This window comes from Ixodes scapularis, unplaced genomic scaffold (assembly GCF_016920785.2).
Source record: "Ixodes scapularis isolate PalLabHiFi unplaced genomic scaffold, ASM1692078v2 PGA_scaffold6__148_contigs__length_123643588, whole genome shotgun sequence".
Lineage (NCBI taxonomy): Eukaryota > Metazoa > Arthropoda > Arachnida > Ixodida > Ixodidae > Ixodes > Ixodes scapularis.
The window spans coordinates 118,781,991-118,848,838 of record NW_024609881.1 but is presented as its reverse complement, the minus strand read 5'-3'; the positions used below and the strand labels follow the sequence as shown (position 1 = coordinate 118,848,838).

General features: G+C 44.8%; 2 protein-coding genes across 2 annotated transcripts; both read right to left on the bottom strand.

Annotated features, from left to right (window-relative positions):
- Nucleotides 1–10,442: 10,442 nt before the first annotated feature.
- On the bottom strand, nucleotides 10,443–48,950 carry LOC8053119 (phenoloxidase-activating factor 2). Its single transcript, XM_029969673.4, has 9 exons — nucleotides 48,863–48,950; nucleotides 34,430–34,457; nucleotides 25,414–25,631; nucleotides 22,240–22,493; nucleotides 20,426–20,605; nucleotides 18,040–18,146; nucleotides 16,698–16,969; nucleotides 15,296–15,456; nucleotides 10,443–10,944 (listed from the first exon to the last, which is right to left on the bottom strand). Exons 3-9 carry the CDS (start codon nucleotides 25,616–25,618, stop codon nucleotides 10,756–10,758), a joined length of 1,368 nt encoding a protein of 455 aa, XP_029825533.2. The 5' UTR covers nucleotides 25,619–25,631; nucleotides 34,430–34,457; nucleotides 48,863–48,950; the 3' UTR covers nucleotides 10,443–10,755.
- A 4,154-nt stretch (nucleotides 48,951–53,104) lies between these two features.
- LOC8053121 (phenoloxidase-activating factor 2-like) lies at nucleotides 53,105–66,236 on the bottom strand. Its single transcript, XM_029969771.3, has 7 exons — nucleotides 66,213–66,236; nucleotides 65,205–65,489; nucleotides 63,775–64,017; nucleotides 60,958–61,061; nucleotides 56,768–57,039; nucleotides 54,396–54,559; nucleotides 53,105–53,269 (listed from the first exon to the last, which is right to left on the bottom strand). Exons 1-7 carry the CDS (start codon nucleotides 66,234–66,236, stop codon nucleotides 53,105–53,107), a joined length of 1,257 nt encoding a protein of 418 aa, XP_029825631.3.
- Between the last annotated feature and the right edge of the window lie 612 nt (nucleotides 66,237–66,848).

Here is a 66,848-nt window from a genome sequence, read left to right as displayed (position 1 = left end):
TCCCAAAACCGGAGACGATAACTGGAAGCTTGCAACCAAGAACAAGATCCAGAATATAAATTCCTTTAAGCTTCAAGTCTGCAATGATGATTCTCCACTACAGAATTCACTTTTTACTCTTGCATGTCTCGTTAACATTCCTCTACTTTTTTTTGCTTTGTAATTTTTTGTTCAGCGTGCTATCAATTACTATATTACTCTCGATGCATCCAGCCAGTTTTGGAAAACCTTAAACTGCCGCCCATTTTTTTTCTCCTATATATTTTATTGTCTTACGGGGGAACATTGGTCTTGGAGCTTTTTAAGCTATTCTGGGACCAAACCCAATAAAAATGCAAATGATTTTGCAGTTTCTATTGCTGAATTAAAATATAAATTTTTTTTCAACCAGTAAATTAGTCCATAACTAAAGCTCGCCCGCCTCTGTTTGCAAGAACAATAGAAAACACAGTTTAAATCAATTGTTTAATACATGAATAGATTCTAAAAAAAATTGGGTTCTATCTATGTTTATACAGCCTAGAACTTCGCCTGCCTCAACGGGCGACGAATCTCCCAGTTTTAGATAAGAAATTTAGTCAGTGAAGTACAACCGCTAGCCTGGGGTCTTTAACATGCATCGCGCAGTAGTGATACACGACCGCACGCCGGTTTATGTTCATCCAGATCAAAACGGGCAGGGGTGGGGATTGAGCCCAGGATCCTGGGTTCTGCAGCGCGAGCTTTCGCTCCACGTGCTCCGAGATGGTGTGCGCTAGCCCACTCGGCCACCGATCCCCCCTGGATAAATACTACAAAGTGTAAAGAATGCAATGTTGGAAGCACTTTTGGGACTGAGTCATCATTAATGGTATTACAATACATTGAAGTTCAGTGTTCAATGTCTGGCCACCCGGTAAGAGAACAATTGATCAATTAAGACATTGTATATGACTATTTCGGAGAATCTGCTCCAAACATTGTATGCTTCGCACATTTAGCTACATGTTGTAGAAAAAAAAAACATTTACATCTGCCCTAGATGCTGAGATATCCTTCCTGCAAATTTGCTAAGCGTCCAAATTTGTGTACTGAGAAAACACTGTTTTTTCAACATTTCAATGCAAATTCAACCTGCATCGACATTATAAATTATTATTACGTCTCCAATGTCGGTCTACCAAATTAGAAACTTCGCAGATCGAAAGAAAAAAGACTTATATTTCAAAATAGCCATTTGCAAAAAAAATACAAAAAAAAAAAACAATTTTCGCTTTTGAAGTTGTTTTTTTGTTTGTTTTTTTTTTTGCATTGAAGATTTGTGTTTTTTTTTTTAAGCTTGGAATCATCTGGAAATCAAAATTTCAGTTTAGGAGAGCGATACCAGGCTCAGTAGCCTCATTCTGTTTGATGAATCAGACTTTGCAGGAGTCTTACGGGCAATCCTTTTAAGAACTCAATTACTCTCAAGTGCTCTCCGTTTGTACGAACTGTTGCCTGGAGTTAAGCATAACACTAAATCACGGAGTGCCGCCTCGTGTGTTTTCATACAAACCTATATCACTTTTTTTACCTATTCGAAGCACTTCCTCTGGAACGCAACCTCAATTACGCTGAAGATCCACTTAATTATTTTATAATAGCAGCTTTTCCACAATTACCTTTTCATATAAAAAACTAGTAGTTCTCAATCCACGTGTCACCGTTTAATCCAAAAGCCTTGCAGTAAATGCGTTAAGATCCTCACATTTTCAACGATACAAAACATCTTAACAAAATGACTTAGAAATGCATAAGGACTTCCAGTTTCATTTTTGCTGCTAATTATTGTGTCTGGTGTACACCACGTCGACACCTAATTTCTTTCTTTTTTTTTTCTTTTTTTTTTTTTTAATGCGTAACATGCAAGAATTAGCAGGAAGGCGCGCTGAGGAAACTCCTTCGGACGTCTCTATACGGTATTTATGGATTCCCGCAATAGAGATAATGAAAAGTTCTCGGAAATCCGTGGGGAAAGTTTCCTGTTGTCGTATCCTAAATTTCTAAAACATTAAGAGCGTGTTCAAAACACGCCCTCCAAAATTTAGGAATTGGTTACATATACTTCACAAAACTTTTAAGTGGCAATGTCTTCCGGCACATGACGGGAGTCGATTCGATTACCATAGCCGGAATCATGCGCGTTCGGGGAAGAAGAAGGAAAAAAGACGAGAGCGTTTTCAAGGCTAAATCCGGGGAACAGAGTAATTAATGCCAGAGAGGTCAGGATTGACTTGTTGACGTTCGTGAGCGCCGTACTTGCGATTCGAATCTCCAAGCGATGCAGCATCAATTAACTTTCAAAACAAGCATTCCAAGGCTAATTGTGTCCAGAGCTTACTGCTTGTTAACTTATTAACGTTTAAAACTGCAAACTGCAATTTCGCAGACAAGGTCGTTGTGACTAGTGAGCGATGGGGTTGGGGCATACAAGACCTTGCAATTAGGTGGACGTTGAAGCATAAACGACACTAATGGTTCAAATTGTTATTGTTGTTGTTTTCAAACGTCCTCGTGCACGCAGGGCAACATAAACAATGTTGATGACCAGTCACCTAGCTGTGTTTGGAGATTTACGTTTGTCCATTGTCCCTCTTGCTCCCCTTCTCCAGGGATTATTTTCATCATTCTTGTCCAGCTCGCTTGCACCTTTGCATTTAATTGCATTATAATTATAAACAATGTGTTATTAAAACATCTCCATCTTTTTGATAGAGAGTATGATTTAATGTGACGATTGTATTTGCTTAGATGGACATTCGATGCTCTATTTTAGTGAGTATTGAACTTGGTCCTAACTAAAGCATCAATCGCTTAATAATGGGCTTCTGTCAGTTTTTCAATGGCTCAGACATCGCCGAGTGACGAGTTGATTAGCCTATTTTATTGTAGGTTGCTATGACTGGGGTGAGGAAGGATATAGATAAGAAGAGACATCCAGTAGTGTTGCATAGAAATGGAAGGTCCCGGTTCTTCAACCCTGTATCTAATCTCGAGTGAAAATGCACAGTTCAACTAATTCGCAGCTGTTCAATGCCTAAATTAGATTTCCTAGTAACATTACGTTCCAGATCATTAATAATACGGCGCACAAACTTTTGTTAAACCGACTGAAACTGTGCAAAAGTCGTTAAAGGGAGCACTGATTTCAACTGTCGTAAAACTGAACAGATTTGATTACAAGTATCACTGAACAATCCAGTTATACCTGCATATTATTAAAGTAATCAAAGGCAAGAAAGAAATGGCTCGGGGTAGAAGGCATCATTCGCTAACGATGGACGTCTTTCTGAGTCAGCCGTTGAAGCAAGCATTGTGTCCTTCTCGGAACCAAGAGAGACCGCGAGGCAGGTTATAAAAACAGGCAAATCAAGAAGAGGGAAGTGAAAGTGGAAAGAGATGGCGCACGTGTAGTTTAAATGAAATAAAGATAACCAAAACAAGAAGTCGTAAGGAAGGCCGGCGAACTTCGGTGAAGAACCGCGCTTGAAAACCCGCGTCCTGCCTGGAGGCACGCAAAGACAAACACGCGTGCACTTCTAAAATTCTATGGACAGCGTCCCAAGAAAATTACTTTTTTTCGCATTCCTGTCTTCTATTTAGTTTTATTTTTCTATGTTACCTCCTCTTTTGTTATCACCATCGCACTCCTTTTTAATGTACGCTCGTTCGAGTTTCATTTTGTCCAGGTATTCGGGACTTTTGCATCATAATTTCTTCGTTTTAGTTTACCTACGGAGCCAGGAGCACGTCTCCGCGTTTAGCCAGTCTTTAAAAGTTTTCCGTCGATTTCCGGCAGATGACGACCTAAAAGTGCCATGTTTCCTGTCGCAATCCGTGCGGTGACACGCAGGGGAGTAATGACGGGGGCAGAACGCGGCACATCCCGAGTGCTGACACCGGCAGTCCCGAGAGGAAGGACGAGTAAGAGAGCGACAGAAGAGCAGAAAAAGAGAGAAGACGAAAGTTTTGTCGTGTTCGTTTTGCCGCGAGGTGTTGAAGTTGCTCGAGCGCTTGACAAATTTATTTAGCTTTCTGCAATGAGCGTTTCTGGTGTTCTCCTGCCTGCGGGAAAACACCGGATCCGGTGTTTTCCCGCAGGGATCATAGTTCAGCCGAGGGCTCTTTGTGGTTCCTTGTAATCGTTTGGGCACTTCTTAGTCCAAGGCATTAGCTCCAGAAAAACAATAACTACATCAAAGCGTGAAATGCTTTTCACCGCTACCCCCAATCCCAAAATGTTGTGCCGTCCGTCCGTCCGTCTGTATTCCACTAAATTTAGCGGAAAAACTTATTTGGTGTTTATGAGACGTGACGTCTATTTATATCACGTGACCTATACACTAATTCAGTTTCCTCGCTAAATTTAGCTGAAAAATTGGTGTCACCTGGTCTGACGTCTCTTAACCTATACACCACCTCAGTTTCCCCGCTAAATTTAGCGGAAACATTTTTGGTTACATAAACACCAATTCCATTTCTCCGCTACATTTAGCAGGAAGTTTGGTGTCATATGACCTGACGTCTCGAGACTTGTACACCAGTTTAGTTACACTGCTCAATATATCGAGGAATTTGACAAAAATAATGTTATTTCACTCCCCGGAACGGCGCTGTGTTCTAACTAATTTGAAATGACCACACCTTAACTACCGCATTTCCATTTCATGCATTATAGTACCTTAGAAATAAAGGTCGCCCCTCAATTTCATGTTTAATTAAATGCTTCCTTCATCTTTGAGTCAATTCTGATAATCACCTCTCGCCCCATCGTCAGTAATTTTTGACCACCTGCAATGAAGAAAGCACAAGATTGGGTGAGACTAGAACACAAAGTAAAATTCGTAGTGGCAAGACATGACACCTGATGGTTGTGCCCCCGCTGCTCCGTTCTTTTTGACTGTATCATCGTAATGGTATTTGTATAACGCAGTCGTCCACTTAGGAAATAATGACTTCAAGAAGTACGAAAGTGCCAGAGCGTAAAATCGTTTCTGTAGAAGCATCGAAAATAACTTTTAAGGACCTATTCGCATCATATTAGACAGGCTTTGAAGTATATTGTACCTTTCTTTATGCTTTACGTATCGTGAAAATAAAGCAAATTTCTTTGTTCCCCTATTTTCGCCAAAACTTCAACCTTCTGTATAATCCTTTCTGCTTAACTTCAAGAAACAAATAGAAAGAGAGAAAAAGCCTATAGGCGAATAAAACATGATTGCGTTCTTTCGGGTGAGCGGGCGGTAACGATCTACTTCATTGCCTGCAGTGCAGGCTAACCAAAGCAAAACAAATCTTACATGCATCTTTCACCCAGGGTCATCGAACGTTTTCCTTTTCTGCCACAGTCAAACCTCAAGGTCACCCCAACAACTAACTGCGACTTGCCTCCTTTACGGATCATTAGGCTCTAACGCAGAGGACCTTGAACCGCTAGACGGTAGAAGCGAGAATTTACAGCGCCACGAATTAGAGCCAGCAAAAACATACATCTGCCGCCAGTACCAGCTGCTAGCTGCGGTGTAGCAATTACAGAAATTATAAGGGGCTCGAAGGAGGTTACGTCTATAAGCGCACGAAGCCGAATCGAGAACCTCACTGCAACGGGTATATGTGAGTAATGGACTGGAATCCCATAGTCCTTCAAGCAAGAAGGTGGGGTTAAAGGTTAGAAGCCCGGGGGAATTTTTTTTCTCTCGCATGTAACGTGTTTTTTTTTGTGTTTTTTTATGTTGGAATGCAACTTTATTGAATTCAGAATTTTGAACAGTTATATTCTTGTCTCTTAAATCATACATCTTTCCCCCCATTATCACCGAGGCGGAAAGTGTTGCGTCACGGGGCTCTAAACACATGGCCGGCGTATGATATTCTGAAGAAGAGAGCCACTGCATATGCTGAGGTCGCATGCAACGGCCCAGTCAAAGTGGCTAGTCGCAGAAGGTGATGAGTTTATTAGTCTATACACCAATACACTGTGTTAGCAAACATGCCCGCATTCGCCCACATCGGGTGTGGGTACTGCGCATGCGCAGAAACCTGGTCTGGGCAAAGGAAAGGGTCTGCGCATGCGCAATGCCGACAGAAGTGCCACCGCAGTGACGTGACGTCAAAAAGTTCAGTAGGTCTATATCTATACACTTGGTCTCACATTAGGTCCCAGCGCAGGTGACGATACGAACCGATGGAGAGAGACAATCAAGCAGCACCAAAAGTGCGTCGTCACGGCGCTCGTGGTTTTTTGTGCGCATGTTATCCACGACAAAACAAATCACGCCTATAAAATTTAAAAAAAAGTTCAAGAGCACGCCGCATTTGCTGCACATTATCAGCCCTATTCAACCGGCGTGACTATATAACTAGCGCTCTTTGAAAGTTAGTAGCACGTCTGAGTAGTCGCGAGCTAAGCGAAGAATCGGCGACAAGGGAGCGACAAGGTATGCGGTATTCACGAGCGCGAAGCAAGCGTGTGACTATCTTGTCGGAAATAACTAGCGGAAGTGGCTTAAAAATGTGTCACGCATACGCGTACTTGGATGCCACTGCGTAAATGGTGATTTCATCGCGTAAAAACTAATATTTAATTATCTTTTAGCAAAAATAAAATGTTATAACGAAAAGTTAATTGTTCTGGGCAAAGCTTATTAAAGAAAATTACAAAAAAAAATTCAAGGAGGAAAACATGGAAGCCGCATTGCCAGCGACGCACCAAATTCTCATCGTCCACCGCTTTGCTGAGATCACTTTGCTAACCTCTGAACATGTATATTCTCCCAATATTTGCTGCGCCGATTCTTTCTGGATGTGTCCCCCAGGGTTTCAAGAAAGCAAGTGCTTCATGCGCGCTGGCGGTCAGCGGTGATGGTAGTCCGCCATGGCGCCGTGCCGCTAGTCACCCGCTAGACACCGACTCAACTAACCATCCCCCCCCCCCCCCCCCCTCTCTCTTAAGATTTTTCACTCACCTTCTAAGCCGCTCGGGGCAACTAAGCCTTAAACAAGGTCGGCGAATACCGAGTGCTTGCTTAGCCGTGATTACCACCTTCCACGTAAAGATTTTAATCGACGACGTAGTTATGCAAGGGTTGAGCAGGCGCTAGTCGGGTCTCGTGAATACGGCTCTTGACAGCTCTTGACAGCAAGCGCACAAGGAACGACCACGATGACGAAGCACTTTCGGCTCTGCTTGATCGACTCCGTCGAAAAACAGCGTCAGCTGCGCTCGGACTTGGTGTGAAACGGGGTGTAGTGAACGTGATATCACTGCGTGAAAACTTTATTGATGTGTGTGCACATTGTACCCTCACGCCATTCAAACATCGCCTTAAAACAAAGTGCATGAACTGGAGAAGATTAAAAAAAAAGCTGCTAACCAGGACCCTTCTTGTTATATTTTGAACCACAATTTTAACTGTTTTCTCATCATATACTTTTCTTTCTGGGCTTCGTGTAAGACCTAAATGTAAATGTGTAAAGCCTCCGGTATCAAGTTTGAACTGCGCGAAGTGACACTCATGATTCGACTTTCGATAACAAAGCACAGTGTTAGGGTTTTACGGGATTCGGTCAATCGAGTGCTCAACCACTGGGAGCCGATCCGAGTGGAGATAAAAACCAAAAGGAAGCCATTTGACCACAGAGAAAACACGATAGATGGAAAACAAAACAAAGTAAAGAACTAGAGAGAAAGAAATACGGAGATGCGCCCTCAGACAGACAAGATATTGGTGTTAACCCTAACAGTAGCGGTCGTTTAAGTTGAAATCAAAAAGAAAGAACTTCGCACGACAATTTCTAGCAAGAATTCACCGGTTGATTGATGCGTTGAGGCTGCTGATGGCGCCGAGGTTTAGGGACGAGTCAACGCCGACGTTCTGGGATAAACGCCAGCGCTGTCTTGGTGTGCCTGGAAACATACCAATCTGCTTCGGGAGGTGAAGGCCGTTTGAGTACCGCTGGAGTTTTTGGGGCAAGCCTAAATGAACCCGGGTTCGGACGCCCGACGAGTTTGCTTCCACGCCTTGAGACCAGTGCCATGCACCCGCCAATTCACCTTCCTTTTACAGCAATAGCTTTAAAGAGCTCGTTGTGCAGAAAAGCCGGCGTCGGCGTCGGTGTCGCTGTTGGTGTCGGCATTGTTGTCGGTGGCGGTGTTGGTGGGCCGGGAAACTCCTGATTGGTCCATTACAATATCATTTGCCTAAAAAAAAAGATTTGAAGAATTTTGGGCGGTGCGTGATCGAAAACATAACCCTCGGTGGCGAGCTCGAGTGGTGTTCCAAAAAAATATACTATAGCAGATTTTTTCTTGCACTGAACGCTAACCCACAGTGCCGAGAAAATGCCCAACATTGTACCGGCGATACAAGCAGGCAATAATAAAATAACGAGCAAAGGGAGACAACGTGGGTACGTACCACGCACGGCAATTTTATTCTACAGAACTTCTTTGTAGGTACTGTCTTCGTTGGTCAGGTGCCACTTTTCGAACAGGGTTAAATAATTGAGTCTCGATAAGCATTTCTGCCAACACAACGATACCAGCGAGACGGCGCCATTGGTCGAATGAATGTACGAGCAATCTTTTACAGCTCCGCTGCAAAAGATTGCTCGCACGTTCATTCGAGCAAACGCGATGAAATGCCGTAGCATTGCATGAAAATCGTTAGTGAAAACAATTAGGAAAGGAATTGGTAGAATGATGAAATGATTGTAATATACCGTGCACACATCATTGACGACGCCCAGGACAACGTCAAGGACAACCTCGAGGACGGCACCATGGAAGACCTCTAGGAGGACGTCACGGACGACGTTACGGCCGTCTTAGACGACTTCCAGGACGATCTCTAGGACGGCGTTAAGGACGACGTTAAGGACGTCAGGTCACGTCAGCTTAAGCTTACAAGCTTACGCGACTGGCGCTTACGCAAATGGAGCTTACGCAACCGGCGCTCACGCGACCGGCGCTTCAGCCACGGTCACTTGAGCCACGGGTACCTCGATTGCGTGACCTTGCACTTCAGCCACGGCCGTTACGTGACCTTCAGCATGATTGCGCCCATAAAGCATGATTGTGCCCCACAAAGAACTAGACTGCTTGGCATCAGGGTAATTTTAGATTTGGCATTCTAGTAAATAAAAATGAAGAAAATACATCTCTTATATCTGGTTCCTAGTCCGTAAGAGTAAAAAAAAGACGAGGGCGAAATAGAAATGCACTAAGAGTTCTAGTCAGCGCTGTGTAAGTGTTTCTTTTGTGTACGTGCAACCTATAGAGTGCTTGTTTTAGGAGTACGCTGTTACATTGTGAGTACGCCGAAGCAGACGAGCGCAGCGTCGTCTACGACGGAAGCGCGCCCGTCTCATACAAACACGAAGTGTGGCTTTTTCACAAACATTTTGACGCTTTCGAGAGCAAAATGGCGGACCTACACAAAGGCGTTGCACGTGCCCCGGCGTATGTTCCCCTGCTTTTGCCTCCTCCTTCGCCTTGCCAGTTTTCCATGCGCGACGGCGCGCGCGGCATCTCTTTTCGCCGAGTTCAGTCGCGTGACGCGGCCGCAATCGACAGAGCACGGCTCCTACACGCGCGAGGATAGACTTTTCTGCATAACTTAGGATTTCAAGATGACTGAACGCACAACTTTGGCTCCCGTAGTGAGCGTATACAGGAACAATACGGCTATCCAACCACAGACGCCATATCTCGCTGGCTCTGTTTACAATCTTATTACGAAGTTTTCAAACCTTGCAGCGCGAAACAGGTTTAAGACCTTATGGCCGCTACATTGAGTCCTTGTTGGTCTTAATTACTTTTGTATTCGAGTTCGTGTTACCTTACCGTGCGAACGACCTGATACTCTCGAACATACATCTGCTGGGCCCAGTTGACTATACAGTTGTTTCAATTAATTGTTTCGCGTTTGACTACCCGGTTTTTTTTACCGAGTGTCACGTCTTTGTCGGATGCAAGTCTTGATTTTGCTAATCAGTATAAGTTTGCAACCATGACTAATGATAATGTAATTATAGTTCAACGCAGGTAGATGCTTTTGCTTCGCTGCACGTCTCAAATTTATATAAACAACGAACTACATCTGAAGTTGGGGAGACGAACACTTCCACAATAAAGCAATATGGCACCGATGACGCCACATCTGCGCTATGGCGCCATTGGGGCTTCTACAAGAGGCGAAACTACTTTTGGTAGTTCACCTTTGTGCAGCAGACAATATGTATTGTCTTAACAAACGGATTCTTTTTTTTTTTTTAAATAGAGATTTTAAAGGTGACGAGGTCAGAGAATAGGGTGGCTTTCAAACGACTACGGCATCTTTGATCCGCAATGTTGTTGGCCATTCTAAAAGTTTGCTACAATCTATGTGAAGAGCACCAGGAAGAAATGACAAAAAACGACGATGTAAAAAGATGGCGCTTTATATAAAATATGTACAAGAAACGCACTGCGCACATGTACTTCGACATACACTTCCCGCTAATAAAAACGAGTTGAACAGCCCCCTTTTTCTTTTGTTCTTGTTCCATTTCCTTGGCAGTTTAAAAAAACACTGCATCCAATATGGTTTTTGACAAGACCAAATCGGGAGACAGACCTCAATGTTTTAAAAAAAAGACCAACGTTTATAAAATAAAATAAAGAAAAAAATTAGCAACGTCATTCATTCTGTAAATGGTGCTTCTAGAAAGGTCAAAGTATCTTTTCTTGACAGTCCCCTATGGCTTGGGATAAAATTCGCTGAGGGGCTGTCGGGTAACCTCGGCTATCCAGTCGATGTACTTGGCCACCCGGACGTAGACTCCCGGAACCTCAGGGGTGCCGCAGTCGATACCCCAGGCAACCAGACCAGCCAGGTGGTAGCGGCCATCAGGGGTGTAACAGGACAGCGGTCCTCCGCCGTCTCCCTGCAACACAGAAGGCGACCGTGAATGGAAGAACCTTGCTGCGCCCTAAAGGCCCCTTCACATACTCGCGTTTGCCTAGGACAGAGTTCTTGTTATATCTTATAGCGAGAGAACACACTAAAGCGCTGGATATCCTGACTCCACTGAAGTTGACATTTGAGTTAGTTGGTAGTCTAACATATTGTGGTATTTAGCGCACAATTGGTAGAGAGAAAAAGAACAGGAGAGAAATTATTACTCCTTGAAGGCCTACAGTGGGCGGAAATCTTCCAATTAATTTGCAGGGATCCCACATGCAGATCATTATTCGGCGAGACCAACATCTTGGGGAAGAACAAAGACAAATTGACCCGCGAGGTACTGGATGGCCTTCTACATCCTCCGAGGACAGGAATTGTATTAGTGTGGAATACGTAACGCTGTCAAACAAGGAAAGGGAATTCCTTCAACAAACAATGAAGGGCCCACACGAGCCTGGATGAACGAGCCACTATCATTCACTTGGCTGGTGGTAGATGCACGAGTCCGCGGCGGATTATTTGGGTTTTTTTCTTTCTCTTTTCTTGTCAGTAAACGTAGTTTTGAGTAGCGCCTCTTTTTTGTCCTGTTCTTTTCTCTACCTTGTGGGCTAAGTACCTCAATATATTCTGACTCATCCAAGTACCACCATCGTTTAATCGTGCCGCTGGCGCTCCTATTGGATGCCGGCGACTCGTCGCCATTTTCGGCTCGTGCATCCCACATCCAGACGCGCACGCTTCTATTAATTAGTCTGCTGTGGCTACCGGTGACGCGCCGCCGTTTGCGAGCACGCTCCTCTGGACATCCCTATTGAAAAAAGTTATATGAATCCATATAAGAACTGATATGAAATATCCAAAAACTGATATGCGACATATGAAACTGATGAAATATCCAAAAACCGATATGCAACATGAAACTGATATGAAATACTCAGAAACTGGTATGCCCCATAGGAGAACTGATATGCAGCATAAAAGTTCATATGTGATTAAAATGTTAACTTATATGACTTTCATATCAGAATTTGCAGTGCGTTCAATAAACATATCAGAAATACATTCATATCTTCTTTTTTTTTTCAGTATACGACGCGCCGCGCGAGAAGGCGAACACGGGGTTTTGAACCTCAGTGGAGCGGCTTGATTTATTGGCTTTGAAATAATTGAGGCATTACCGTTCACTTTTTACTAGGATTCATCCCCTGAGCCGTTCAAAATACTTTCAGAGGTATGACATTACTGAAAATAAACCAGCATGTTGGGAATATTATTTATTGCTCAGGTGGTCATCGAGAAAATTCGTACCTTCAAAACGACCAGTATAAAAGGCGGAAACGCAGAGCTCTAGTTATCGGGTGTGCTGTGGTATTCATGTTTGCTGTGCCGCGTATGTGTATTGCTCAATGTATATGTTCAGCTAATGCTAGTGGTATGCGTAATGTATTTGCATGGTAGCGTGAGTAAATAATAATGCTTTTGTAGCACATGAATTGGGCGGTACCTAGCGCCACCTAGCCTAGCTGAAACTGATATGAAATAATAAGTTCAGATATGAAAAAGTGTCCAATAAACAGTTCAGAAATAAATGCATATAATATTTTTCAGTAGGCTTCCACTGCTCAACTTTATCCCATCCAGATAGCGGATCATGTAACGAAGTCCACGCGTTCCGGCTTTCGCCGGTATTCTGTGCTGGTAGTGCATACTGTCTGGAACAAATTGTGTTTAACATTATTAATATTTTTAGGGCCAAAAACAAATACATCTGCGAAACAAAATAGGAATTGTGCAAAAACTGCGCGTTGCACGGATACCCAATAGGTAACGCCAGTGTATCCTCTTGGATACACTGGCGCCATTTATTGGTGGCGCGACCTATTGATGTCAATAGGTGGCGCGACCCATTGATGTCATAAAAGTATGCCATTTCCCTACGCCATCCTGGCGACCGCACTGCAGCAAACGTGGATATGACAGACGCTTCTACTGCTGCAGGTCGCTCTTGAGTTCTATGTTATATCACCTTGAGGCAATACGAAGAGCAACGTGTGCATTTGCAAGCTTCTTTTGTTGTTTTTGCAATAGTTCTCAGACCAATTCCTTGAATCGGGACGTCCCACAGTATAATACTCCGCCATCTTGATTTGATACCCGAAATGCTGTCACTTCAGGATCACTTCTATGTCCCTGCACCTAAGGTATAATCCCGAACAAAAGAAACGCGGACGGAGCGACAGCCTCTCGACCTCTTCCAGACACTCGACAGTCGTCAGAGTTTTCTCGAAGCACGTGGTCCCTTTTGGGAATAATGACGGTGCCAAATGGCCGGCCGTTTCAGTAAATAAAAGTCGGGCCTAATTGCTCTAGTCTTCCCCCGTATTCGCTACTAATCCCCGAAGTTGAGGATGGGGTACGCGCGTTTCGAATGCACCGGTGATGACGCATAAAAAAAAGACAGATCAGCCTTAGGCCTATCTTAGAGTTATGCATTTCACACAAAAGTGTGCGACTGATGAAAGGTAATTTTAGTGCGTCATTACGAGGCATTCCAAATGCATGTGCCGCATTGCCAACACGGCGAAGGCGCGGTGATAAGTGGTAAACTGAAAGAAATAGGCGCGAATTCTATTTGCTGAAAGGGCCGGTCACTTGGCACCGTCGATACTCTAAAACCACACCGCGCAAACTGCGGAAGAGGTTCCGCTGAAGAGCGTTGAGTGGTGCGACGATCGCGAGAGGTCACTCCGTCGTTCGCGCTCCTTTTGTTTGGGACTGTACGGTGCCTGAAACCCGTCTTGAAGTGGTGTGTTCAGCGTCCTATAACACCCCTGTATCAAGATTAGTCCCAAATTCAAAACAAATTACGTAATTTAGTGTACCATGTAACACCAATTGGATGTCGCGACCCTGGCAGCTGAATCTAGAAGCTTTAGCAGAAAGCTCGAGCGAACGTAGGTGTCGCTGTAGTCGCGGTGTCACGATTCGTGGCTGCTTAGTTAAGTTTCCGTGAACTGCTGCAAAAGTGTCCTACAACAGAACAGGCACCTTCGCTGCTGTAACACCACCAGAATTTATGACGTCAGAAGGTTGAACTCGAGGGACCACAAGTGAAGAAGTGGTAAACACCAGTCGGAGGCGCATTCCAGGCACCTTAGCCATAGTAAGAGGAGGCCTTGTGCTGACTTGAAAAGGGTGGACCTGTGCATACGACTAAACCCCCTAATTGGGCAGTAGCTTGTGCCACCTAGCCAGTGTCTTTCCTCTTAAACATTTGAACTCCGCCGAGTGTACAAATCAATTGGCTAAGCAATTTCGGTAGTAACACTTTTAAACATAGCAATGCATATGATTGAAGCACCTTTTCAGAACTAGATGCACGTGTTCTAAAAGAACCGTTATTTCTTGAATATATGCGACTTCCAGGAATCTACACGTTCGCATGTTGCGCAAAAAGTAAACATTACGGGCACCAATGTCCACGGAAAAAGCGCTGCAGCAAGTTTGTTTGCAAAAAAAAAAAAAGTATCGTTGAAGGAAAAAAGCAAGTTTGCACACGCTGGTTATTTCGTTCCTACCAAAAAAATTCTGAAGGACAGTCAGTAGTAATAAATAGATAACTTTTTTTTACATAGTCTAAAAAGTAATATTGAATGGTACCTTCAAACCGCTATTTACGCTACGCTTATTACAGATTTCGTCAAACCTGAATGAAACCTGGGCCTCTCCTCGGTGGCGAGGTTTCTCCCGTGAGGTCTTAAAAGTAATAGCTTCAAGTGGGGACCCTCCAAGTATCTTGCTTTCTCGCGTTTCTCGCGCAGTGGAAAGCAAGGCTTGGGAGAGCGAGCCAGCTACAAACGCAGCTGGTAGTCTCAAAGTCTGAGCGCGCGCGACCAATGTTCTCGCGCTACGCAGGTATGGAGAGGGGAAGCAGTGGGCTGACACCACAGATGCATAGAAGCTGGGGCTGTGAAGCAGAGTAGGAACTACGTATTACTACAATAATATAGTCCCTTCACGGCCAGATTGTATGTATTGCAGCGTTTCAGAGAGAACGATCCAACCCCCGGAAGAAGATGTGCATGGATGAATAAGGCACTTATGCACTCGCAAGTCGCTCGCCAGGCTTCCTATTGCATACAACTGTAATGGCAAGTGCTGCTCGTCCGAAAACCCTTTCAAGTACTTTCGCACCTTAATCGATTTTGACCAAAATGTCCAAGTCATGAGGTAGTTTCTCCTAAGTGCAGCTTCAGTGCTTCACGCGATATCCGTTGCGCAAAAGGCAAACTGCTGACGTCAAGTTTCGACCACTCAATTTGAAGGATTACCTTGCAGGAGTCCTTTCCGTCCTCGGTGCCTGCGCAGATGAAGCCCTCGTGGAGCCGGAAATAGCGTCCAAGTCGAGTCTGCCGAAGCAGGTTCTGGCAGGTGGGGTTGTCGATAACGGGCACCGTGACCTCCTTCATGATGTTGGCGAACTTGCCAGTTCCTGGAATAACAACAAGAAAGCAAGAGCGGTTATTAGATGCGTCACAAACCTTAATCTCCTAAATTGGGAAATAAGATGCTTCTTAGACTTCACAAAACGAACATCGCTAGTTGTGTTTTAAAAAGGACCACACCAAATGTACGTTTTCAATGTATTTGTTTCTGAAGGAAACGTCAACTTTAACTCGAAAGAGCCATTGAGGTTGTTCTCCGTCTTCATGCAACAGCGGTTGCACGTCTACATCAATTCATGATTCTTTATTTTACGTGACTGTGAACGACCAATTCCTTAAGAATGATGAACAACAGGTGGGTAGAATTGGGATCAGCTCAGAAGAGGTGGAATACAACAATTTTTAGGTATAAAGCTTCAATATGCACTGCACCAAGATGTAGAACGCAATCAATGCTCAAGAGTGCAGCACACGCTTTTCGTTCATAGTGAAAGTAAGCCATAAGCCACAAAAACATTCCGCAATGCTAGGATATATATATACATACAAACATGTATACATACATATATACATGCATATACATACATATATATGTCAAAGTCAAATCTAAGTTTCACGTGCCAAACCAACGATGGGCATCTGGCATGCCCCAGCAGAGGACTGAGGATTAATTTCGACCACCTAGGGATCTTTTATGCAACCGAAAGCTCGGCTACACGGCGCCTTTTCCGCAATATGCCTTCGTCATATTGCGGGGACATCAGCCGGGAATGTATGTACATGTGTATGTGTGTGTATGTGTGAATGTATGCGTGTATTTGCGCGCGCGTGCGCATATAGGTATTTTTGTATATATCTATCCTCGATTTCTCTTGTACCAGAATCCTCGAAATTTTCAATCGGCCTGGTTGTAGAAACCACACGATTTCATTGGTCTTTCGAGGTTCCGGCTCATTGTGTTAAGGCCCGGCAGCTTGTAGCGCGTGTTGCGAAAGATCGCGCTGCAGAACCCAGAGATGCTGGCTTCAATCCCCACCCTTGCCTGATTCGATATGGTCTTTAGAGTGATGCACGCTAAAAATCCCAGGCAAAGGCACCAGGCTCTTAATTATACACCACCAACTAAATTAATCATCTACAGCTGAGACACCACCACGACCATTGAGCCTGATTAACTTCCCTTGTACACAATTACAATTACTGACCCTTTCATTCTTTGACTTTAAATATACTTTTTTCTCTTATAATAAACACTGCTTGGTCAACCACTATCTTGCTCAACACTCACGGTAGGCGTCCTTGCCCCAGCCGGTGACGACGCAATGGCTTCCCTCATAGACATCCTCAAGCTTGGGCAGGCAGATGGGAGACACGTGAGGGGCGTAGTGGACGTGGCGCGTGAGCTCCAGGACCGCGACGTCGTTCCACAGGGAGCTATTCTTGAAGTGGGGGTGAATAAAGATGTTTCCCACGTCGTAGTCCTCGTGCGGGTAGAACTCCTTCATGGACTGCGTGTCCCACTCCCCGAGCCGAACCTTGAGGGGCACGCGGTCGTAGCCGCTGCGAGAGAAAAAAAAAAGTGACATTGGATTGGGTTGGCCACTCCTTCTCTAACGGATGAAAAGTTTCTATGCTCCGATAGATGGCAAGGTACATTTTAGTGTCGATCGCAAAAGTGACTGCAGCAGCTGCTAAAAAGGAATCACTCACGTAATGACAAGAGCAACTTAACTGCTACGCACTTAACATAAACGCACGTGAGCGTTGTCCTCGCAGCATATTTCTGAGAAATAGTCACGCACGGATTGTTAATAATGAGCATCCCAATCGTCAGCTCACTGAAAGTTCGCAGTACTATCTTAATCACAGTTTGCGGCAACCCGTGAGCGCGTGGCATCGGGTACAATCAGAGCACTCTAACGGCCCGACGCGGAACTAAAACTGCAGCCGTGCGGACGCACTGCAGTTACACACCGGGTCGTTAGAGTGTCCTCAGAATACCCGATGCTCCCTGCTCCCGTGCTCCCGCTAACTGTGATTAGGATAGTATCTTTGCCTCGGTTTAAGCAGCAAATCTACATTTGTTCAGCTGATGCCTTCCATATAAGATTATATCTTGTCTTTACTTTGGGGTTATTGTACGAGAAATATATTCGCACCTACAATTGTCATTTCCTTCTGTGCTCATCTCTCTTTCGGTCGGGTTACTTCCCTTTGTACCTTTCTTCAGACAATCCAATGGTTGTCACAGAAACCGGGGTTTCGACTATATTTTTGCAGTCAGAGACCACCTCACAATAAATAGCAACTCACCACATCGTAGAGTGTAGTATCTAGTGTTAAAACTAAACAGTGAAACGTAGTAAGCAAATTCGCTGAAGGTTCGCACACAAACCTTCTGCCAACCAACCAACATATTAGTAGTAACGGAATCTTTAATAATTTACTAGAGGGAAATAACCAAACCAAAAATGTACTAAACGTGGAAAGAATAAATGGCACACTGTTTAAAATACTCTTGCGAACTTGGTGAAAATTAACTCTAAAGGTTCAATAACAGCATTGAAGAACTTGCCATCTGTAGCGCTCAAAGGTAAAAATCTGGCATACAAAGGTGGCATAGCACTCACACGAATCGAGCAACGCAGTGGGCGACCGTGAGGATGTACCGACTTCCAATGAGAGTTCCACCACATTCAAACTTCAGGATTTCACTCTCGTACTTGAGGACTGCCGCCTAAACCAAAAAAATAAAAAAAAACTTAAGTCCACGTTAATGTGAGAGCAGGAAGCTGTAATTTCGCATAGAGTTAAAAGACACTTGTCGTTTAACGGGAAGAATAGGTTATACAAAACATTTTCTTCCGCGACTTCCCATTAACAATTTCGCGAATTTTCGTAAGCACTTTGTTCAATCTCAAGGTCCTCAAGGTTACATCACTATATGAAAACATCATCGGGCCATCTTCTGCATGCAAAAAGTTTTACCCCCCCCCCCCCCATTTACAGCAATTAACTTCAAAACGCTTTTCAGCAGTCATGCACAATAGTAATAGGAAACAACATCTATCTAAATTTATTAACTGTTCTTGCAGTATATAAGCCTTAAGAAAAATAAGACATTGCAAGCAGTCCCCAAAGAATGCAACCTTGGAATAATTTCACTTAACACGATAATACATAACCCCTAATAAAGTTGCAATTTAATAATATATTTAAGATATGTTATTATACATTGTATTAGACTATAATCATGATCGTTTTTATTGGGGCATAAATTCACGTCGCACGCTCTGAAGATGCTTCAGGAGAACGAAAGTGGACATATAGTAAAAATACATCTATCTGGCTACAAATTTTTCTACAAAACCCAGCGGCTCAATCGTTGTCGGTTGTTGAAGAGGGTGACCGACTCTTCCGACGTACTCGACAAATGCACTGATATGCACTGAAAACTTCTTTACATGAATTCACTAGTCCTGCGGGCATTTTATGCTCACGCGGAGCACAGCAAGGACATACCGACAAGTTGAAAATAGTGGGATATTTTAAGGTTGAAACAGTAAAAATTAATAAATTGTATCTACCTTGTCGGCGACAACAAAGTCAAGCTTTCTGAAATATTTACTCCACCTCAGTACACATACCCCAATATCAAGAAAAAAAATATCTTGTCTCAACTTTGTTGAGACAAGACGGTTTTGCGCGAGAACCATTGATCGAAACGCGGGTACGAAGTTCTGCTTTACGCTCAACCATCTGCAGGTCTGCTCTTACTCTTTTTTATGGTCACGTGCAGTCACGTTGTAATGCACGAACTGCTTCTAAAGTAGAGGATCGTCTAAGGAAATTCTTTTAAGTGATAAAATTCAAACACTGTAGGCTATCGCAAGACCAATGCTTTCGTCGATTCGAACGGATGTTAAAGGGATACTGAACCGAAAATTCGAGTTCACAAAACAAGGCCGGGCGGATAGGCGGGAAGCTGCAAAACCAAGAAATATCATTCATACGGCGATATATCGAACGGATCTCCGTATTTTTTGGAAAAGAAGTGCGCGATTGAACCCGGCCGACGAGGCCAACGAGACAAGGCACGTCACGATTCCCATTCTCTCTCCTTCTCGCTACGTCCCGTCAAACTGGTGAACCGAAGCGAGGAGGAGAGAAGCGAGGCCGCTTCTCCTCATTTTCAAATTCTCCCGGAGGACAGTTACGTCAAAGAACTCGCTTGATCGCGCCCTTCTTTTCCAAAAGTACGGCCATCTGTTTGAGATATCGATGTACGTGTGATGTTTTGGAGTTCATAGCGTCCCGTTCAACACTTCTGCAGCCTTACTTTGCGAAATCCAAATTTCGGTTCAGTATCCCTTTAAGTGCATAGTCACGAGGAATCCCTCCCTACAGCTAAACTGGAGAAAGAAATTACTCCCCCGCGACCTCAGTGACGTCATATGACGTCATAGGGCACGTGGTATTAAAGTGAAAAGCAACACCGGCTGAAAAAAAATGGTTAGTGTCTTGACACAACTTCAAGTGTTTCCCCGCGACAAGTACTTGTTGAGATTTTGGTGCCATTTTAAGCACGGTTGAAGCCCAGGTAGCACGCAAGAGAACTGCCCAAGTTAAAATAAGCTTGGCAATTTTATAGGCACAACTTGGGCCTAATCTGGTTTTGCTTCAAGGAGTTAGTCAAATTACTTTTCTTTGAAATTACTATAACTGGTTTATTTTTTTTGTCGTGTTATTTTTGCTTGTCACATTATTGCCAAAGGGTCAGACGACAGCCAAAGATGTTGCGTGTGAGCCAAAAAACTAGTTGTAAAGCCTAAACCTGGCGCTTTTTGGGCCATTCAACACCAAAATGCCAAGACTCTGGCCGAAGAAGGTCAAGTTTAGTTCTTTGGCGTCTTCGGGTTTTCTAAGCCCCCCAAGTTACCAGACCAAAACCCAAATTTCGGTTCAGATACCTGTGCTATTGGGAGAACACCAAGCAAAGATCTCAATTGGGCGTACCTGCCAAGGCCATTCGCCGAACTCGGCCTCCCCCTTTCCGTCCTTGGTGAGGATGCGGCTGTTAATACCATTGTCGTTACGGATGCCACACGAAGCCACGTAGGGCTGCTCCGTGACGGCGCTCGGCTCAGCACAGCAAATCTGGTCAACTCCGGGACACTTCTGGTCGTTCAGTCCATCCTGCACGACGAGCCACCAAGAACAATGATTACCAAGAGATGCTCTGAATATATGTACCCGTCTCTCTGGGAGTATTACAATTCTATTTATTACCAAGAGATGTTCTGAATAGATCTCTCTGGGAGTATTATAATTCTATTTATTAACAAACCGCAGTGCAGGTGGATGATTCTCTCACTTTTGACTTTCGGTATAAAAATCAAAATTCGAAATAAGTAGTTTAGTGAACATGATACATGTCGAGTTCAGCACTATCATGCTGGCACTGTTCCGATGTCTCCCAACACACCATGATCTTAACACTTTTGGGACGACAGACAGTGTCTTGAGGAAAAAAACATTAACAGTATCAAACAAACGGTGCTTTTAAGGCAACAGTGGAAAACGGCACCAGCACTTCATACTTCCTAAAATTATGCAGCTTTGGTTTATGTTTAAAATAAAATCATGAACTAACGCTTCTTTTATGAACTTAGTTTCATCAGTCTTCGAGAGTAACGTAACATCACGAAACAGTATCACGAAAATTCCAGGGAAAATACTGTCACCACGAAACCCCCCATAATTATTATGCATGTCTACTTGCTAATGTCCTAAGATATTAATCAGTTAAATAAATTAGAACTGCTTCCATACAATAGGTGTGCCAAAACAACGTCTATTTCAAGAATCGACGAGGTTTGCTGGTGTTTGGAGTGAATATAGTTTTGCCTTAATTTTGTATATAAATCAATTGGAATGGTGTTGTTTCCGAATAAAATATTACCTACATAATCGGCATAGCCATTACCAAGCAAACCGATCCGTCGGCAACGATTTAGGCTTAATTTCAGGGCTAGAAAATACAAGTTACTCGTAACAATTTCGCTATCCGTTTAGGAGAAATACCAGAAGAGTCGATCAGATAAATAGATTACGTGCACCGAGACAAACTGCTCAGTGGAACACACGGCACGTGCCCTAGTGACAAAAGTATATGTGTGTATTCAGTAAACACGTGACAATATTTTTTATACTTTTGGGGTGCCTTTAACAACCCGTGGGACTACAGAAGGGTGCACTTATTGCCAAACACATACATTCAACACGTAAAAGCATGCACAGTAGGTCTAACACAAAATATGTTGGGAAAAGGAAGTGACGCGCGAGAAAAAAATCCATTAAAACCATCATTGGACGTGAACTTTGAAGATCAAAGAAAGTATATGTTGCATTCTATACAGGTAAAAGCACACAAGATAGCTCGAATAGCAATATACTAACCAAAACAAATGGCAAATGCATCAAAAAAAGTTATTTACTCAAATCAAAGATGTTGGAGCGGTGATTGTTTCCTAACCTTTTCGCGTAAAAACATCTTCCTTCGACGCGTTTACCACTTTCGACCCATTAAAATAATACTGAATGCGTTCAAGGGCTCGCATGCTTTCTTGGCTCAAAACACCCGAATACACGATGGGACTAATACAAGGTCATACACGAACTTTAAGCACCTCATATATGCCTTCTATAGTTTATGTCCTATATCTTCATTGGACATATCACATGCGGTCACGTGATCGGACCTGGCGGCGTTACTTTGGCCCATCAAAGGAAAATACAAAGCATGTGGAGACATAGGACACACTCCTCACCAGGGGAATCTCCTCCTTCGGTGGTGGCTTCTTGCGGGCGTCCAAGAGCCCGCTACCGTCCTCGGACACCATGCCTTCCTTGCACTGGTAGTAGGGCACGCAGACGCAGTCACCCTGTCCACCGAAGTTGCCACCATCCTGAGGTGGCGCGGGAGCACCGCCACCGTAGTCCCCGCCGTCGCCTCCTTGCGGGGGGGCCGCACCACCTTCGTTACCGTAGTCTCCGCCACCTGCTTGAGGCTGCATGCCACCGCCTGCAAGTTCCCACGGCCACCCAATTCTTAATTACGTTGCCGATGAGAGTGTGAACTCTAAATCGAAAGTTATTTCAATAGACTGGAATTATCTGGATCTATATTGGAATAATATAACATATGAAAACGGCTCAATTTTAGTACGTAAAAATTACTTCGGATTCAAAATATATTTTCTTGCAAGGTTTTACGGCTCGATATTAGTAGACTGTGTTACGTTGAACTACTTGAAACTAATAATTAAAAGGTTATTAGTTGTCTGATTAGGATGTTAATAGGTGACATTAAAAATAACTGAGTATAGTGAAATCAGTTTGATTGCGAGGTTATTGGGGGACAGTAAGATATCAGCGACTGCTAGAATTAGTTCATTGTCTTCAATTGAATTCTTGGAAACTAATCAATTTTATGCAAATTAATTACTTCAAGAAACTCAATTTGATTACAAGGTAAACAGAGAACAATGAAAGTTAGTAACTACATCAATTAGTTGGTAATCTTGAGTTGAACTATTTTGAACTAAAACATTTTATTAATAAATTTTTACTTCACGTTACTCAAATTGATTGCGAGGTTAATAGTGCAAAATAAAGTGACCGGTCACCTTGACGCCACTCGAAAACGAAGTCGTACATCCGCCATTATTTCGAAGGTCACGTGATTTCTACAGCTCCGTCTTAATCTCCTTTTGTGATGCATTTACACAAAACGTATGTATCTATTTGCTCAAGTTGTGCTGCATTGTGTAAAAAAAATTGTACCACAAAAGATGACAACAGCAAGAGTTACAATTGGAGGAATGCGATCGAATCCTCCCTACAAGCCAACAAATAATATACATCACTACCATTCATTTATTCAATAGTTTCACTCAGCCTACCACCGACAAAACAAATTATCGGTCGTTATAAGAGCTATGCAATCAAAAATACCAAGATGAGCTTAGAACCAAGACTCAACCCGGAGACAATGATATTGGCAATGCAGTCAAAGATACCGGCAAGCATGCTCTCCCCCATCTTGAGTGCTGATTAAAGTTGTGCGCGCTCTCCGTCCTCTGCTCGCAAAAACCTCAGAAAAGCTGTCGCCAGGTAGAAGTGTTTTCTCTTGCCAGTTCCTTGTTTGTTCCTTCAAGGTCAGTTCACTTGCATCCTTGCTTCTTTTGTCAAACAATCACGCAACCTTACACTAAAGCTTTCCTTTGGGTAATCGTAGACATTGCTTGACATGAAGTCCTCGTATCATGCCGCTGGTCATTCCTACTTGTTTTTGACAAGAAAAATAAATTTGGGAGTGTGAAATGTATGCCAATGAAGGCGCACGTTTTGTTGCAAGGCCACCACAATGACCGCTGATGTGAGGCCAGTGCAAGCCGTGTATTTATTATTACTCAGACGAGCGAAATGGCGCGAACAATACAAGGACGAATGAAGGCACGCGTACGACCTGGTGCTAAGATTTTAGCGCAACCCTTCGTTTACAACCAAGCCGACAGGGGTGCACATGCTACGAGCTGGTTGGACCAGTTAACTGTCGGCTTTTCACCACGTGATCACGCTCGCTGTATTCTCAAGCGCATAAAGCCAGGCTTGGCGATAAAAGTCAAGCAATCGACTGCTACGGCGCGCACGAAGATTCCAGATTGGGTGATGTCGCATTGATTTGGTGATGTCGCACTGATTGGGTGATGTCGCATTTCTGTAGTACATGTCGCGATTTCACGGTCTATATATATGTGTTTTCTGAGAATAAACTTCAGTTGGAAGTAGCGCTCTGTTGTTCGTTTCTTTTACTTGTTCGTTGTTTTTAGCGGTTTTGCCCTCACAAACGAAGATTCCACCTTCCACTCAGCTCAGCGGCGAATGGAGCATCAAAGTCCATAATGATTTATTTGGTATCTCGTTACAAGGATCTCGGCAGCGCAGATCAAGGGACACTAGAGATGCGACTTGACAAGGCTTGGGTCCAATTAACCCTTTTTGCCAAAACCGACCGCGACAACTAAGAATGATCCTGTGTGCTCCTTTCCTCACAGCATCTTCCCAACACCACGTAAGTAAGGTACAACTGCTGAAGTTTCGACATCACGGAAAGGGGTAAACCCGGGGCGCTGATTGGCAACGAGTTTTTTGTCAGCGTTCGGCTCAGATTCGTGTCCAATCAGTGAGGAGACGAGTTCCAGTCGAACGCTGGTGCAGTTCGTGTCCAATTTGCGTTTGCCTCTTCAGGCGGCGTCCAAAATTGAACCCTGCGAACTTGCTATCAAGGAGCTGTTGATCTATCACGTGACGCTGAAGGGAGAAAGCGCAAGACGGGGGTAGCGCAGTTGGTCGCCCGCCCTCACCCGCTCGACTGCGCATCCTCAGTCATCTGCTACAGCCAGTTCCCGTCACTCCTTTCGGAGTCAGGTGCCGTACGACTGACGAAGTGTCCATTACAAAATCGCGCTACACTGGATACAGTATAGAGCCCGTACGCCTTCCTTGATTCGTCCACCATTTGCTAACTTTTTCTCGTTTAGAGGTTGGTTCACACACTTGCGACAGCTTAAGGCTATATGCCTTTAAACCTCCTAAAATTTCTTGCTGCGAGAAAACACACTGGCGCCATGTATCGGGTAGGCATGGACCACAGAGTTTTTTGCATATGTCTTTTCTGGCGCATCAGTTATTTATATTTTGGCGATGTTAAAAAATGACCATTTCTCAAACATAGCATGTTGATTCGATCTCGCAAATACCGAAACACACTCGCTCTAGTGAAATGCAGTTCCAGGGTCACCTCATAGATGGCTCCAGCGTGCCAGCGTGCTCTCTCGTCGTAAGAGGTCTCGAGAGCTCGGTCCTAAGCAAACGCAAGTGTGTGAATTGGCCGTAAGGATTACACTTGTGGCGCCCTCTACTATAGTGGCAATGCGTACCGTACAGTCCGCCCCCGCCCTGACCATAACCGCCACCGCCTTGGACGGGCGGCATGTCGAGCGGAGGAAAGTCTTGCTGGACGGGCGGCAGAACCTCCGGGGGTGGTAAGCGTCCGCCACCGTACTTACCGGCGATGCCGTCACCCTGGGGCAAAGCCCAGGCGCATGCCAGCGCCGCAAGTGTCACCAGCAAGAGACGCCACATCCTGGGAACGTCTCTGTGGAAGACAAAAAAAGCGAAAAAAACGTCAGATATTTTTCTCTAATTTGCTAAAGCAGCGCATAAAGTCAAGGGTGTAGGTTTCGGAGGAACTATGGAAATATTGACTATTACTAACTTTTCTTTGCCTTCAACCTCATCAACCGTTGTATGAAAAATTCCGGGTCTTCGAAGAACGTTACTAATTTCTCTTCTTGTGTGGTTAGGATAGCATATCCATTTAAGTTTTAAGGTTTATCCATTTATCTATCAAAACAAACAAGGCTGAAAGACGAAAAAGTATCTTCCTCTGACATTCAAATCTTGACGAGTGTAGTGCTAAGAATAAACACTTCAAAATGAATGGAGAAAAAGTCAATTTATTGTTTCCACGTGCTGCAAGAAAATGTACTTATGAAGCTAACCTTTCTTATTTGAAGAGCATGGTGGAGGTGAGGCCTAAAAAGTTCCAATGAATAAAAAAGCACTGCAACACGTAACAAAAAGTTGCGTAACGACTTGGAGAGGCTGCACACGGGAAAAGGGTCAACGGGTTCTCTCACTACCAGCTTTTATTTCACAGCCCCTCATGATGCTTGCATGAGTAACATGCATTTCCTGGCATGAAATCCACAAAATGTTTGAACACGACAAGATAATTTTATTATCCAGACCTTTCCCTGCTCTTTAATGGTACCAGCACACCCTTCATAGAAGGATTGAACAACCTAGCTATCTTTATATAACAAGGGTTCATTACTTGAAACTATTGCCAATTTCTGAACATGCTCTTAATATCATGATGCGTAATACTCACTATGTAGACATTTTCTTTTTAAACACGGGTCGAATTAAGTTCTAAATAAATCATTTCCTTCCGGTTCAGTGTTCAAAAACAATGTCTTATTTCTAGCAAAAACGAAAATAAAAATTGCTGGATATTTTTAGAACACCAGGTAACTTCAATCAGGACGTCATATTTTTAGATTCAGAAGCCTGAAACAAATCCCCGCTTCTAAATTTTAGTTGCACGGTAAATAACCGGCTCCCGGCGTTTGCACACGCAACCTCTAACACCTCGTACGTCCATAATTTTGCCTAAATAGCATAATTAACCATAGTCAAGGCAGCCACCCCGAGATCTCATTCTCAAGAAACTGGAAGACCCCAAAAAACTGAGGTCGCCCTTTTTTTATTGTGTGCGGCTTTCGTCAAAATAACTGCTATCTTGAAATGGGTCCATCCCAACGCCACAATCTGGATATCACTCATATTTAAAGCAAATAAGTACCACTTGCCACGGCGATTTCCCTCAAATCCCTTTCCTTTTTTTTTTTTTTTGGAGACTACGCTCCGGGCAAAGTAAACGCCAATGAATACCGTAAGTGCAGCTATACGAGACATATTGGCCAACATAAAGAAGCAGAAGGCACTCTTTCCGCGAGGAAAATCGCATCATTGACGGACTACATACGACGACTCCGGAGATTTCCTTGTCCGAAAACCCGTTTTCTAGATTTGTTTATTACCCTCCAAGCGGTAATATTCGCGAACTACGCCCCCGGCTTCGAGGTTGACAAGTCTTGAGCAAGCCAAGTATTTGCAATAGGTGATGATCGACGCGTGAATCATGGCTTGACATCGCGTCTGCTAACCCTGACCCACTGCAGCGAAGGTAGAGAATCCGTCTGCGCAAATTTTGTTCTAGACAAGACAGTCTAAGAACACCTTTCAGAATAAACTGGCGTTGCAACTGAAGGGACGTTGCAACAAAAAGGTAGATGTAGAACGGTTGCAGGAGCCATCAACTAAAATAGACAATGCGTCTCCTGCTTTTCCGAACTTGACATCTACTTGTACTATTTAGTAGCCGTTCGGATCTTATCAAAAATATGGGCACCTTAAGTTTACACTCGTTGTGTTTGGCGCAGGTCCATCTTTGGTTGAGACTTCCGAGGTCTGAAGCTGTATTACAAATTATAAGCCACGCAAATATTGAACTTAAGAAGCAGCTGAAACTTTCCACTGTCATTTTTTCTGCCAGGAAAGAAGCACCGCTACAAACTAACCGACAAAGCCGCCTTGGGCAACACTTCGGCAGGTAAGTCTCAGGGGAGGGTGGAGAGAGCGAAAGTAAATGGGGGATAATAAGCTGAGATGTGGTGAAAACAACGATTATCTACGTCACGCTGCACAGCACACCTATTACGTACATTTTGGTTTATTTGTTTCCTTTGTTTTCAACTCGGCACGTGTTAACAAGTCTGAAGGACACTTGACTGGCCACGCTCACAGACAAAAGCGTCTTGGTATGAAGATAAAAGAGCGTAGCAAATATTGTGTACCACACACAATTTTCACGAAATATATCTTTGGAAACCGAAATCATAAATTCAACAACAGTTTCGTTAGAATCTTAAGTTTTTACAAGTTTTTTTGTTTTATGTATATACCGAAAATAATTTTGAAGAAATAAATGTCTTGGAGCAAACTGAAGCCATAAATACATCACTTTCTTCCTTGGAAACAGATGTAACCAAGGTTAAAGGGAAAAAGAAAATGTCAGTCAAAACGAGGGTGTTCTTAATTACAAAATAAACACTCTAAAGAATGAGGAAACCGGCGAAGTGTTTTATGTTGACCTTCAGACTGAGGCTATAAAATGCCGGAAGGTTGACGCAAAAAAAATTGCAGAGCCTCGTTAATTTTAATGGGGTGTTCTCAGAATCAAACCCCGTGGCCTGTGCAAGGTTCCGATGTTCTTAGTATCGCAACCCGAAAAAGCGCCCCTCACAGTAAAGCGTCAAGTTTGCTCGTTTCCAATAACGTCACGCGCAGCCAAAACCTTTGTGTTTCATAAAATTAAAATAATAACAGATACCAATCAATGTTACACATTCTATAAAATAAAAATGATTGTTCAATATATATTTTAGAATAGCTACGTTAAGGAAAAGCGGCCTTTGATAACCAACACTTTCTTAACATGATCCGTGACCAGACGACATCAACACCACGGGCAAAGCACGCAAACATTAAGTGTATACACCCCAGTAAACCTTTGAAGTCGTGCTTGAAAATGGCTACAGCAGAATCAAAACTACACTTGAAATGAAACTAATCCTTCTCTCGCGTGATAAAGCGAAACTTTATATCAATCGCTTTCCCGATCTGACAAGCAGTCACGCCCCTTTTTAGCCCCAAGCTATTGCGAAAGTACAGAGGTAATAGAAACGACTAGAACTTTAATGTAGGAAAGTTTGGCAGGCAGTAAAGTCGCTCCTTGGATATGGCGAGCAAAGGACACCCAAAAAGCGTGGTTAAGTCGTTGACATTACTCAATTTCCACAGCAGGATTTGAATGAGGGAAATTACACAGTCAAGCAATGAGCTAACTGCTCTACCCTTAATTGTCTCGTCATACTTCTAGACATTTTCAAACATATGCCGCTGTCAGGTTGTTAGGCGCAAAGCGTATTCAGCTACTCAGTCGCATGTCTCTCATACAATACAGTGGTTGAGGTTCTGGAAATTTCACAATTTAAGATAGCCTTAAAAACAAGAATCTTCTGCCCGAGTGTACCTGACAAACATTCTCAGATTTTATGGCGTTTCATATTAGAAACGTTGATGAATCATTACAGCTATCTATCCTTCTGGGGACGAACTACCGAAAAAATAGCAAGTAGCCTTCATTTATCCTAAAGGTTTTAGACTTGGTTAAATGCGAGCTCAAAACAAAATTAGAGGAGCTCATTTTCGCTAGTATTAATCGTCATCGTGATGGTCATACCGTTCAAGATAAATCAGTATTCTACTTGAGCCTGCCGTCCTAAATCTCTGAAGACTACTTTAACGTTAAACAATATACGCCTGAAAAAAGAGACAAAAGGCGAGGAATTATGTAATACCAAGCAGCTTATCCTTCCATTTTAATATCGAACATAAAACACTTCTTCGGGCTGCAACTACGTCGCGATCTCATCAAGACCACAGGCATCATTAACATTCGAACTTAACCACGGGCTAACAGCAAGATATTCCTGCAGCATAGGTTGAAGACCTCAATAAATAAACCCGATGAATGAAGCAGCTGCTGGTCATTGACACTGGCTTTGACCATAAACAACCCCCTGACGCTATTTTAAGCATGAGGCCACGAAAAACACTACCCCAAACTGCAAAAATATCGAACGAAAACAAACAACCAAACGACAACAGCAGGACATTGACATAAACTACCACGCACCTTAAAGCAGACACTTGCCAAGCAGGAGCGACAGCACCACCGAAAAAAACAAGATATCAGCTTGAACCCTCGCTGAGCGGAGCACACAAACGGAGGCGAGCACGTAGACCGTATGTCCGGAGGCCAGAAAGGATGTAGAAAATATACGAGCTACGGAGGCGAGCGGTTCCGACGAGGACTGCCTGTTTAAATAAGTAGCAAGGCCGGTTTCGGGCAGATGTCATGCGCAGCAGAAGAGGAGTGTCTGGCTAAGCGTCGACGTCTTCGCTGCTGCAGCTTGGCCTTCAGCTACCTCACCGATCGAGCCCTCCGGCAATCACCAGAGATCTGCGCCTCTCTCCCCCTACAAACCCCCTTCTCCTCTCGCCCCTTTCTCATTAATTTGTGTGAGGGAATACGGCGATAGATGCTAGTAAGAGGAGGAGGGTGTGAGATGTCGACGGGCTTTCACTTTTTCTTCTGGGAAGTGGCGGCGGCGGATCGTCGGGAAATCAAAGTTGCTTGCGTCACGATGCAACGTCTCTTGACACGTGTTGATTCAGCAGCGAGCCAGACACACCGGTCGTGGTGAAGAGGTTGCTAGATAATCTCCGTAAAAAGGGGGCGGGCGTGAATGGAGTGACGTCGGATTTTGACAGGTTTATCGTAGGAGCTTCGATCGAGCGATGACTACCGGTAACCCTTGGTGACGTAGGAAATTTTGAAATAAAGAAGGATGGACGGGTGTCCTTAAAATGGCTCTCCAGGAAAACGTAAAAGTCAAGTTAAGTTATTGCTCAATTAAACTATTCAGTAATACCATCTATGTATTGATCAGCGGTAGAAAGTGTGCCAATAAGTAGTCTACGGCCTTCTCGGGACACACGAAATAACCAAATGCGAATATCGTTAATCCGATTCCGGAAACCAGACACGTTAAGAATGGTATATCGGAAATGATTGTGCGGAGTCTGAAAAAAAAAAAAAAAAAACTAGGCTCGTGCTTGTCTAATTCAGCATGAGGAGACAGTAAAGTAGCCAAAACATTAAAACAGCCACATATACTAAGCCAACGCGATCTTGACAAAAAATCCCGCGTTTGCCCATAACTGGTGAGTGAACCGCGCGTTTGCAGCGGCACGACGTCAAAAGCGGGCTAGTGTACGCCTGGAAATTTTCAGTGGGAAAATGGCCGTCGTCGAAGCCCACACATATATCGGCATCAACTGCCTGGAACGGGCCCCATTTTCCCGTCGTCATTTTTGACAGTTTGTTATAAGTTTGAAATCAGATAATGAAAGTTTTCAAACTTTGGCACCTGGTTCGGACCCCAAGCGGGTGACTTAGGCCCGGTCAGCGAAAGCTCTGCAGGCATTCAATAAAGTTTTTACCAACCAAAAAGCGCTACATTCGGATTGATACTGAGGATTCGGTGATGCGTTGTTTATTGCTTCATCAAAAGACAATACACTTTAATTTTACTTCTTTTTATTTTTTATTTTTTGGGGGGGGGGAGGGGAGGGAAGGGGAGTGACGCCGCACTTTTTGGCGCTGCATGATCGGTTTCGACGGAGAGTGACATCAGCTGCGGTCGAACTTTAGTGTAACGGGGTATAGAGGATGGAAGGTGTGGCCCCGAAGGTTTCAGCACAAATGCGCCATTCTTGCAATCAGTGACAAAGGGGGTTTTGTTAATTACGATTGGTCCAAGATTGTCGGTCTTCGGCTGGTCGTTAATAACGAACCCAACAGTCACGTCCCTGTCTAGCCTGGAGAGGACAGGGTGCGCAATTTGACGTGCGTGCTCCAACCCGACATCAACAAGGAACCGAGACGCCAACAAACGAGGAAAGAACGCACCTGGCTAATGACAACCCAGCGCTCCAGTTGGCATTGCGCAAACCGTCACCAAGGGAATAGGAGGGGTAATGTTACGTTTGAGTGTCGAGCTTTTTTTTTCACTCTTTTTTTTTTCTGAAGCTTCTGCTGTCGCCAACAGTGGTCCGCGAGAAGTATACGTGTGTGTATTTACTTGTCTGGACTTTAGGTACGTCTATTAGCGGCGAGGCGTTTCGGTGGTACCCTCTTACGGTTTGTATAAGTGACGTCACGAGGAGGCCATACCTCGCCTCGGGTCTCTGCTGAGGTGCGACCGCCCCCATAATCTCGCGGCTAAACAAGCGTTTTTTCGCTCACTTACTCTCCTTACCTTGACGAAACGTTGTTGCTACATCTACATCGCAATATGTTGACAACCATTATCCAATCGTGATGAGGGCAGTTGTTGTCCAGGTTTATTATCATCGGTCGCGAACAACAAGTTTGATGGCGTGTCTAAAGAGTAGAGTGGAAATTTAAAGTCATCGCATTCTTAAACCAACACGATCAAAATTTAAAACCTGACATTCTTCTTATGTTCGCCGTTGAAAGCAGAATGAATCCCACCATAGACGTCATAGAGAGCGTTTTGAGAATTCTCAAAGGCCGACTACAGTCGCATCTTTTATTGCGTACGTCGCCTATTGGCGACGTGAGCGATCGAAAGCGTCGCAGTAGTCGGCCTTCCACGATTGGCCGAATGCTGACTATGACGTCAGCAAAGGATTTCTCATCGACGGAAGTAAGAGTGATGTAAAAACTTCAATTTTGGCGGCGTTGGCAGTGTTGGTTTCAGAACGCAGTGATTTCAAGCTTCCATCGTGCTCCTGATGCCCGAGTCCCACTAGAGACAAACAAAAACAACCGACACGGACAAGCATCCAACACACGCAGCGTGCTCGCAATGGTACCTTTGGCAAGCGTTTAGTCGTTCGGTGCTCGTGAAGTAAGCACCAGTGACTGCAAGCCTGCCAAAGACAGCCTCGCGTGCATGATGCTCGTGTTTGAGAATAGCCTCCTTTATTCTACAAACCCGTCAAATCGCAAAAGAATCTTGTTTGAGGCTTGTCGCTGTAGGTTGTTTCTGTGTGTCACTCTAGTGGGACTCCGACATTAGAAACACCATCGAACTTGTTTTTCGCAGGGTGATGAGGTCAGGAGAGGAAACCATAGGAGGGCGCCACCAAAACATCTCGTCGCCAATAGAGGAAGATATGATGTTTTAAAAAAACAATGTAACAAAAAAGGTAGGGACAAGTTAATGTCGACTAGGGTGACGATAATAAACTCTGAAGAAGAGGAGCAAGGGAGGTCCAAGGACAAACACAAGTCTCCAAACACAGCTCGCTTGCACCTTTGCATTGATTGCATTATGATCTTGGACTAGGCGCTCTTTCGTAATTTATTAGTGGCACTATTTTCTAATTATAAAAAGCAACTCCCAAATTTCTACAGTACTAAAATTGAGACACCATAGTAATAATTATCTAGTTTGATCCAATAATCTTTGTGATAAGCACCGGCCTTTCGCGAACGAGATATATCAATTAGGGAGAGGGCAACAACATATGTACTGAGGCTTTCGATGAAATCGCGTTAAACACTACGCATCACAATTTTAAAGTTTACACCTGCGGCCATTTATTCTTGAACAAAATAGCCTAATGCGAAATATACTCTAGCTATACGAGAGTGCCTTTCGAATTCTCAATATACTGGCTCTCAAAAAAAGAATGTACACTAAACCTATTTGCACCCCTAGGGGTGTACGTCCAAAGACTTACACACGAACTCTACCCTTTTTCAGTACATTTAGCTGGAGTAATAAATATTTATATTTGTAAAATAGGGTTCTGTTGCGTGGGACACCCCTCATTTTTAGGGGAGTAAAACGAGTGTGACAATGGGTGCTGCGATGCAAAGTGGTTAAGCGGCGATCTACACTTTTTAGAAAGCTTTAACAATTGTTCTTTTAGCATAGATGTTGAAAAATGATTGCCCCTTTCAATGTTTTTTTACGAAAAATAAATTCGGTAAACCAGCAAAAAAAATATTTTTTTTTTTAGATATGGTATAGAAAAGGGCAACATAAGTGACACGTCAATAATAGATGAGACGTCCTGCGGCGAATGAGTACATTTAAGTTGTCGAGAGGTGAGATGGTGACGCGGGCGAGAGTATTGCAATACAGGTCTAGAGCATGCTTCGTATTTTATATCTTTTTTTTTTTTTTTTTTTTTTTGGTATGTAGATATATGTGGGTTCAGTACTTGCACTTGTATCTGTATCTGCGAAGTGCAGTCCTAGAGAGCTGCCCAAAGTTTCTAGGAAGCTGCCATTCTCGCGTTTCTCAGGTGCCTACCTTAGAAAAAAGGATTGTAGTTCCTAGACAAAGTACTTTACACCCTTAACGATGTGGAATATTTTTGTGTGTGGGCAGCCAATTTCAACGCTGGAGATGAAAGACGTCGCCAATACGTCACGAATCCTCACCTGCTGTCGCTTTCCTTGTAGATGACTTGCTACTAGGTAATCTTACACTTGTTTCTGTATAAAAATTTATCGGCGTAATTTATACTGTGTACATCAAACACTTTATTTTAGAGCGAGTGTTTATGCGTGGTGCTATAGATCCTCCAAAAATATGCCAGTTAAGGTAACTGCAACATTCAATTAACAACACCCTTTTCTTGAGATCAAAGCCTACTTACGTTGTACTCGACCGTCCTGGGTGGCTGCCTGAAAATAAGAAAACAAATTACAAAACTTGCCAGCTTATGATTTCATCCATGTACGTCTAACATAAGTTAAATATTGAGTAGAATTTCAAGAATGCACATCTTCAGACTTCTGCTTAACTTGCCGCCAAGCCATTACAATTTATCGAATTACTGTCAATTGTTTCACAGATGACGTCCCTCTGTTTCGTTGTGTGCAATACACGTGAGAAAAAATAGATAAGGCTCGGCTTTGACTTTAGATAGGTTATTGTTAACTTCTTTTTTTCTTTTCGAAAGGTCATTTGAAAACAAGTGTATTGAACAGCTCAACCGCACAGAAAGCATATTCGATTCAACATTCGAACGCTTGCTTATCATTCCTGAAAAAATCGGTTTGCTGTTGGCAGGTTTAAAACACCGCAAGCCTAAGGATGTTCAGCTCAAGAGTGGAATAGAAAGTACGTCGTCATTTTTTTCGCGCTATGTATTTGGTGGAGTTCATCAAGACTGTCAAAGAAGCGTCGTCAAGGTAGAAAGGGTCGAGAAGAATACATTGCTATAGAAAAATAATAGATGTGTATTTACGGTAACGAAGAGGTTAGCCTGCTAAAAGGCTAATTTGCTATTTCGCAAAGGAGAGGGCGGTAGCGTTGGGGGGGACAAGACAAAATAAAACAAGAGAAAAGAGCTTAAAATATATCTAAAATAATACATGTTTACATTATAAACATCAAACTTCTATAACAGATTGAATAATTGAGTATGAGAGAGAGAATAAATTAGTTCTTTCGTGGCCTCATGCCCGTCTCCAGAAGTTGGCCAAGGCCCAAGAAAGAGGTGCAGTTCAAGTTTTTCCTTTGGTCCTAGTCCCAGCTCTATTTTTAACTTGCTTCTTTCAGAATCGCATTTCTTGCATATGCACAATAGATGGCCACTATCTTGGGGTGAAGAACATGAACAAAGCATTGGTGACTCCTGTTTGCCAATAAGATGTAGGCATTTCTTCGTACATGCGACGTTGAGACGCAGTTGATGAAAAGTTTTCTTTTGAGCTTTTGAGGGGCCACGTGGCATGCAAAACTCTAAATTGAGGTCAACGTGTTTTAGGTATCTAATAATAATGTGGGTCTGTTCATAACGACTATGTCATTGCACTGCCGATTGTTCGAGTGACGGTACAGGATGCATTTTTTACATTCGTATAAAGAGACTATTGACCTACTCTAGATATTGGTGAAACTAATAGCTTTCATGTACAACCATTCTAAATAACGGTAAAGTTCTGTGCAATTTGTTGCCCGTGTCGATGTTTTTTATTCGTTTTAGTGTACTATAGCAGTTTATACTCATTCAATTCATCTTTAAAAACTATAAACGGGGAATGTCTAGTTGCCAACAATATGCAAAACCCTTTGGACGAGACAGTTTTGGGCGACTGAAGCTGAATTCTTTTTGGCTAGGCCCGCATGGCTCGGCCCCCTCGGGATTAATAAATAAATTAACCTTTCGATTTATTCTTTTTTTTTTTTCAGAAAATGAAGTGTCTGTGGCCGAAGCTTGAACAACCCAGCCGCATATACTGCCACGGCGAATCGGTCTTCCGTATTGTTGTAGACTGTACTTTGCAGCATAATACCTGCACAATCCCCGCATCAAATGCGCAGAGAAAGATGACTTACTCAATAGAAACGCGCCATTTTTTTCTAAATTCACCGAATGGAGCATGGGGAAACATGTGCTCCTATGGGCCAACTACACTCTCAAACGTCACGCGTTTGCGGTGGAGCTGCCGTCGGTAGTGCGCATGCGCAGAAGCGTCGACTCAGACGAATTTGGTTTCTGCGCAGGTGCATTGCCCACACCCGGAGTGGGCAAACCCGGGCTTGTTTCTTAACAGCGTATCGGTCGATAACCAGATACAGTTGCTTAAAAATAAACATTCTACGGAGTGCTTAATTTTAATTCGAAAATACCTATTAAAAAAAAAACGTGAAAGCTACAGTGGTGCGTCTTGCGCAGGTGAGTTATTCGGCCGGGGGGGAGGGGGGGGGGGGGCATACTACAGGGAGTTAACAGTAGCGATAAGTCGAAAGATTAACTAAACTTTGTTATTCACCTTTTTTAATTATTGAAAATAAAAATATGGTCCCGATTACGTACATCATGAGCGCCTTCTAAAACCCCTAAATCAATCAAGTCTAGAGGGATTTGGAGCACGTGGTAAGCGTGGGGTTGCGCTGAAGTTTTCATTTGGGGAACAGGCGCAACGTCTGCGGTACGAACAAGCGATTGATCATCTTTTCATCCCCGTTTTCCAGTCGCCAGCGTTGCCCCTGTTGAACGAGTGAAAACTAAAGCACCGCCGCGTTTTCCACGTACTTCAAATATTTCTCAGGTTGAAGGATTTAGTGGTTTTAGATGACGCTCATTGAATTTTAGTCACAATCATGTTTGTTTTTACTAATTAAAATATCTCTGAACACATTTTATTTAATTATTCGGTTTATCCTGGCACTTATCCTCGTATATTACTTACCCCCTGCACAGACAGCAATAGTGTACCTTTCACCATTTTTCTTTTTTTTAATAAATATGCTCGAATTCAAATCAAACACCCAATATAATTAATGAAATTGTCACTCGATAGTCTTTACCACCTTCCATTGTCAAGCGTCACCAGAAGTTGGAGCCCTCTTCTGAAGTGGGCGGAGTTTTGTTTCTTATGGGGCGGAGCCTCTCTTGTGAAACTTACGTGCCAACCGGCTAATGGCGCTCGATTCAACCGTCGCGCTTCTAGCGGCTAAATCCAGAACTAAGCCCATGAGGACGTCAATGACATTAAATAGTTGTTTGAGTTTCAGACGCAACGCTCGGCTGGCATATCCGAACGCTTCGTTAGCCTTCGGTTAGGGGCTTGTGCTCAATTAAGAAAGCTCCAGCAGGTCCTTTCCGAAGTTGTGAAATGATTCATAAATTATGCGCGACCGCCATTAGTTGGTTTCATTGCTTCCGGCGTGAAGCCCGTGATTGGTTCCGAGTTCACGCCGAGCACTGACGCAGCACTCGTATGGAATCCGTTTCGATTCGAGTACGCTCCGAATGCTTACGAAGCGCTCGTGTCCGATGCGTGCTCACGGTTCATGACCAATTAATGGCGGTCGCATATAACCTATGCGTCATTTCTAAATATTGAAAAGGGTATATTGAACACAAGCCCCAGACGAACGTTAAAGCAGCACTCGTTTTCGTTCCGTGTGCCGAGCTCCATCGACGAAAATGACGTCAATGCAAACAAGAAGGACAAGAGGATTCTCTTCGCCAATGGGCTGTGTGAGAAAAAAAACGTTCTGTTGCAATAAAGTGAAAAGCGCAACTCGCGCGCGTGCTCTGAAACGTCAAAATGCCCGTTATGAAGTAACATCAGTCGACAGCACTTCCTGCACACGCCGCTGGTTTTTCTGCATGCGGTATAAGCTATTCCTGCACAGCCCTCACTTTGAGTAACTGAGGGTAACGATAGTTTCGATGGTGTAAAAGTGTCGGCAGTCATTCTGCAAAGCAAATTTAAGATCGTGCGTGCCCAACCAACCAAGGGCATCTGGCACGCGTTAGCAAAATTGTGGATTTATTCGTGGGGATCTTGTGAACAACTGAACTCTTGGTTACGTAACGCTTCCTCTGCGGTAAAGCTGCGATATTATGGTGACTGGAACCGGCTCAGACTGGTGCGTGTTTAGCGTCCTGTAGACACTATGTATCAAAAGCGATGCCGAATTGGCAACAAATGACGTCACGGAAGACTTCGTGTCAGGTTGTCGGATACCGCGTTCGAGGAAAAGCAGGATATGTGCGTGCGGCATTTCTCAACCTCATGGCTAGTGACCGCCCTCCATTTCTTTGACCTGATCAGTTCTCGCGTTATTTCTTTTCGACCATCGCCTTCAATATAACATTGAATTTTTGCGGCATCAACATCTTTGTTCGGGAAATAAAAGGGGAGGGGGGGGGGGGTGGGGGGGGCACGCCAAGAGGAAAGGCATCTGAAGCACCAGCGAGGACCAGACTACTCTAGGATACTTGGAACATCTTACGATCAACCAAAATGGCGTCCACAGCGCGAGAATCACCAACAAGTGGGATTTAATGTGGCAAGGGTAAAAGTACGTCCAAGATAATTTTAAGAAAACATTGACGAGACAAAGGAGAGTTTTATACTTATCATTATTTTAAACCCCCTGAAACGGGCACAGGATGGTGCCCCTTCTACTTATTTTGGATGTCGTCGATACTTCACTGTACTTCTTGACCATTAAAATAATTTTAGTTTCTTTATATAAAGTGATTTGTATAATGTAAATGGCATCGTGTTTCCCTTGACCGCCTACCGTATAGCAGACAACATCCAGTGCGCCCAGACTGCGGTCCTCTACCTTAACCATATAGGAGTTGGATTCCAGTACCGTCACTCCAGAGTACAACGCCGTCGGGTGTAGGGGAGTGACTTCTTTTCGGCCTGGGAACCGCAAGATCTGGGATCTAGAGTTTGGACGCTGACTGGTTATTTTGCAAATGAGTCCTTGAAACGACGAATACATTACCTCAGTTGCTTCGCGAAGTAGAACTCCAATATTTTCAATCGTATCCCCTTCGGCAAGTAACTCCAACCCAGCGTTACGGGCAATTGAGCAATGGGTAAAGTCAATCGTTGAACAAAGGAAATAGATAAAACTGGCGTCTCAGTTTATTTATAACCTGCCTAACAAGCTATATAAGAAAATGAATAACGAGAAAGCCTCAGAGCCGTAAACAAGGACGCGCTTCAGGCTAAGCTAAGTTTAGCGAAACGTTGGCTTCTCCTCTGATGCTTTCAGCAAGTTCCTTTTTAAGTTCTGCCTCCCTTCCTTGGCAGAGCTTACGCTCGTTCTATGATTCAAGAGAGCCAGGCAGAAGTGCACTTACTTACCAGACAGCTTCTGCTGCGACCAGCCGCGAAGACGCACTCCTCGGCTATCACTGATTTCGGAAAGAGGATGCGTTGCCCCAAGTTTAGAGCCGAGGGGGAGAACGTCCTTGGCGAAAGTCTTCTTCTAACAAGTTTAGCAAGCACTATATGTAACCCCCCTCCTCTTCCCCCCGATTGAAAAACCGGATCGCTTTCATGGTGATCTGAAAGAGAGCGCCTTTTCCTGGGCACGCTCCTGTGGACTGATATCTGGTTGTCGGTGTCATGCGCAATTTGCGTTGCACGGTGGCAATGACATCTAAGCTTCGAGGCAGGCCCGAAACTACGCAATCTTCATGCGTCAGCACCTTTCATGACGACAGAATATCACTGATAATATCGTAGACACCATCATCATAGTTGCACCATACACCTGTGGTTAGGAGATTCCTGCCTAGAGTTTGTCATTTGGTTTTCTTGTGGCACGCGATAGTCCAAAATGTCTTCCAGCAGGAACTCAGTAAACGTGACAAACCAATCTCCAGTGATTTGTCACAAAGAACTTGAATGTTGAGTTTTTGTTCGCTTCTGTGATTTTCTTCGCTTCCACACAAGACTGAAGCAAAAAACACGCACCCTCTTATGCTTCTTCTATGGTTTGGAAGGTATCGCTTATACTAGAATGAGTATTAATGCATATTGTACAGCATAAATTTCTCGATAGAATTAAGAGAGCGTGTTGGTTAAACGTTGTCCGTGTGTGACGGTTTTTTTTTTCTTTTAAATGTCCGTTGTCTTCTTTTGCGTTCGCATACCAAGATAAATTTCTGGAACACTTGCATGTGTCATGCTACAACAAAGACACATCTACGTTTGTCAAACGGTAGTGCCCCGTGCACACCAAAAGAAAAACATAAAGTGCACGACCTTAAGGATTTTCGTTCCTCCAACACAAAATCTAGGAGGCACACTGTCTTTCTCATCCCTTCCACGGCACAGTCACGTACTCTGCCCTCGATGGTGCTTTAGTGGTATATGAGTTCCCATTGTCCACGGGCATTCGAGTACCATCAAAGCCTGCACGTTCAGGCAGAAAGAGTCGTCTTTTTCATCATCGCACATAATTATGATCGTACGTTAAACATCAACGCCATATAATGTCTACTGCCATCAGCAAACGCACTAGGGCCCCTTTATGCAATCATCGGGTCGGCACTTACATATGCGTTTTATTTCTCGTCGCGTGTTCCTGCTTTCCAAAAACCTGGTATTATGCGTAGCGTGTGCTTAATGCCCGTTCACACACGCTAGTTTGCTTACGACTGAGTTATTTGGATCTCTTACTACGGAGAGAGCACATTCACGCTGGCGCCATCTATGAAGTGGCTATAAAAATACACTTCACTAGAGCGAAGGTTTTGCAGAATTTTCGAGATGAACTGTAGTACCATCTATGACAAAGGTTGTTTATAAAATTGCCAAATGTTTTTCTAGCCAAAAGTGAAAGAATGACGGGAGGAAAAAAATAAGGGATAAACGGAAACATCAAGTGTTCTATGGCTACCCAATAGATGGCGCCAGTGCTTTCCCGCCATAAGAAATTTCAAGAGTTTTTAAAGCCCTCGGCCGTAAGTGGTCGCAAGTGTGTGAACTTGCCTTGAGTCTTTACCTGTTGAATGCAGGTGAAGCTGCCTCACCTTGATTTAGGACCAAAAGAAAAAAAAAACAGACGAGGACGCCTAAAATGCTTAGCGTAATTCTGCAACGTTCGACGTCAACTGACAGTTAGTGCATTTTTTTTCTCTCCAGTAACTTAAAAGTCACGCTTTGTACGTGCTGTTCTTTTCGCCTAACTGCCGGCAGTAATGTGATCTGGTGAGTGGAAATCTTCCAGAACCCCTTGATGTACGTCAACTGTTTTGACATCGTGTTGCGCGGAGATAGACGGACTTGGCGGAGAAGACGAAAGGGGGCCAAGGCATCTTTGAAGGACGATATCCAAAGTTCCCGGAGACATCTGTGTCGCGAAACTCGTCACGATGGTACGAGGGTTGCAATGTGGCGCAAGGCTCTTTGAATGATTCAGAAAAAAAAAAAATAGGTGGGGATTTTAGTTTTCTCGATTCGAATATAACTTGAAGTAATTCAATTTAAACAACACCTTTTTATTTTTCGTTGCTCATTATTTCTAAAAGTAAGATGATTGTATTTTTCTATTCATAATTTGCGTTAATGGGTCAATTTCTTTAATGTGGTTTGTAGTCACTGACAGCTTAAGGGACAAAACCTTCACACACTTTGTGATTCGTTGTTTGGAGCTGTTTTTTGGGTGATAACGCAACCTCATTAATTGTGGAGCGATAATGAGATGCTCGGGAACGCCCTGCGTTTCTTAAACTCTCCTTGATTAGAGTAGCATCTTCACTCTATAAGTGCAACAAAGGCCAGGCATGTTGTGAAATGGGGTATTTGTTTCTCCAACCTGGTATGTCGTTTCGTTATGCAAGGACTACAGTATAAAGGGTAAGCAAACCAGGAAGGTAGCCGACTGAACGGCGCAATGATTGTTACTGCATATCTCATGTGGCGACACACAATGAACTACGCGAAGGAAAAACGGCTAATTATGACTGCTGAGTTTCTTACCTTTGACGCAAAGAGAAGTGGGCTTCTTCGGGAGTTTACATTTATTACCCCGAATTGCGAAAGCTTTATGCAGTTCGAGCCTATCTTCTTCTTTTAGCGTATACTAAAAGTAAGCTTAATTATTCGTAAAAACTCACGTGCATACGGTTACGTCGTGCAGGTTGCCCGATCAGTCGACGCATTTGTCGCTCGTGACGACTACGTATCATTATTATTTATGGAGACTCCCCCATGATAGTTGTGTATACAGAAGGAGACGCTGACATGTCGAAGGATAATGACCCGTCTCAGGGTTCTCGGTATTCTACGCGCATGAAGATATTACGTCAGTGAGTTGCACTTAGCTGAATGAGGTAACTGCACGTGAGGTATCGCTCTACACTCTGAGAAAAAATTATATGAGTTAACTTTTCTGCATAACGCGAAAGTAGCCAACGACGGCGAACGACAAAGAACCCCAAACAAATGACGAAAAATTAGCCGAAATCGCTGCTGCCGCCACGCTTATTCTCAAAGATACGCGTTAGCATTTCGGCGCTCAGCGGTTATATATATAACAAAGCATAGTGAATGCAGCCTCTCAGCACTTTTCCGCGGGTGAAGATTCCCGAAACTCTTCTCCCGCTGCAAGCATATCAGGTAACTTAGAATGGGTGCGTGAAGGACGTGCGAGCAATACGCGGAAAACGACACAGCCATTTCGTTGTTCTGCATACATGTTGTGCCTACAGGGGCGACGACATAGCGCGCTTACGGCCCGGTAACATGGTAAGGCGACTGCGCATCGAGAAAGGCGTGGCAGGCCGAAGAGCGAAACCGCAGACCGTGTGCGCCCACAGGTCTCCAAAGCCGACGGCAGGAGCTTCGAAACGCGCCCGCGCGCCGGTCGCGCGATGTAACGCGAAGTAACCTGGGTGCAGATGAGGGACAGCAGGCTAGAGGATACTTGGGCCGCCGGTGGGGCGCCTCGACACGGCGTGTACGGGTGGCCTGAGGTGGGTTAGTATTTTGTAATGAGACATCCGCAGACTGTCCTCGCGAAGCGGTATGAACGGATAGATCGAGGTGGGTTGACACGCGCCCCATTGATACACCCGCCTTTCCTCACTGCGCGGCACCGAAAGTGGCGAAGGGGGACGTCGCCGGCGATCTTCGGTTGCTAGGTGTGCACGTCACTGCGTCGCTCCCTGTAATCGGGCAATACAGTGCGGTCTCCTTTGTCATGCATCCTATCGGAGAGCTTCACCAAATATATGCACCCCGCCATTATTTGTCGGCGCTTCCAGAAGGTGTTTCCTAACCAGTTTCCATAACCCATGGGGGTAGAAAGCTTCTGAAGGCGACATGACGCCACCACAGGTGAATCCGGGGTAGATTTTCGCTTTGGAGGGACAAAAGCGTAAACAAAAACGCTATGGACAGATTTGGGCAGCCTTAAACGACATTGGGCAGTCTTGGGCACCCTTGGTGGCGCACCCACCGACCGCGACCTCCATTTTTGGCTTCATTTAGGATATTCTCGTTTGGCTGGCTTGAACCGGTAGGTCGCCTCCCCTTCCTACCTCCATGCCATAGCCCCTGGGGCTGTGGCGCTATCCCGTGGCGAAGCTCCGAACTTTGAATACGTGTGCTTTAAACGTCCAAGGTCAGCGCATGTTCCAGGGCACTAGTGTTCACGCACTAAAAATTCCCTAACGGCAGGTAAGCTGGTGCGTATAATCAAGATGTTTAAGTTCCGAGATTGGGAAGGAAGCTTGAAAACAAAATAGAAGGGACAGGGGACTTGCAGCGTCTCAGAAGAAACACTGCCGTCCCTTCTATTTTGTCTTCAAGTTTCATTCCGAGTTTCAAGCATCATACACCATAATACATGACGAAGCTGGGAATACGATTAGATCTGAAAAACACGATGTACTTAGGAACAAGGATCGAGCGAAACGTCATGTCAAATATTGCTGCGCACATCGCATCTTTCAAGTTAAATTTTATTCCGGGCTTCGCAATCCGCAAGAATCCATCCGTTCTTTGCAGTGATTGGCTGCCTCTGCGCTTTGCAAAAAACTAAACTCAGATACCTTTCCTTTTGGAGTGTAAGTTGAGAGGAGTTCGGAATGCATTGCTTCCCAAAGAGGATAGGCGCTACTCGCTTTGCGAAACGTCGAGCGCAGTAACGTCTAAGATGCGTAACCAATCGCGTCTATTACACTTTCTTGAATACGCGGCAGGTGCTCTTCAATATTGCCGAGAGGAAGCCATGGTGCCTTCACGTTACCAATATCAAAGTGCCGGCTGTATTGGAGAGAAAGAAATCATGTTTTTTGGACTGAAAAAAAACAAAAGCAAATAGGGCGTCCGAAATAACCAGGCTCGATCTAAAATGGGGCGTAAAGGTCGGCACCTGCACTTAGTAATCTAAACTTTTCGTCAAAGGTGTATTTCGCGAGTACCTTTTATGTTGTAAAATTACAAAGCATCGATAACTTTCTGTAAAAAATAGGGTAAAACGACTCGCCAGGGTCAACGGCCAACAACAACGCATGCAGGCGAACGAGTCGAGTGGCAAGGCCCGTTTGGCACACGCATTGACAACGGCATGGCGTCGGGAGCAGCGCCGGAAGGTGTAGCCGACCAGCAAAAGAAAGCAGACGACACGCAGACGAGATCTGTCGGCAGTAAGAGCTCCGTCGTTATGCAATGATTTTCTTTTAGAGCGGAGCTCTTAGGGGCCCGTTCCCGGCTTGAGCGGCGTCGGCGTCGCCGTCGGCGTCGGCGTAACCAAGGTCATCCCAAGGTCACGTGACCCCTCCAGGTCACGTGACCCCTCCCAAGGTCATCTCAAGGTCACGTGACCCCTCTCAAGGTCATCTCAAGGTCACGTGACCCCAAGATGACCCCACGTGACCCTTTGAAGGTCACGTGACCCCTCTGAGGTCACGTGACCCCTCCAGGTCACGTGACCCCCAAGGTCACGTGGGGGTCACCTTGGGGGTCACCTTGGGGGTCACGTGACCTTGAGGTGACCCCCATGTGACACCCAAGGTCACGTGACCCCCAGGTCACGCCTCCCCAAGGTCACGTGACCCCCCTCCGCGAAGTCACGTGACACCCCCCCCCCCCCCCCCCCGAGGTCACGTGACCCCGCCCCGGAGCATATTAAAGAATGAGGGGAGGAGGAGGAGAAGGAGGAGGGGTCTACCCTCCCCTCAGTACCCTTCACTCCTCCTCCTCAAGAGCTGCGCTCCAATTCGACGTTACAGGGATTTGTAAACGGCTTTCACTTTTTTCTTTCTTTTTTTTTACTTCAAAATTCCCCTCATTGTCCACATTTATTCTTAAACCAAAGGTACATTGCAAAAATAGTATGTTCATTTTAATAGACCACAGTCGTCGCGAGCATTCTCCATAAGGAGGTAGCGCCATCTATCATTACGTGCACCAAACGCGCCCGGCCACTTGATTCGATCGCCTGCGTCGCCGTCCGCCGTTGACCCTGGCAAGTAAGTATTTTGGCCTTATTTTTACAAAAGAAAGCCACGCTTTTTTAATTTTAAAAGATAAAACCGACCTGTGAATTACACCTTTGACGAAAAGCTTAGATTGCTACATGCAGGTTCCAAATATTACGGCCCATTTTAGATCGAGACTGGTTATTTTTGACACTATAGACTGTGCATTACCGAACGCTCAGTCTACGTTAGAATGTAGTCCTAGCGGTTGGAATATGATGCACAGGTTTCTCGACCTGTGTGCCGAGAAACTGAGGGAGAGTACGAAACGAGAGTGCGCGGTAACGTCAAAACGCTGAGTTCTGTTTGGAATGATTAGTGAGCATAACCCCCTAGCTTCCTCGTATAAGCGGGAATAATTCGTGTCGCTCAGTGAAGCCAGTAGACTAGACAGGGTTCAGTAACTGGTATACAAGCACGCATCTCCAACCCTCACTGTAACCGACATCTTGGTAAACGAGTGGCGCCACCTATAGGCAGTTGGATTCGTGAATAGTCTGGGTCGACTCCTATTGTTGCCGAAAGGCTTGCACTATAATGCAAGCCGAAAGGGGTAGTAGGCCGCATGGAGTTTTCTCCTGCAAACTGAGCGATTAATCTGACTATGGCAGACCATTCCAACCTATTTTCTTTCTTTCTTGTTTACAACTTAGCGTACTGGGGGGGGGGGGGGGGGGGGGGGGGGTATTTGGAAAAGCTGTGAATTAACGTGAATGGACGTCCGGTTGCTTGTTTTACGGGGAGAAAGAGAGAGATAAAAGGTAGCCCGAGGCTTATGTAAATACTACTTAATGATTGACGGGATAGTCTTTGACGCGTATCGGGTAAGCGAATGTGTCGGCCGGCTAAAGGATATCCTTGCGCGCAAATTAATGTGGCGTATTTACCTATGGCTCGGACTACACCTACTCGTTCTATTCTCGAAAACCACGCCATGTGACGTTGAAGAAAAATTAATTGCACCAATCAGAGAGCTGAAATTGGCCTGCTGACTTATTTCACAAGCTGCTCTGAATACGCTACCCGGCGGTTTCTACGTGGTTTTTTGTGCCGTCCCCACTTAAACGCCGCTTGGGTCAGCTCATATTACCGCACCCTGTTATTAAAATAGTAATAATATCAGTCGTACTGCACTTACTAAATTTCTTGTTTACGGCGTGAACCACTGTCGCAAAGAAAAGTCAGAGCAGCATCGTCTGCTGTCGATACTTCGTTTTACCAGGAACTGGAGAGCAGTCAAGGGATAGACTGCACACAGAAACAAACGCAGACTAAAAACGCTAAGTCACGGTACAGCCCCAGGAATTGATTGGTTTTAAATCGCAATAGCGCGCAGAAAGAAAGGCAAGGGACGCCGTGACTGTGAGCTTTTCGGGTTACTTCATTAGTCCCATCGACGTGTAGCATTGTGAACACACTAACATAAGGTGAATCCGAGTACAAACATCCAGTATCTATTTTTACTTAATTTACTATAGTCACTGACGGCTTAAAAGGGCAATGAACCAGTTTTTGCGATAGTCTATTTTCGTCATAACACAATTTATGGGTTCTAAGCATCCTAAGAAACCAAACATCACATTCATGCGTTGCCGGTTTCTCTATAAAAATCGGTATCTAAGATCGATTACCCCGGCACTATCGCAGATACTAGAGGGCTCTATCGGACGAAGAGAAGAGCTTGGATGGATGGATGAGGCTGAACCTTTTGAATCATGCGGCGACTAACACCACCTAGGCAGCTTTCTTCTCTTTTTTTTTACATTTATTTTTTTATAAAGATGTGTTTCTACAGTTTTATTCTTAAAATCTATAAACGATTCGCCAGGGGGCGCCATCGAACGTTCTTCTCCTCCCTCGGTGGCGCCCTCTGGTGTCAGTGGTAATTCCGAGGTAATCAATCTTTGATACTGATTTTAATACAGATATCGGCCACGCATTAATGTAATGCTTGGTTTCTTAGGATGCTTAAAGCCCATAAATTGAGTTAGGACCGTAAATGCATTACTGCAGAAAGTGGTTTAGCGCCCCTTTTAAGAGACGCAGGGCGTGGTTCGCTGTGTTTACGATTCTTGCTTCGTAAATTCATTCTTCTGCATCCTTATCGGCAAACGCAGCAATCTTATGCTGACCGCAAGTTCGTCTGCTTCTTACGGAGGGGTTGTGGTGACGTCAGAACGCCAATCTCTGATTGGCTCGATTGGAAGGATAGTGGGTAGACCTCAAGGCAGCTACCTACTCACTATCCTACTCACTATCCTTTCAATCGGAGCCAATCACAGCTCGGCGTTCTGACGTCACTGCAACCCCTGGCCAAGAAGCAGACGAACTTCCGCTCTGCATTGGTCGCGGAGCGACAATGGCTGCTTGGGACTCGTCACGCCCTGTGCTTCTTAACCTGCCAATGACTATGCGAGGAGAAACTGAGGGAGAGAAGGAGACGAGAGCGCGAGGAGACCTCAGAACGCCGACCTCTGATTGGAACGATTAGGGGGTAGAGGCAAAGCTATACCTGCCTTCGTCTCCACTGCCCACGTCGGACGCGTTCGAATGTGAAATACAAACGCCGGACGCCGGCGTTCCGCGTTCTAAAGCGTTCGAAGAGTGCTGTGGAGAAAAAGGCACTTATAGTTTTGCCTCTACCCCCTAACCGTTCCAATCAGTGCTCGGCATTCTGGCTTCCTGGTCTTCTCCTCTTCCTCAGTTTCTGCGCACATAGGCCATTCTAATGATCGCCTTCTGCGCCCTCCTATCTTTGTCTGCTGGGCTGGGGAACGCGTTTTGAGCATGCGCAGTAGCTCTTTTGTACAAAAAGAAATCAGACGTTGCGCATGTATTTACAGCCCATTGACTTTGCACACTTTGCGCATGTGGTAAGCTCTGAAAAGATGTATACATTTGGTCGTGTAGAGTGTTGCACGAAGTAAGCTTACCAGGGCAAACCAGCACCCCTAGCTGAAGAATTATAACCGAGTCAAGGGCGTCTCACACCGCTGCCACACGGCAAAATTTTATGTCATTTCCATTGAATGAGATTGACTGATTGGCCAATCAGCGCGTGCCGCACTTGACGCTCGTAGTCAGAATCAAAAGCTGGTTCGCCGATCAGTTCATGTCATTCGATTGAAATGGCGTTAACTTTTGTCATGTGCAAGGATACTAACCTGACTTAAACTACGTACTTGATGGCATAGTTTTGCATAAAATGAACACATTATAAATAACTACACCCTGCCCCCCCCCCCCCCCCCCCCCCCCTATTTCCCCTTTCTCCAGTTCCTCGAGGATAAATTCTTAACCTCTGGCGAGTCAAGGGCAGAGGCCACTCACCGTCGATGTCCCCGACTGTCCGGGCGGGCGAGGCTGGAAGAACGTGTCCCCTGTAGCGAACCGGACGCGGACTGGTGGGCCCGCCCTGGAAACCGGGCCAGAAGAAGTCGTCCTGAGAGGACGTGTGTTTCTTATCGCTCGGAAACCAGGGTTGCTTATCGGCGTCTCGTCCGGAAGGCCGCGAGCTTCCTCCTGTCTACACTCCGCTCGCCGCTAAGCAGACACGACCGTGGAAGCTTTCCTTCTCACCGGACCAATCGGTCGCCTGCATGCCTTCTACCCTCCTGGTAGATGCTATGCGGAGACGAAGGCCTTCCCATGACGTCATCATTAGTGGACTCCCGACGTTAGTGGACTCCGCAAGTTGTGATTCGTTGCAAGACGCGTTGGCGGCGACGCTAACGCGGGTTAGGCGTCGCTGCGTGGGTACACTAGTGATGACGTTTGGGGAAGAAGGAAAGGCGCGGGCCTTGCCTCGTAGGTGGTATTGGGTAGGATGCGTGGAAAGTCACCTGACACGAGCCCGACGTTTGATTGGGCCCACCGAACAGGCAGCTTCCGCCCGCACTGTCAGCCGTCAGCTGAGCGGGAGAGGCGCCACGCTTGCACGGTCGTCGGGAGACGGTGTCTCGACTGACCTTTTCTTTGGTTGCGTTGCCTTTGCAGAACTCGCGATCCTTCACGCGAATTTTGAGGTGAAGTGGACGAAAATATTTGTGTCCGTTGCGCTGTGTTTGCGGGAGGCTAGAGCAAGGTGGAAACAGGATGCACGTGCGAAGCCGTGTGGGGATAGTATTTCATCTGCTGCTCGCGTGGCACACCGGCGGTAAAATAGTTTTAAAGACATTATAACAATTTTCTTTTATTTAATAAAATTGGTGCGTGGAATAAACACGTCGCATTCGCGAGGCATTAAACTTATCTTGCTTTATGTGCTATGTGTTAAATAAATGGGAATCATTTATGTGGCTTCGATTTTGTTTCTTCCTCTACTGCCTATTTTACCCGACAAGGGGCCTGTTACACCCTTTTTTTTAAGCTAACTAATAAAGGAATTCTTTGTTTGTTTGTTTGTTTGTTTCACCAACAAGTAATTCATAGGATAAGGCTTCATAAAAGTACAACCAACGAGGCTATATAATTTTTCGAAATAGCAAAAAAAAAAGGAAAAAAAAAAGGAACGCTTCAGCCAAGAGTTTTATCGATGCCAAAGGCTACTTAAGATGCAGCTTTCAATTTATGGGTTCTTCAAAACTGATGTAACTGAGAATTGCGTATTGTTCGTCATCATCATGTTCCAGCAGTCTCGGGCTTCGCCATAAAGATATCACACCTTCTCTTTTGTTGTCGGTTTTTGGTAAAAACGCTTCAACTGCACGAATTGCCTGACTGCTTCTGCGAATAGGAATATCCGTCCGCTAATTGACGAGCGGTCGCCTTATTAGTTAGTTATTTTTGTAGAGTTTTAATGAGCCCTCAGAAAATGGGATGATTTTAACTTTATGTCTCCTTGAAGGTTTGATCATGTTTAAAACCTGCCAGAAAAGTAAAGACTGTGGTAAAATACACACGGCAAACGCTTTTATCGATCGGCGTTGTCAACTCCAGTTGGATTGCAGCACGAAACTGTCACATACTTTCAACGTTATGTACACATTTTTCCATATTACGTATCATACCGAGTCAATGATGAAAAGAAGGTGCGCGTATACAAATGCAAAAGACATCAGTTCAAGTCACCCTTTACCTCTAAAACTATTGGCGAAAGGAACCAAATGTCCTCAGAGGTTATAGAAATGATAGACAACGTGACTTTTTTTCGCTGCATTGTGAGTTGATTGTTCCTTTTGTTTTTGAATGGCATTTGTTTGTGCTTTTCTTGAGTGTTTATATGCATGTGCAATTTCTGAGATGCTCATCCTTGTTGTTCTGCTGTTGCCTACAATCTCGTTTTGTGTGTCCCCTCCCCCTGTAATGCCGTCAGGCACTGTGGGTCAGTCAAAAATAAATAAAAACGAAGCTGACAGTCGGTAGGTGCAAGTTTATTTAACAAAATAAATACTGTTTCCACAATCGGCATTTTGGTACAGGTGTATAAATAATGCACATGGTGCGTACATGACGAAACGAAAATACATATCGTACAAACACACACAAGCACTTGTTGCTCGCACAGTTCGAGAGCCAACTGCCTGACGATGACAGCATAGTCATCAGTAAGTTCCACAGGTTTCGACTCCGAACAATTCACCGGGAGCCACATTCACCTCCGAGAAGCCTTTACGCATCTATTAGCCTTGTTCAAGGAAAATAATCTGTATAGCAGATACTTTACTATAGTCATTGACAGTTTAACAAACCCGAGGAGTTGGGAGTCCTATGCATCTCATTATAGCTCCGCATCCAATGAGGCTGCAGAATTAGCCGATGAGAACGCTATGGTTGCCAGTGGCTATGGGGAGAATGCACTCCATTCCGCTCATATGCGTGAGGCAGCGCGCCTGCAGCGCCATATCCTCCCCTAGCGGTGTGGGCACCCCGCGTCCGCCAGAACGCATGCGCAATGCGTTGCCCACGTTGTTGCGCAGTCGCACGGCGCCGAGGGAGAGGGCTGCCGTCGGCGCGCCGAGATACCGGGTTCGCCGAGAGAACAGAGACGGCTGTCTCGACTGGCTCTCGAGATGCCCACGACGATAGATGGCGGTAGTCCACCCTCCCAATTTAACGGGGAAATCCTCAAGGCGTCGGTACATCCAGTCGCTCCAACTACACAAAACCTGTTCGCGCCAAGACTATTGAATCTTTTGCGGTGTGGAATGTATACCCCTAATTATGTTTTTGTGCATGCTCTCTCATTTATCAAACCCCGCCACCGCATGAGTTTGCTGCTTATCTCTTGCACTGAAGTGACGATGAATTTGATCAAAGATCGCGTATTTACAAGCATAAATGAACCAGTGTGGTATTATAAATACAAATTTATATAGTAACATGAGAAGAAATGAACTCATTTGTCATAATAATCGAGTGAGTGAAACTACTTTAGGCTAGTATGAAAGCCTCAAAATCTCCAACAATATGTGTTCCTTCTTACTTGCTCATAAAACATGACAAGGCTGTGATATCTGTTGTACCGTAATCAGACAGCACTTTCCTCCGATGTCATAAAAGTATAGCCAACACATACCATTTATGGTGAGTTTATGGTGAGCTTAGAATGTCACTAAGACCAGTGTGTGATAAAATGGCCTCGAATAATCATCAATGTCGGGGCTTTACCTATGTCAACGTAAGCCCTTTAACGTCGCTTTTAACTGTTTGAAACTCCTGGTAAGGTTTCATGCAGCATTCGTAAGGAAACGCAAAGTAAACTGTAAAAGATTCTTCGGTTTTTTTGCGACAGGCACAAATCGGCATCCTGCGTAAGACAGCAACCGTCGCCTAAAGTAAACCAGCATTTTTTTTTTTACCTTAGCGAACTGCTCTGTATGAGACTACAAAGTTCAAATTCAAAATTTATCGAATGCTTCCTTCGTCATTTCGCTTTATGAATCACCTCGGAAGACAAAACTAAAAGCTGAGGTATATCATACAGGAACTCAAAGACTTGTTTACATGAAGCCCGCAGCTCCCACATCTTCTCCGAGATAGAGATCCTAAACGCTGAGTTTGAGTCGTAGGAAACTACCCAGACTCTTTACATATTTTAAAGCCACGCAGATACAATGTAGTCTATAACTGAATAGTTCTTTCTATGAATACCAAACCATAAGACAATCTTACACAATCTTCTATCACCTTTCGTTGCTCTATTTCTAGTAAGGATTTTAATATACTTTGGACACATTTGCTTTCTCGTTGCAAGATAAAACTTTAACGAGACCAGGAATAACTCAGAGGATCGGCAAACATTATGGCCAATTTTGTCAAACTTGAATACCTCGATTAGTACAAGGCACGTCACTATCACATGCATGCAGATATTCTTTTCATGACTTTTTCTATCGATGTCTCGTTACCGTCCACTTGCTCTCTCACTCTCTTTCTCTCTAATTCTTCTCCTCTAATTCTTCTCAACAAAAAACCTCAGAATCTGAAGGAAAAACCCTAAGGTACGAGTGAGCGGTGCCATCCTCTTCCATGCAGAGGCAGCCCAAGGAACCTGAATGTAATCTGTCGATTCGTGAGACTTCTGGTTTCACTGTCTTCTACCCGGGCATGTTCCTGGTGGTCTTTTGGAGCTCAACCGAGCCCGCTGATCACACTGTCGATCCACTCTCTGTACTGGGCCAGGTTCACATACACTCCGGGGACGCCAGCTTGTCCACATCCGATGCCCCAGGACACCAAGCCGACGGCCTTCCACAGCCCGTTGTATTCGCACACCAAGGGGCTGCCTCCGTCTCCCTGGAATCGAAAGAGGGTACATCATCTTCGGAACATAGACGTCACTGAAAAGGCGGGCAAAACCAACACCACTTAGATGACAAGGCCAGCCGGATGACGTCATCGTTAGTGGACCTCCGACCCGCCTCAAAGGACAAAACGCTAAAGCTCGACGAAAGTTGCCGTAAAGCAAGGTAGGCGGAAGCGCGTCAGAGTGTAGTCAAAGGCTAGAAAGCATAATAACAAAGACTTGCAGATAAAATTGCTAGGTTACGGCGCATTAGTTGAGCTTGATCTGTTTAGCCAATGATAACGCTCAGCCACAAAAAAAATAGTAAAAGCTTTGACGTTGCGCTTTGGCGTAGCTTCATTCAGCTCTCAGCTCGCAGCATCGGCTGTGCTCTGATTTAAAATAACGCAAGGTTATGCGGAGCGCAAGTTCGTCTGCTTCTTCTTTTGCAAGGGTAGCCGTGACGTCAGGACGCCGAGCACTGGTTGGCTCTGATTGAAAGATAGTGGGTAGACCTCTAAGCAAGCTGCCTTGAGGTCTACCCGCTATCCTTCCAATCAGAGCCAATCAGAGCTCGACGTCCTTATGACGTCACCATAACCCCTGCAAAAGAAGCAGATGAACTTGGGCTCCACATACCTTTTAACTGCGAAACACAGACACCTACACCTTTTTAGCGTTTTTCACTCGGGGGAAAAATGCCGAGTCACTGGGTTGTGGACGCATGCGTGACGTCTGATATTTAGCAGGGCAAACCTACTGCGCATGGTCAGAACGCGATCTTCTGGACAGTGGAGAAATATGGAAGCCTGCAGAAGGTGATTATCGAAAGGGTCTATATGCGCTAAGGCAAATCTACAGACTCTTTCAAGTTGTTCTGGAATTGGACCTATCACAAGAAAAGAAAGTAGGCAGACGAACTGGTTAGGAAATTAAACAATCTAAACCTTGAGACGGAATGAAAAAAACTGACATTATTTCTTCTTGAGTCAGGGTTTAAATTACGATCGCGTGATTTCAGCATGGACATCTGCCTTTTGCGAGCGAAGTATATACTACCCTGGGTAGACAGCAGAAAATTATTTTAGACGGCCTGCGTTTTTCATGGAGTCTCTATTGACAGATTGACGTGCTCACCGTGCAGGCGTCTTTGCCGGGCTCGCCGCCAGCGCAGACAAAACCAGGGTGCAGCTGGTAGTACGGTCCCAGGCGCGTCCTCTTCAGCCTTTCTTCGCAATCGTCGTGTCCCACCACTGGAACGTCCACCTTCTTCAAAATGTTCTGGTACTCGCCTTGATGGCCTGAGAAGAGTAGAATGCATGTTGAAGAGGAACCTGTAATATCTATATCCTCTACGCATTTAATAAATGATTAAATATTGTGAGATTTCTTTACAGGCATTGTTAGCTTATACCCTGTCAGGCGGGCACGTTAAAGGCCTTCAGAACAAATTCATTTTAAGGGTTGGCGAACTAGCGCACGCCGATAAGCGGAAGATCGCAAGCTAATTCGCCGATTATTTAAATGAGTTGAAGGCCTTTAATGCGCCTGTGTGACAGGGGTCTTACTCTCATACTTCTTATATTAGCATTTTGTTAATATCTGTAATAATCTCATTAGTACGCCGCCCCCCCCCCCCCTCTTTCTTTTTTTAAAGAAGCAGAAAAGTCTGCTTTGAGTTCGTCTTTTGGTGGAAATAACTCACTCAACATGCCCTAAGCGCCCTAAAAAATCTAAGACGATAATGCATTCTTTTTTTTTTCTATTTAAAACGCAACCAAACGTTGTTCCACTCGCTCTTTTATTATTATATTTTAGTAGAAATGTGTCGTAATTTTTGGTTGCGTTTTAATATGAAAAAAGTCCTCAGATGATTGTAAATTTGAGGCTTTATTATTCTTAGAGCACGTAGGTTGACGTTGTACCACAAAATAACTTAGTTACCCTTTCAAGGTACACTCACATGTTTCAAAGCAATTGACTGCTTTACGGGGGTTTACTCTGAGACACGGATGCAAGTTACCCCGACAACCAAGCATCACATTTTTTGCTTTCTGCGGTAACTCGCTGTCGTGCATCAAAGTAAGCCCTCGCAACATAGTCAAACGCTAAACGGACCTTGAAGTGCTGGCACTTTAGAACAAACTGGTCATAAAAGAACTCTTAGAGGTTCTTCGGCTTGTCCATATTTCTCACCCTAAAAAGTTATGTTAAGCTCCCCCTAAAAGGGTTCTTCGTGAAAAACCTATAAGGGGTTCTTTAAAGCTTTCTTCTTTTTTACCTATGCGAAAGAGTTTTTCATTTCCCAGTTGCCTTTCTAGTGCGTCAAGGGGCGATAATGCTTGAACCGCAACCGTTTCTCACGAGCTGAAAGAGTTTTCGGGGCGTCAAAGAAACTTTCAAGAACTAATTTTTTTTAGAGTGTGAACTATGGTTCATAAACTCATCGACAATTCACGGTATGCTTGTAAGTCTTCTAGGGAATAAGCAATGGAAGTCGCTATATGTTTTTTTTTCTAGAAAAATGAACACTAGATGTCACACTAAATAAGCCTTTACCACTACTGGTGCGCCTGAATTGTGATTTCTAGTGTCATTGGCCTGCTTGTAATCTTCTAGGGAATAATCAGTAAAAATCACTATCTGTTCTTAAGTCTTCTGGGCAATAAACAATAGAAGCCACCTTTTGCTTTTAAGTCTTCTAGGTAACGAACAATAGAAACCACACTCAATGGGCAACCACTGAGGTGACTGAATTGTAGTTCAGAGTCCTCGGTACGCTGTGGCCTGCTACGAGGTCTTGTAAGGAAGGAACAAGTAACTAACCAAATGTGTCCTTTCCCGATCCCGTAAGCACAGTCAACCGCTAGATGAACCTTTACTAATACTAATGCGTCTGAACTACGGTTTTTATAGTGTCATCGGCACACCATATGCCTGCTTTTAAGTTTTCTAATGAATGAACACTACAAGCCACTAACCGAAAGTTTCCTTGCCCTATCCCGTTAGCCTAGTCCAGGGGTGACCAAGCTGCGGCTTGCGAGCCGCATGTGGCTTCTTCCCATGTTACAGTGCGGCTCGCGGCTCCCTCCTCAACTTCCCCCCCCCCCCCCTCCCCGCCTCCCTGCCGGTCACACGTGCGCGTCCCCAAAAAGAGAAATGGAACGCGTTTTAAATCGAAAGGCAGGTTGCGGTTTGGTAGTCTTGAGCTACTGCTACCTTACGTACAGTTGGACTGCTTTCGACTCGGATAGACTAAAGTAGTTCGAGTTTCGTTTTTTGCTATGTACAAAAATTTGCCCCCCCCCCCCCCCCCCCCGCGGCTCTTGGAAATTTCATGGCCTGTTTGCGGCTCTTAGGCCGGGTCAGTCTGGCCACCCCTGGCCTAGTCAAAACCTCGACGTCCCTTTACGACTAGTAATGCGTCTGAACTGTGGTTCGCAATCTCATCGGCACACGATGTGTCCGCTTTTAAGTCTTCTAGTGAATGAACACTAGAAGCCACTAACCGAAGGTGTCCTTGCCCCATCCGGTGACCCAGCATCGATGTCCGCCGAAGTTCTCCCTGGGTTCGGGCAAGCAGGCAGCGCCAATGTGCGGCAGGTTCAAGTCCACGGGCGAGTCGAGCCGAATCAGGGCCAAGTCGTTGTTCAGGTTTCCCGGGAAGAACTCCGGGTGGATCACGATCTGGGCGGCCAGCTTTTCGACGTGTGCGTAGAACTCGTCGTCGCGGTTCACGTCCCACTCGCCCAACCGGATCTTGATGTCTTGCGGCCGTAACCTGCACGCAAGAACAGATACATAGCTTTGGCTTAGGGTCTTTGATGCTGGCTTCGGGCTTCTATAGATAAATCCTGGATAAAGATGGACCATTCGGTCGTAGTTTGAGACAGAATAAAACGCATTACACAGCATCACACTTTAACGGCCCGCAGAAATCGGTTTCTCAACATGTACTTCTGCAATTTACTACACGAGAGCAAGCAGTTTGTAAAAGTTTACAGTGAAAAAATAAAAAAATTAACTCGTTCAAATGAAGCAAGAGAAAAAGAAAACATGCTCTGAGCAATCTACTCCGCCACTTGCCAGACGATGTGCGCACAAAAAGAAGTGCTGCCGACAGATGGCGTAGGCTGCGTCGAGGGAGTGCCGGCCGATTCGGGTTCTTTTGCGAGATCGTCTGCTATCAACACGAATCGGCCGGCCGATGGATGGATGGTAGATGCTAACGGCCGTACCCTTTATAACGGGCGGTAGCTTGCGTTACCTAGCTTAGAAATTAAGAACCAAAAGTATGATTTCTTTCTTTCGCCAATTTGCTTACACTCTGCACTATCGTGACAATCACCAGGCGGTGTGGTATATCAACAGGATGACCTCCCTCGACGCGCGTCCGCCATCTATCCGCAGCACTTCTCTCCAAGCGTGCATCGTCTGCCAAGTGGCATCTTTTAAACGAGATAAGTTCACTCCTTGATTTGTTGCACTGTAAACGTCCACCACTTGCTTGCACCTCTGTAGTGAATTTCAGCGCGACACGTTGAGAAACCGATTTTTGCAGGCCGTCTAAAGTGCCTTAGAAGCGTTATCTTAAATGACGTAGACACCGACAACTTGAAAAACGAGGGGTGTGGCGAGTTCTCTTCATCTTAATATTGTTCCACAGTCAACCAGGTTGCGTGTCTAGACGATAAGTATGTCGCAGGGTGAATCACAAAACAAAAATAGTGCAAATAATAAACCACGTCCGTGTTCCTTAAGCTGTTTACGGCTACAGAGACCGACGGTGAGACACCTTTGTAAAAGCTCGCGCTCATCGAATTTACTTCAAGAATGAGAAGAGAGACTGGAGGTCGGAGCCTTCGACCTTTCCATTTTAGTTACACCACTTTTTTTTCCCACGTCATCACTCGTTCTCTTCTAAATGTCCCTGACCGTAGGTACCCTCAGTAATAAAAACGAAACATGGAAATGTCCTAGGCACGTGCCAGCTGCTTGAGTTAGCCAGACCTTGAACGTCTACCTCAAAGCGCACACGCTCCAATGGTATACAGCTTCGTTCCCTCGTACTCCCATTAGAAGCCCATTAACCATTTGAAACGCGCGAACGGTAGGAACAGCAAAGGCCATCAGCAACATAGTACCTGTGTGTAAGTGCCTTCTTACTTGTTTTCGTGTTGTTTTCTTTTTTTTTTTTTTTTGTGCCTTACCTTATTATTTTTAATCGTTCACCAACTAGCCCGATCACAAGCTTTTTTTTTTTAAACCTTTGGACGCCGTTCACGTCATTCCTATCAAAGTCACTGAGAGCTTAAAAAACACTGGGCACGGTGAGCCTCAAACATATTATTATCGCCTCTTAACTAATTAGATCGCGGCATTAGTAGTTAAGAAATTCAAAGAACGAATCGCTAAGCAAAAAGCCGGAGCATTGTAGGTTTGGCCATGGTAGGCCACGCCTACTATAACTTTTCTCAAGCTGTCCGTTGTTACAGTCCCGACAAACTATAGACCTTTTCATCCTCTTCCGCATGGGCGCTGCCATATTGGAACCACGTGACGTGGCAGCCATTAGGTTGCTTCAACTTGCTGCTCCGCTTTCCCCTCCAAGCCTTGGCGGATGCGTTGTATTCGTGCTTTTCGTCGCGTTTCACCGCGCTTTCTTGCCTTACTTCGGAAACTGTAGTCCGTTACGTCTACTTGACGACCAAGACATCACGAAGGTTCAAAGGTTTTTATGACAACTGAGGTTTGTTTACTAATAGTGGGGGAACATTCTCAGTAAGAAAGCGCAAGGAGACTATCTGTATTTCCTGGAAGTATCGCTTTTTGTATTCATAATTTATCGAAAACAGCTTCTCTTCATTATGTGAGGAAACTCGCGGAGCAGATAGACAACGAACGTTTAACTTGTATTTTATCTGAGGCTAGGTCAACATCAGGTGATTTGATTGTTCATCATATCACACCTACATATGTATATTTGTTTTTGCGACGTAAACATTCGGTTGGTCGGTGTATTGTATATTGTGCTCGTTCCCATATCGGCAGTCATTTAAGTGATTTATTGATTATATTCAGATAACCAGTCCCATCCACTTAATTTATTTTAACACAAAGGTTTGGACTTCCCATGTAACAAACTGCCACAGACGCTTAACAGTAGCGAGTTTTAGAATAGCGTGCACAAAGAAATAACGTCGGTACTATTTGCAAATCCAAAACGCTGTTTGTGTTCTTTCGACGCTTTTTTTTTTTTTTTTTTTTTTTTGTACGCTGTTTAACTTTTGCCCGTATCTGAAATTCGCAATATTTAATGCCGAAAAAAAATCTGCATAACAATTAGTTGAGTTCAGGATTCTCGATGGCGAATAGAGGTTTACTTTTGGTAGCTGGTGACGCCAAAATTTACAAAGCGAATCTGTTCAAACAAATAAACATTTGTTCACACAGGTCCGTGAAGTGGTGCCTAGCGCTAGCATTCGGCCAAACTTTTCGAGGTGCTTCTCCTCCTGCGCCATTTAATTTTATTTGGTCAATTTTACAGAAGACAACTGCCAGATTTAATTTGACGGGCCTGTCACTTATATCATATCTTGAGTAAGCAAATGTTCATATAACAATAATTTATTTTCTAGAGCCAATATCGCGAGATGCTGCTTATGAGTATTTTAGCAGGGTTGATAATTTAAGGAATTTCCTACTCGGCCGGTCAAAAGCATGCTGGACTACTGAATTAAAAAAAAAAAAAGAGGCCGAGACGATACTACTTGTTTATATCAATTATCTGCGTCATTACACGATACGTTTTTTTTTTCTGCGAAGTTCGCTAATGGTTAGGTGTCCACGAAAACCAAACAGTGAGTAGTAAACTCGCGATTTCATCTGTTCTGGCCGATTCAGCACATTGCTAATGAAGCTGCCAATATGCTTCTTTAATTCACGTGTTAGTCTCTTCATTAGTTTGTTTTTCTGGAAGCTGGTGTCATCGGGTACAGCTGTAGACAATGGTAATCTTTCCTGTACATCAGTCAACCGTCTCGCAACCGACCATAATCAGATACATCGAAGGAGTTGGTCAAAAAAGCCCGCAATTTAGGCTAAAATTCCTCAAAGTAACTCAATACCTCTGTTTCATAGGGTGTGTGCTACAAGAAAAATAATCGTATTACAAAATTAAGCAAAAACAACGTAAAACAGCAATATATAGCCGCGTTCACGTTGAAACCGAAGTTAACCAAATTGAAGCAACCCAATGGCGCCGAGTGTGTCAGCGCCCTCTATCCGCCGGTGAGGCAACTACTAAAATGAAAAGGTCTATAGTCACCGACAACTAGAGAGACTCAAGACTTATTACCTCAACGCTCCTTGTTCCGTGATTCGTTCTTCGACGTTCTTCGCCAAATACTGCAATCTCATTGGCTGCGAAGCGCTGTCGGTGTCTATGTGGAGCGCAAGTCTTGTCTGCTTCTTGCACAGGGGTTGCAATGATGTCAGAATGATGCCGAGCTCTGATTGGCTGATTTAAAAAAAAATAGTGGGTAGACCTCAAGGCATCTAGCATTGAGGCCTACCTACTATCCTTTCAATCAAAGCCAATGAGAGCTCGGCGTCGTCCTGACGTCACCGCAATTCTTGCGCAAGGAGCAGACGACTTGCCCTCCGTATAGGCCTATAATGATTTTGAGGTTCCACTTACGTTTTGAGACAATGGGCGGCCGTGGCGATCCATTGACTAGCAATCAGCGTGCCTCCGCAGACGTAGAGGCTTTCCTGTGGTCCCAACCTCTTCATGATGCCGGCCTGCGAGTTTGGTTATTTCACTTGGTGAGCAGTGGATTAGACGCGGGGACCTCGTCGAACAGGCAATGAGATACATGTAAATTACAAGTGTAAGAAAATGAAAGCCGTTTACAATTCCCTGTAACGCCAATTAGAGCGCAGCTCTTGAGGAGGAGGATGGAAGCGTACTGAGGGATAGGTGACTCCTTGAGGTCACGTGACCTCAAGGGGGTCACGTGGCTTTAGGGGGGTCGCGTGACCTCGCGGTTACGCCGAAGGCGACGCCACTCAAGCCGGAGGCGGGCCCCTATGAGCTGCGCTCTGAAAACAAGTTTCTGGCTTGCTGGGAATGTAACTCAACCATGCTACGCTAAATATCGCAGGGGGTAGACTAGGTTAGGCAAATTATGTTTAATGTGCCTAACAAACCAAAACACTTTAATAATTAGTACGTCAATTAGGAAAGAGCAAGTGATATTTCAATACCGTTATCACTTAATAACTGGACTCTGAGCAAAAACACTAGGTAAACATTCTGCCTTTGTCAGCCTCTCGTGGAATTTTTCAGAAACCAAAATTTAAAAAATAGTTTTTTTTTACGTTTTCTTTTTTTTTTTTTTTCTAACACTGAAGAATGCCTTGAAAGTGATTGTGTTTGGGTGGTTGTGTTCATTTTTTCTTGGCCACTTTGCAATGAGTTTTCGAATAGGGTTTTCGCAGAGCAAATGAACAATTAACTAAAAATGGATGACAGATAGAGTATTCCCAATTAACAAGCTCGAAGTAACGTCAACCTGAGCAGATGCATAATAAATTCGCGTTGTAGCTGGCAGACCTTAAAAATATAAAGTTGAAACACGGGCGCACACAGATGCGCCAACTACCGGCCGAAACGCCACTTGAACAGCGCTTAAAAGTGCTGTGTTTTAAGGTAGAGTACAGTTTTGATTAGGATAACTTGGTGAAGACGAAGGTCTAAAGCTAGATGTAAAATCAGACGCCAAAACGTTACGTCCGAAATAACAATCTACAGTGTGTCACCACCGCAGCAGGGCTTCCGTCTGCATGGCATCTCACTCCCACTGGCTGGCGCCGTAAACAGTCAAGTGATCACATAGAGAACCAATAGCATTCTCGATGGAAGTTGTGGTTTGAGTCTCGGTACATGTACAATTGCCCCTAGAATTACAGACGCTAAAACGCTTTCTCCGTAGGGTGATTTTGTCTGGAAAGTCCAAAGTGCTTCCGCAAATTTTCCTTTTCGTGCGCACCAGTAGCTCCAACTGAACGTGTTTCGAAATGTTACTTTGTAGCTCAACCTAACTGAATGTGATGGAAAATACGCCAAAAAAAACTAGGACAGAGAATAGAGGCACAAAGGACAGGGCGTATTAACAATGAAAAATACGCCCTGCGCTGCCTGCCCCTCGTCTCTGTCCTCGTTTCTTTTTTTTTTTTTTTTTTTGCGTATTTTTTTTATGTATTACAGCCAACTAGCCCATCTCGCAGACCTAACTGAATAATTCACTCTTACTGTGCAACGAATTTAACGTTGAAAGAATTGGCACCTTCTACTTTTGACATTGTTCACCTTGTCACAAATGACAGAAAACACACTTCCTTTCATCGAAGTGTTGCGATTCCACCGCATAATAGCGAGGCAAAAATTAAAATATTCCCCGACCTGCAGCCGCGAGCGGCGGCCATGAGAAACACGCGGCATGACGTTAATGGGGGTCTTGTAGAAAGATAGCAAGTTGCGCGAATACTTGTTCAATAAAAGGAAACTTTTCTATAAATCTTGTCGTTCCAACATGAATATAAGTACGTCAAAAACCTGGTATCATCGACAAAACTTTTATACGGTGTTTTAGTGGCGTCATTTATCCTAGGTCCACAAAACCGTCAGCTCAATCTACTACTGCGAACAGCCCCCAGAAGTCGGAGGGGGAGGGGGACAGGGCCGGACGGGTATGGCCGGACCCGGATGAGACTTTCCTCCTTTCACCATATTGTTTACGCTGCGCCCACCAGCATGTGGTCACGCGGTCGCGAGCGGATAAGTTCTCGCTGCTCACTGATGGCTCTAGAGAGAGAACTTTACCGGAACCCGCGCCTACTCCATCAAAGTCACTGCGCACGTGACCTGGAAGACGATGTACGAGTTGAGAGGTAACAAAAACCTGGATCTTTTTTCATTTTTTTTAATTAAAGCTAGGGTATCCAGGCGAAATCTGTTTTCTCTAGTTCATTTCAAAAGCGTCAGGCTTCAACTTCCACAATTACTTAAGCAAAGCCCTGAATAGAGATTTCTGTTTACGGCGAGATGGCCCATAGACCTCATTTAGAAGGTAGTCCAGGCACATTCCCGATCTGCACATCATTACTTAAACGCGAGCTTAAAATATATATATATCGTCACAATGTTATAAACATCCATTTCTTATAGGTTGTGCGTGACTTTGATTTCGCAAATACTGCAGTGCTTTAATTTAGCTCGGAACCGGAAGCTTGCGAGTGGTATTTGCACACTGGCGCCACCTCGTTTCAACTCCGCCCAATGGGTTGCAGTTGAACGCAAGGAGTGACAAAGCAGTCAATTATACTTAAACGGAAATGTGTAAGCAGGCCTCAACGCAGTTGATCACACTCAGAAGCAAATGTTTGAAGCAGCCTATTAGAAGACATATATCGGCGAGTAGTACATTGTGGCCTTATTGGCCCCATCTCTTACGTGCCACGGGAACTCGGCGAAGTCAGCGCCACTCTCCGGGTAGTGGAGGCTCTTGACCCTCCCGTGGATACCGAACGCGTTGCGAGCGCCGCACGTGGGAAACGAGAGGTCTGGCCGCGGCTGGGGGTACGGCTGGGGCTTGGGGTAGACCGGGCCTAGGACCCCCACCGAGGGGGCAGGGAAGAGGGGTCCCGGTAGCAAGCCCGGCACGGGGGGACCCAGGCGGTGCGGAGGGTGATTCTTCTGCGAAGAACCACAACATATTCAGGACAACGTATAGACCTTTTCTGTGTAATCTCGTCCCCTGCTACCTAATAGGCGTATCCGGTATGGGCGACGAAAAAATAATCCAACGTTTCAACTTGCAAATAGTAAAAAAATAAAGGGGAGGCAAAACGAGAAAATGTGACGGTTACGCTTATATCCTAAATGCCTTCTATTGGCGTGGCAAAGGCAAAACAATGTTTTCGCCCATCCTGGAAGTGACGTCAATTCAAGATGGCGGCGCACTTGCAGAAAAGGTATATATTTTAGAGTTCCGTCACACCATCTCCTTGTTCACGTTGTTGATTTTAAGAGCTCTCCTAAGACGCGGACACGCCGCTAATACATCATACAAAAGAAAGTCTCCAGGCCTGTTTACTCCTTTTATAACGGACAATGTGGAGCGCTAGTTTGTCTGCTTTTTTTGCAGGTGTTGCGCTGACGCCACAGCGCCGAGCACTGAATGGCTCGATTGGAAGAATAGTGGGTAGACCTCAAGGTAGTGAGGTCTGCCCACTATCCTTCCAATCGGAGCCAATCAGAGCTCGGAGTTCTGATGTCACCGCAACCACTGCGCGAAGAGCAGACGAACTTGCGTTCCGCATAACTATCTGCAGAAATGTTCAAAGCATATATATTTATAAAACAAACAAGCTTAGAACATGCTAAAGGCACGTTTGCAAATAGTTATATCACCATGTCTGCAGCAAATACCGTGTCTTTTGTATGATGCATGAGAAGTGTTACTGTGTCTTAAGTTTCACGAGATGAATGCGTGGTTGTTTCATATATGACGTTCCTTTAAGTTTACATGTTAATGCAATGAAGAGACAGATCACGATGTGAACTGCCTCCATATATTTCGCAATTAGTTTGGAATTATTAGTACAAGAAAAGCGAGCTTGAACGACCAAGACAAACGTCGCACTGAGTAATTCCACCGAATTCCTATCATAATGAACCAACTACCGGCAAGTATGTCCTATATGGAACGATAGACTCAAGGAAGACATAATTCAAAAATAATTATGCGTTCGTGTTTAGAATTATGAGCTTCTTAACATCAGAACAGCTATCCCTCTAACTAAAGAACCAGTTCCCATCGCAGTCTTCACTGCATTTTCAGAAACTTTACCCAACTTGCGTTTTGCAGAGATGCAACGTACCAGTCCGACGGGAAAGTTGGGTCCGAACGTGTTGTGCTTGGGAGGAATTCCGAAAGCCGGCTTCTTCGGAAACAACTGGGCCAGAATCTCCGGTGGGATGGGTCCTGGGCCGTCCTGTTGCTGAGGGGCCGGTCCAGGAGGAGCGAGTCCGAAGGACGGAACGGGCGCTCCGTGGGGGATCTTGCAGCACGTGCGCAGGACCCCGCAGTGGGCGAAGTTGACGCCCAGCATCCTCTGCATGATGTCCGTCGCGTAAGCCGGGGGTGCTTCCAGTGCCGACCGTGTCTGAAGGAGGGACGTGGTCGGGGATGAGGACCAGGGACGCGGCCTCGTTCGCCAAGTTCTCAGCAAACCTCGTTTCTGTGGGCCCCGTGCATCGAACCGTCTACAACGTGCGCAGTTCGACAAATTGAACTCTAGAATCAAGAAGGTCCAAGGTCAAGGAGTATTCATGATTGCGATTCAAAGCTGTTCGTGCAGTCTTACCTTGGGTCTATGCTCTGTTGGAGGCTAAGAAAAGCAGGACGGCTCCTTTGCAGTGTTCCCTCTACTAAAGTAGAAAGAGGGGGGGCTTTGCAAGAGTAGCTTGTCCTTCCTTTTTTTAGCCTGCAACAGAGTATAGTGAAGCTACAAGGTGAGCTTGAACCGCCTTGTTTATCGCAACCGAACGCCCGTCTTTTGAAAACCTTAGCTCTGTAGACTTTGTATATGAAATCCTCTACGAAGTTTGCTTTAAACCAGCTTTTACACCAGTTAAAACCATGGAGGACGACTAAGGTCACTGTATTAGTAGTTATGACCTTAAGGATCACTGTACCAGAGGAAGGGTTCATTAAAACCCTTAGACTAAACATCGCTACAGAAAATGAATTTATATTCCACGTTCAGTTCAAGATAGAATGTAATGAGAAAGGTGGACCTTGACAATTTTGAAACAGCAATAGCACGACGCAACTTCACTAAAACCTCTTTTTGAACAACGTTTCTTGAAGTCCAATATCGACTCACCTGATTGGAAGCCTGTCGCTTCATTCTCGACTCCACCTGAGATTCGGTCGAATTCTCCGTCGTCTGCTTTCCGTTGTCCACGTCGACGATCACATCGGAACTCTTGTCATTACTTCTCTCGTCAATAGGAATCAATAAATCACCACCACCTCCTCCGAACGGCGGCTGAGGTCCGAACCCACCCGGCCTCAACGGTGGAGGCCCAACATCAGTTCTGGGACTGGCGACATACCCGTTCTTGCAGAGATAGAACGGGACGCAGACGCACTCTTCCCTCGGCGGTGCAAAGGGTACATCGGCCGGCACATCGTAGCCTTGAGCGTACGTCGCACCGAGTGCATTTCCGAAGTTGAAAGGCCCTCTTCCTTCGTCGATGTTCTTTGCAGGACGGACATCATGTCGACTCGGCGCTGGCTTGAACAAGGACCCCTCGTGCTTGCTCTTTTCGAAGTTTGCAAAGTGAGAGTCCGTCTTTTTGGGCCGATGAAAGTCTGGCCTCACGATGGGCGGCAGTGGCTTGCTTGGTCCTTGTGGTTTCCGTGGAAAATAGGACTGTTCGGGATTCTGTGACTCTTGCCGTTCTGGTGGGAAGTCGGCGGGTCCGTTACGGTTGGGCCCGTTGTAGACTGGGCCGTT

What these genes read in the sequence shown, in the direction of transcription:
- LOC8053121 (XM_029969771.3), bottom strand. Translation starts at nt 66,236, where the DNA reads ATGAAGCGACAGGCTTCCAATCAG. An exon ending in CCAACTTTCCCGTCGGACTG is followed by an intron (nt 64,018 to 65,204) that starts GTACGTTGCATC and finishes GGTTCTTCGCAG; the next exon opens with AAGAATCACCCTCCGCACCG. An exon ending in CCGGCAAAGACGCCTGCACG is followed by an intron (nt 53,270 to 54,395) that starts GTGAGCACGTCA and finishes TTTCGATTCCAG; the next exon opens with GGAGACGGAGGCAGCCCCTT.
- LOC8053119 (XM_029969673.4), bottom strand. Translation starts at nt 25,618, where the DNA reads ATGTGGCGTCTCTTGCTGGTGACACTTGCGGCGCTGGCATGCGCCTGG. An exon ending in GGGCGGGGGCGGACTGTACG is followed by an intron (nt 22,494 to 25,413) that starts GTACGCATTGCC and finishes GGGAACTTGCAG; the next exon opens with GCGGTGGCATGCAGCCTCAA. An exon ending in TCGGCGAATGGCCTTGGCAG is followed by an intron (nt 18,147 to 20,425) that starts GTACGCCCAATT and finishes TTTTTGGTTTAG; the next exon opens with GCGGCAGTCCTCAAGTACGA.